General features: G+C 33.7%; 3 protein-coding genes across 3 annotated transcripts; 2 read left to right on the top strand and 1 right to left on the bottom strand.

The window, feature by feature from the left end:
- Positions 1 to 4,721: 4,721 nt before the first annotated feature.
- Positions 4,722 to 6,335, top strand: LOC136971706 (uncharacterized). The gene has a single exon (XM_067266187.1). It carries the CDS (start codon positions 4,722 to 4,724, stop codon positions 6,333 to 6,335), a length of 1,614 nt encoding a protein of 537 aa, XP_067122288.1.
- A 6,727-nt stretch (positions 6,336 to 13,062) lies between these two features.
- LOC136971728 (uncharacterized) lies at positions 13,063 to 28,307 on the top strand. Its single transcript, XM_067266225.1, has 8 exons — positions 13,063 to 13,112; positions 13,324 to 13,395; positions 13,486 to 13,557; positions 13,852 to 13,953; positions 14,195 to 14,348; positions 14,590 to 14,720; positions 14,799 to 16,037; positions 28,005 to 28,307. The coding sequence occupies exons 1-8, from the start codon at positions 13,098 to 13,100 to the stop codon at positions 28,305 to 28,307; spliced, it is 2,088 nt and encodes a 695-aa protein (XP_067122326.1). The 5' UTR covers positions 13,063 to 13,097.
- Positions 27,983 to 55,910, bottom strand: LOC136971685 (protein NipSnap homolog 3B-like). Its single transcript, XM_067266163.1, has 6 exons — positions 55,838 to 55,910; positions 51,532 to 51,820; positions 44,725 to 44,883; positions 41,190 to 41,345; positions 36,962 to 37,045; positions 27,983 to 29,000 (listed from the first exon to the last, which is right to left on the bottom strand). The coding sequence occupies exons 1-6, from the start codon at positions 55,859 to 55,861 to the stop codon at positions 28,924 to 28,926; spliced, it is 789 nt and encodes a 262-aa protein (XP_067122264.1). The 5' UTR covers positions 55,862 to 55,910; the 3' UTR covers positions 27,983 to 28,923.
- Positions 55,911 to 57,430: the final 1,520 nt, after the last annotated feature.

Here is a 57,430-nt window from a genome sequence, read left to right as displayed (position 1 = left end):
TACAGAAAAGTGAGATCAAAGGAGACCACGGATGAAGTGGATGAAGAGACACTTAAGTTTGAGAGGACAACATTAGAATAGACCTAATCCCATACTATGAAACGATGATCATTTCGTAAGAGTAATCATTTAGTTTCTCTAGTTATCAACTGTATGAAAGTAATGAGAGATCACCTTGTTAAATATAATTTGTTTTCCCGACATATTCTAAAGGTGTACAGTAAAAATACATTTACAGGAGAAATTAACAATTAGTTATAACACATAGAACTTATAACGATATTATTATACGAGCTATAAATATGCAAACAATGTAAAATATATAGACCTGTTAGCATTAAACGTATTTAGATTAAATCGATTAAAAACGTTATATATTTAATTAAAATATACTAATTTGAATATTAAAGAATGAAACGGAAAAGGAATATATCGTAGTTACATGCTAAAATTAGCCATTTCTTATTTGATCGAAGGTGAAAAATTGCTAATAAACTAAGAGATAATATAGCTACAAAGATTATGTAATGCCAATCTCAGTTGAGCATTTTGTTGTATCTAGATTCATTTAAATATATTTTATAAAATGCCAAAAGGGCAGAAGAATGCATTTTACTTCATAAAGGAACCATACGGGAACAGTGTGGAGCAGAAGATGAGAATATTTCATTGAAGGAGATGGCTTCAACTACTCGTCCTTTGTTGAAAGACTTAGCCAAAAGTGGGAGAATAAAATATGAAACTATGGCACGAGAATATAAGAATGAATCGAAAGACAGCATAGCAGGAAAAATGTGTTCGAATGGTACACCTCTGGATGACGTTTTACGTACTGGACGAAAAGAACAAAGAAAAGGCAGAGGAAGCAGTGCAATCTGTGGAAAGATACATATCCCGTATGGATTCTGTAGATGAAATTAAAGACACGCCTTTCCTCATTATGATTTTTAATGTTTTATGCTGCACCGACGACAATGAATATATTCCGTTAGAAGTTGGAATTACAAAATATTCAATAAAAGAGGGAACCAAAGATTATTTTCACACGTTTCACACGGTCGCAAACCTCTCGGATACGGTCGACCTGCAATGGAACAGAGACAGAACTGTGAAGTCCATCATCCCCCTCCAAAAAACTTTTGTTATTATTGTATCTATCTATCTATATATTATATATTTGTGAATTGTCATTTATACTACATTATCTGCATAATTTTAGTTCTAATCAGTTAGAAATTGTTTTTTTTTTGTATTCTAAACTCTATTTTATATCCTTCTTTTTACTTTGTCTGGTTGTTTTTTTAAAAAAGGGGGGGGACTGTTAGCTAGCTATACACAAGACGCCCTTTAGACCCACATCTCGAAGAGAAGATGCGTATGTAAACGTAACACCGAAATTGTTTATATATTAATTGTTTATCTATCGAGTAAAGGTGTAAAGGAAATTCGCCTATTTTTCCAATTTTAGGGACCCCCCTTTCCAAAATTTTTGTAATATCGACTTAAAATAATTTAGAGAAACAAATTAGAACGAAAAATTTATCAATTAATCGTTATAAATCTCACAACATCCGAAGGAAAAGATGAGGGGATGCGCGTCGTTTCCTCCTTTTTTGACGGTGTTATATGACAGATAGTATGCTATCCATGCCACATGGACACACATCATTCTTTACTGACAAGAGAGGAGAGGACCACTAGATGACCAATCATGCATTTTACAAATTACCTCATCTTCCTCCGGATCTAAAGTATGATCAAAAACAAAAGAAAAATAGAAAGAAGTGATGAAATTAACGAGAGTAAGACAGAATGGGGAGAGTGAGAAAGAATTGAAAGAGTGAAAAAAAATTGGAAGAGTGAGAGGGGATTGAGACTGACTGGACTGGTTGGACATTTACATTTACATTTTATTAAAGAGTAAGTAGAACTATCTGTATTTTGTAACAGACTTTGCTCTCTGAGAAATTGAAAGAAGAGAAGGCATGATATGTGAAGTGTGAAGTAAAGGGGGATAGGAAAGTGTGAAAAAGAAGACGTGGGAGGCCCAAGAGCGCCTGCATCGCATTTATCGATGAAAACAGTAGGGTACAAATAGAATACAATACAATATCGAATATACAATTGACAAAAGGTGAAAAGCCTACTAAAACAAGAGGTAGGCTTTCGTACGAGCATACAACTTGTAGAGCGTCACCAATTACAGAATACCAGGTACAAAGCAAAGCTTAATATTATTTGTGTTTCTTACATACTAATTGTATCTATATATACAATACTGTGACCAGTGGTTATTCACCACGGAACCGGTGTTCAACAAGGGCTGTGCCCTGGTAGCCCATGAACACTAAGATATAGTTTCATTGCTGTAAGTATTACATAAAGCCTTAGTTTTGTGCACAAAGTTTTTAAGTCCTTGCCACACTTCCTTGTTATTGAAGATATCTTTGGGGTCAGGTGGCCAATTTAGTCCATTTGTGATACACTTTCTTATGAGGGAAAGTCTCTCATTTTCGTATTTTGGACAGTAGTAAAGGAGGTGATCCGAATCGCCCTCACTTGTATTATCACAATTACACGTGCTTGTTGTTTGTATGCCAAAACGGTTGAAGTACGCGGCAAAGTTGCCATGCCCCGTGAGGCACTGTGTCGTCTCGGCGTCTGGGGTATAGTGTCGGGTAGTGAGACGTGAGTTTATGAATGGAATAAAAGCGTATGTCTTCCTTCCTGTTTGCACAGTATCCCATTCCTGTTGCCACATGTTGTTTCCTAGTTTTGTGAGTTGGTTTTTGAGCCAAGTCCGAGGTATTTTCGTGAAGGTTGGTTCACCATTTAGCTGGCATGCCTTTTTTGCTAATTTAACTGCGAGGTCATTCCCGGAATGTCCTTGGTGAGCGGGTATCCAGTTAAAATGAATTTTTCTGATTCTCCCCAATTCGTTTGCCGCTTTGATGAGGTCGAGTGAAAGGCCTGTATGCTTTTTCCTGTTCTTAAGGATGTTCAAAGATGTTTGACTGTCTGTGTCTGTGAATTCTATAGAGCCTTTATACATATGAATGTTGTCCTAGATGTGCTTAATTGCTTTAACTATCGCCCACTGCTCCGCTTGAACGTTCGTACAATGTGGGGCCATTTTAAGGTAAGCCTGGAATCTCGTCTTACCTTCTCTGTTCATTACCACCATTCCTGCACCCGTGCCTTTCTCACTTCTCGACCCATCCGTAAATATTCTCCATGTGGCCCCGATATTAGTACTCTGCTCGAAGGTAAGGTTGAGTGTGTAATTTTGCTCATCATGTGGATGGCTGTAGTTTTCTGTTGACGTTGTCGTTATATCCAGTCCGTGGTTTTGAATGTAGTTTGTGATGTCCAATATTCCTCTGTCAGTGTCTTCCTTGTCCTTATCGGGAATGTTTTTGCTGATCTGTGTCATGTTAATGCCTTTAGAAATAAGCCATCTCCAGGCTGTGGCTCTACCCTCAATATGAATGGGTAAGATACCGGCCAGCACTACTGATATGCCTTGCAGATTTGAATGGCAAATTTCCTCTGTACCGAGAGAAGTCGTCGTCTTACATGCGTTTTATCCAATGCCTTATGCCACACCGGAATGGCATACAGTATTGCGGGTTCCATGGCAGCTTTATATATAATTTTTCTGTTTCTAGAGTTTACATTCCAGTGCTTGCCTGTTATCCATTTTAGGGCCTGTGCCTGGACTGGCTGGACAGGAGATTTGACCAGAAAAGAGACAACCGACCTACTGAAAGACCAAGTAAAGGAACAAGAAGACGAAAAGAAAGAGGGGAAGACAACTCTTTTCCTGGTATGTTGTGAGTCGGATATCCCCCGTTAGGTTCCCCCGTTTTATAGATAGGAATAAGTTAATTTCCTAAATCAGACAAACTACTTCAAGCAACCTTTACTCTGCAGTAAAATTAATTCTTTAATCTAACGTTTTCGGTTAGCTTTACTAACCCTCTTCAGGATTGCCAAAAAAATCGTTATTTCGAAAATTACGTTCGAAAAACTCTTTACAATTTAGAATGTTTTTAAACTTTCCGGCTGCGCAATCTCAGATCATTCTTTCACAGCTGCATACCGGCCGCTCTCCAAGCTGAAGGGATTCGATATGATTCTTTAAAATTAATGCTTTGTTCTTTTTCATTATACTTGTTAATACACCATGCCTCCGTATATTTAAGTTGCCTTATATTTGCCACTTTCTGTACAATTTTCGCATTGTCCCAGTTGATAGACACCTCGTCCGGATCCGCTATCGCATAGTTGGCTAACGCCGTAACTGGTTGCCTGCATCTTACATTTCTTTTATGCTCCTCTAACCTTACTGCCAGCGATCTCTTCGTGGCCCCTATATAATACAGCTCCGTACTCCTCCTTTTATCTTGCACTGGTATTCTGTAAACCCCTGGAATTTTCATTCTGTCTATGGGCGCTTTGTCGTTCCGTAGCAACTGAAATATAGTAGGGTTCCTCCTGTATGCTACTTATGATATGAAAGAATTATCCCCGATGTTGAGCAGGCGTTGGAAGGGCTCAGTGAGCTCAAAAAAGAGGCATTCAGATGGAGAACGGTTTTTAAAATTAACAGTGAATGTAAAAGAAAAACTCAGGACAAGACATGGAAAAATATAAGAGAAAGTAAAAAATGGATGAATGATAATGAGGTAGTGCTAACAAGGGCGGACAAGTCTAAAAACATGGTAATTATGAAGAAGGGCACGTATAAAGAACTGCTAGCAGATTACATAAAGGACACTCAATGCACGGTAACGCACCCAAAGATTGTAGACCAGATGCAAGCAAGAGTAAAACGGTTTAGTAAGACAGCTTTGGCTAAGCAGCTGCGAATGACGAAGATTATCGTATCCTCCCCGGCCGTTCCAAGACTGTTCGGGTTTGCGAAGACCCATAAACCGGGAAAAAGCATAAGGCCGGTGGTAGATAAGCGCTCTGCTCCTACGATATTGCTAGAAAAAAAGCTCAAAGAATTTATTATGATAAACATGCCTGCACATCAGTATAGCGTAACGCAGGCAGTAGAGGTAATACAGAAGTTAAAGCAATTGAAATTAAACGAAAAAAGCTACATGACAGTATTCGATTTTAAGGCAATGTACCCATCGGTAAAGTTGGAGCCGTGTTTTGGGCACTTGAGAGATTTTTTGTTAGAAAAAGTAGAAAATGCAGCAAAAGTAAGAAGGCAAGTACTAGAATTGGCGCACTTAGCCACTTTTTCGTCGTTCTTCGAGTTTGAAGATACTACATACAAGCAACATAGGGGCGTGCCAATGGGTAGCCCCGTGTCAGAGTTATTATGCGAATTAGTAGTAAGATCTCTGGAAAGTAGCAAATTGCATAAATATAAAGGAAAAATAGTGCTGTATGCAAGATATGTAGATGATGTATGTATTATATGGAACGAGAAGCCAGACGTGGAAAAATTCAGTCGAGATATGAATAACAATATCTTCGGGCTAGAACTAGAAATAGAACAGCAGTGCCATAGAAAAATACATTTCCTGGACATAGATGTAGAAGTGGAGGAAGAAGGAAAAATAACTACTAAAGTGTATCGTAAACCATCGTACATTCCAGAGATGATACCATGGGCTTCCCATGACCCGACGAACTACAAGTTGGCAGTCTTCAGAGCACTGCTTAGAAGAGCGTACACGCATTGTAGCAGGATGCAAGACACAAGAAGAGAGGTAGAATACATCAAGAAAATAGCAGAAAATGTAGGAGTAAAGAGTAGCAAAATAAAACGGTTGGTGCAGGAAATAGAGAAAGGTAATAACGAGAGTAAAGAAAAGGGAGAATTTACCATAATGGAGTATAGAGCTCAATTAAGCAACATATATAGAAGAATAGGAATAGAGAAGAATAAAAAAGTAGCATACAGGAGGAACCCTACTATATTTCAGTTGCTACGGAACGACAAAGCGCCCATAGACAGAATGAAAATTCCAGGGGTTTACAGAATACCAGTGCAGGATAAAAGGAGGAGTACGGAGCTGTATTATATAGGGGCCACGAAGAGATCGCTGGCAGTAAGGTTAGAGGAGCATAAAAGAAATGTAAGATGCAGGCAACCAGTTACGGCGTTAGCCAACTATGCGATAGCGGATCCGGACGAGGTGTCTATCAACTGGGACAATGCGAAAATTGTACAGAAAGTGGCAAATATAAGGCAACTTAAATATACGGAGGCATGGTGTATTAACAAGTATAATGAAAAAGAACAAAGCATTAATTTTAAAGAATCATATCGAATCCCTTCAGCTTGGAGAGCGGCCGGTATGCAGCTGTGAAAGAATGATCTGAGATTGCGCAGCCGGAAAGTTTAAAAACATTCTAAATTGTAAAGAGTTTTTCGAACGTAATTTTCGAAATAACGATTTTTTTGGCAATCCTGAAGAGGGTTAGTAAAGCTAACCGAAAACGTTAGATTAAAGAATTAATTTTACTGCAGAGTAAAGGTTGTTTGAAGTAGTTTGTCTGTAGTAATGCAGTGTACAGTACATAGTAATTCCTAAATCAGATTTTATAACGTTGTTCGGTACGTTGTTTCTTTTTTCGATAATGAACTTCTTTTCCATTTGTATTTGACTTTGCATTCATCCTCCCGAGAGGCTCATTCCTGGACTTCGGAGTGACTCTTACCCTCGCGCCTTAACTATTTGTTTTTGTCTAAATCGGAGGTGTGTCCGGCAAATCACACCTGGTGGCAGGACCCTACCCTGAACTTGCGTAATCAAATTTCTGACGGCCCCCGACCACCACAGAACGCATAAAACTCCCACGTCAAAGTTGAATTGTCCGAGAGTAACTATTTAAAGACCTGTCAAAGTATCGAAAACTTTGTCTAGCCCGGGCGAAAAGAAATTGCACCGGTATTTTGTTTGGAAGAAAATATAAATCAGAATCAAGATTGTCTCGATTGGCTTTGTAACAGAGCAAACTATTACAATGTACAAAACGTACAGTATTTTGCATATTGTACGATTTTGCGCGATTTTGATCGCAATTTCCGACTGGCGTCCTCTAAACCCATAAGTACGAATTAGCATTAAGCAAATTTTATCACTAGCGAAGTAATTAAGGCAGTTTATGACTGAAAGCACTCCTGGTTTCTGAAGATGTTGAAACGAATGTCTATTTTTTTTATCTGTGTAACGAAACTAGGTATTTTAATTGATGTCTTACAGCTTATTAGCACATGGCGTTAAAGAAAGTAGCTGAATATTTTCGCACTTCTGTATGGTGCAACGAAAAGATTCGTGGATACGTGTCCTCGATAGCAATTTTTACAGGGTTTTACAGGTTAAATTTTAAGGTTTTTTCCATTTTTGGCTCTTTTCACGCAGAGGGTGCTAAGAAGACTATTTCCCGTATCCATCTTGGGTTCGAAAGACCACAATGTAGGTGGCCGAATGGTAAATGAGGAGGCCCGGCGTATTCTGCCATGAAAAATTCTAGGAAGTTGTGTGATAGTTTCAATCCAGGATTCCAGGAGCGGTGGGCTTATGACTTAATAGTCTATTGAACATGCGATACTCAAGTATTTTGAAATTGAATTGATGTGAAAGCCTTACGGCATTGCACGCTTCAAATATCGCAGGCCGGATGGCCGTGCGGCTAAGGTGGCAGTGCGCCGCTCTGGAGGACCGGACGGGTCGAAAATTCCTAGAATTCTTCGAAGATAATCCGTTGTGGCCTGTCCCTCGGCATCCGACCGCCCTATTGTGGGCTGGCCGAACCTATAATAGGCTTGCAAAAAAGACCTTCTTAGTGCCCACAAGGAGAAAAGAGCAGAGTTTTTAAAAAGATCATTAAACATTAAAAAATTATATATACATTTTAAAACTGTTTTACATAATTTTTGCAGAGGCGTAGCCTCTAATAAAAAGTCGTCTCTGCCCAGCCACTTCTTAAAATGGCAAATTTCAGCATGCAATACGACATATATACAGAAAATACAGTTTAATTTTATTTCTTTAGTTTTATTCGTATACGGCAGCGCGACAAATGGGCGATCTACCGAGGGTAGTGCCTCCCGGGAGGTATTTTATGGCCCCTATTTAGAAGAAAACCCGGAAAACTCCACGTGGCTGACCTGTTGGCGAGGTGAGAACCCATGACCAACTACTTCAGTGTTTTTATCCATTCGGCCACTTGAAAAGAGATTCACGGCTCTCTGTTATCATCTTTTCTTGACGATGATGATTGATGGTTGGCTCCTATTTAGGTGTTAACTGAAAGAAGGGCCGTCAAACGCTTGTATGGGGGCCCCCGGATAGAGAGGGCCTCTTTCGTCAATCTTTTCTCCAACTTCAGAAGGTATTTTACAACTACTTATTCTATACTACTCAAGGAAAGACCTCTACATAGCAGATAAGCGAACGTTACATTGAAGAAGAACGTGCGATAATACAGAATAGGAATGGAGGTTATTACCTGAAGGAATTACATCGTTAAAACACTGATAAAGTAATGATCTAACAAAGTATATAATAGAATATACAATAAACATTTTAATTCGAACCTCCAATAACGGCCACCTCTAAACAGCGGCCATTTTCTTTTCGGAAGAACCTTATTATTTATTTATTTTGTTACAGAATGCAACGCGAAATAACCTCCGAACAACGGACAACTTTTATATTCCCGTCAGTGGCCGTTGTTCGGAGATTTGACTGTATTTTTTAAAGCAAAAAGAAAACAAAGCCTGTAGACCCAAATAGAAACAATTCCATGCTTAATTTTCTTCACAAAATGATAAATAAAATACCTTTTAGTTGTATTCCCCCCCTTTAATTCAATTTAAGTACATAATTTCTGCAGGTTTATATTTAAATACCCTATCCATCTTCTTTGAGTAGGTTATCCATTTCCGCATCTTACAGGTTACAGTTTGTTTATTACAAAAAAAAGAAAGAAAATTCTTAAGTTTCTTTAATAGAAGATCGTAATCTTAACCATCGAAAGTCACGTAAGCTTTTATATTTTACAATGTACTGTACATTCTTCTTTCTAACAGGGAAAATTCTTTTATAAAATACTTACTCTGTCCATTGATATAATTTAAAAGCTAAGAAAATACAGAAAAATGTAGACCTATTAAATTTTTATTCTGCCATTTATCAGTTCCTTCTTCTTTAAGCTTTATAAGTAATATATAGATAAGGAAAGAGCATATTTTTGTTTTAAAACTGAAAAAATACGTTATATTTTCATATACAGGTCACTTATCCATTCTTTTGACTTTTGAGTACCTGTATAATGCAGACAGTCCGTTTAATTATTATGCCTTTGTCTCCTTTCTATTGTAATTTAAAATTTATCTTGTATACTAGTACTTTTTTTTATATATTAACAGGACTTATTATACTGGAAACTACGGATGCAGATATTTAGCCTTACAGATCAGAAATAGTGTTTTTTATTTAGTTCACCTGTATAGTATTTTTCTCAATCCCCATCCCTCCCTATAATTAGTCTATACTATACTTTACTACATAGTACTAGGCAGCGGAACAACTTCAAATTTTAGGGTCCATACAAAGGCCTTCCTGTGTGAACTTTTGATCTCTTCAGGGCCCTTCTGAATACCGATATTAATGTATACTTTGTTCTCTAGCCTCTCCCTCTAGGCCCCTAAGCAATTGTATAGTTTTCATCTACTGCTTGTAGGTCTACTATCCTGTACTATACTACATTTGTACCATACTGTCTACAATTATACTATATTGTACTATACTATAGTTATAATACTATACATATATGCTATACTAGTAAAGAATAGCATCTTCGAATTAAAACACAATAGAATCTCCAACGATGGCCACCTCTAAACAGCAGCCATAAAAACAAGAGGGGGGATCCTCTAAGGGGCGAAAGGGGCTCCTCTTAAGTAGATATAAATTATTAAAACTAAGAAAAATATCTTAAATGAAGCATTTTAATTAGATTATATTTTATTTTATTTATTTTTTTATTTCGCGAATTCCTTTCAGTTCTCAGAAAACTGCATCTGGTATTTAGATGCTTTCGAAATTTCCGAACGAGCAGATGTTCAGATGAAAATCTTAATGCATTCTGTAACAAAATGCCTAAATTATCAAAATTTAGATATAAATACATTATACGAATGAATTTTTATGTAATGCACGTAATAAATTCATAAAATTAAACGGTAAAAACCTGTTTAAAACGGAAATATATATATATATATAATCCGATAAGCGTGCGATTCTGGTTTACACAGGTTTACTCTGCATTAAAAAGGGTAGTCATCACTAGCCCGTAGTGATGTCTACCCCTTTTTTTTTGGGCGAAGTGACGGAAAAGCTGGGAATTTTCCCTAAATTTTCTCTTGGATTAAGAGAAAAATCCCCAGCTTCACATCCTTCGACGGCTCTATCCGAAACCATAGTTAACAGGGCCGTCGAAAAGGGGATAAAGCTGGAGATTTTTTAAGTTTCGGGAAAGTTTAAGGCTCCACAATGATTACATCCCATATTTTTATTAGATAAATAAACATTTTTATTAATAAAGAAACATTCTACATATTCCATTCGTTAAAAAAAAAAAAAAAAAAAAAAAAAAGGCAAAAGTGGCCTTCCAAAGCAGTGGCGTAGCTACGGTTCTCCGGTCCCGGTGCGGAACCAGATTTGTGGGCTCCCGAAAAAATTTTTCGGGTCTTTTTTTTCTTGTGATTTTGGGGCCGTAATGGGCCTATCGCTTTCCAAGGGCCCGGTGCGGACCGCACCTACCGCACCCATCTAGCTACGCCACTGTTCCAAAGGACCCTCTCTACTCTCAGGCCCCACACAAGCTCTCGGCGGTCCCGACAGTTAATGGTTTTACTAAATACTATAATTTATTTTATACTTATCAAGTTATATACACTTAAACTACGCAGAGTGAGTCCCGTTAAATTTATCAAACGAATACAAAAACTCGGTTAAGTGACAAGTAAAATTGGGGATTTTATTTTATCTTTAGCAGGTGCAACACCAGTAATTTTCGTGATTCTCGGAATCTCAAGAAGAAATTCTTATCAAAATGGGCGAGATCAGTGACACGACTTCCCATATCAGTTATTGACCTTGAGATTCGCTATCCTACGAGGATAAAACTCGTATTCGACGTCACAGTTTAATTTCTTTTTCTCATTCTTTCATTTATTTAATTTTCGAGGAAACTTTAGGGGATAATTTATAAAAATTTTAAAACTCTTCTAAACCCCCCCCCTCTTTTTTATAAGACGAAACCGAAGCCTTGTTCTGTACTTAAAGTACAAAAGTCGTGGCCTTATTTACGGATATTTTAGTGTTCTAGATAAGGCTCGGTATGGGGCCTAAGGAGAGAAGGCCCTTTAATGTTTCTATATTTAAAAAAAAAATTCCTAGCTCGTGTAGGATTTGGGGACTCCTCCTCCCTCGAAATTGCTTAATAATTCGTTTAAATTAAGAGAAAAATGAGGCGTTAGTTCCGAAATTTGGGTCTTGTCGATTGAAAAAAACAAATATGCAAGCTTTAGAATTAAGTCTATCGATCGATAATTAATTAATTAGAAATTAAACAAAATTAGTCGTAAAATTACTTAAACAGAAATTCGAATCTTAAAGATAACGTTCTTAAAATTGACTTTAATTGCCATTGTGAAAAAGAAGAAGAAGAAGGGGGGGGGGAGAAATGGATATTTGGCTTTAGTTTCTATGCCAAATCGGTCTATAGATAACACGTGTTTTGCACATATTTGAGCATGTTAACATGAAGAAGAAGGGGGAGGGGAAGAGGAGAGGAAAAAAAAAAACTGTCAACGTGCATTCGATGCTAAGAGGTGGAAAACGGTCACGTGACAGAAGTATCTAAATGGTCTTCGTTTGTTGGTTGATGGAACCCGAGACATCGATCGTTTGTTGTCGATCCAACAAGGAAAAGTTTTTCACGAATTTAAGCAAATAACGAGTTATTCGCTCGATTAAATTCGTTATAAAAAAAAAAAAAGAAAGAAAGAAAATCATTTCAAATATGACAAAACGAAATTTGTTATGGTTTTTCCTTTTATTAATTGCAAAAATAACCGAATCGAATCATCGCAACGGACAGGTGAGTATAAATTAATGTTAAATTCTTTTAATTTACGCCCTTACGGAACGTAGTTAAAGCACTAGTGTCAATATAGGTGTGTGTATGTGTGTAGGCCTATATAATTGTTTTTTTTTTTTTTTTTTTTTTTCAAATATTCAGTACGTTGAAGTGAAATTATAACACGTGTTTCTCTTGTTTAATTTTAAAAAAAATTCCCCGTATAATATACCTTCAATTATCTATAATAATAATTTTAATGGATTTATGTAAGTTTTTCTCACTTAATATTCTATTATAAGATCCTTTAAAGTATTTTTTTAAGCTTTGGTATTTCGCTTTCTACGGTAAGAAACTTAGCGACGAGACTTTCGAGTACTTCCGAAATATTCGATAAGTATTGAAATTCCACTTTGGATACAGAAACCATTAAAGAAAGGGGGGAGGGAGGGACAAGCTTTCAAAATGGCGGAAAAAAAAAAAAGGAAAAATCACGGAGTTATTCGGACGTTGCGGGGTTATACTTTGAAGTGTTATGGTGACAATTTTCTCGTTGAAGATATTTTATATTTTATCGAAGTTTTAAAGCATCGAAAAATATTCGTTCAAAGTGTATGTCAAGTGGTACTTGATCTATCAAAAAGTGGTTCTCGTGTCATTGTAAATTAATCGGAAGTAAAATTAACAATGAACAAGTGTTATATTCGTCATATTTTCTGTTTATTTAAACAAATTTTGATATTTTTCGCTTTTTAGATCCACTCGTAAAATCAATGAGTATGAAACGTTAAGATTGTGAAATATGAGATGTTCGAAATTTCTAAAGATGATCTCAAATTATAAATAGGAATGTTAACAGCTACATTATATATATATATATATATATATATATATATGGAGGGATGCTGCCGTCTATTTGCTGGACGTCTATTTGCTGTTTATTTAAATAAAAAAGATAGTTTTACTGCAAACACGGTATGCATCACTGGAAAGTAAATATTCCATTGCTCATTTTTCCCCTCTTAAAGTATTTTATATAAGCCCCCACCGAATCAGGCCTTCTGACCTCATAGGAGAATCCAGAGTAGTGTAATTATAAGCAATAATTATGATAGTGGGGATGCATCCCTTTAGAAGAACAGGCTTTTTACTGTGTTTACTTTGTAAATACACAATATTTTAATGATATTTTCAATATTAAAGGCATACAGCATCAAGTATAAAGTCGACAATGAGATGATACCCATACGAATAGAATTTGATGACGTTCGGCAAGTAAGTAAGACTTAGATCAATTGATTTTATATATTGTCAAAAATAATATGTACTGTACATATATATATATATATATTTATTTATTTATAGGTAGAATACGTAATGAATCTCCATTCCGATAAAGGAGGAAGGAATTCTGTGACGTTTTACGATTTCAAACAGGTCAGTTTTACAGACTAATTAGCAGAACAAGTAAAGCTATGTATCGCGTAAAGAGGCGTATTTTGAAATTAAGTGTAGGTTGAGTATCTGTCAGTCATCAGACAGACAGACGGGTTAATGAAAGTTTTTGTAAAAATAGAAAAATTAATTTGAGCTTGATGGATAAAATTATGTAGGAGGGTTTCTTGACTGTAGACTCTATACATATGGCAGATGTAAAGAATAGATGACTGTTGATTAATTCAAGGTGTGATTTTTTTGTTAGTCAGACTTTGTTTTTGTGTTTGCTTGTAGGGTGTCGTTATATACAAAGAACTGACAGCTCGAGAGTGTTATATAGCAAGATTGACCTACGAGACATTGGAGAGAGAGAGGGCAAAGCTCGAGAGAAAAAAGGTTAGTGTTTTTTTCTCTTCCCCCCCAAAAAAAGTTTCGAGATAGAGACTTTGGATTATGGCATGGAACAGATAAAAACTAAATGTGTCACATAAATGTAGGCCTATATATTTTATATTTATATCTCTTTATTGTAAATAAGACAAAATTTGAATTAAAAAGCGTATAAATTGTTAAAATCTAGGTGTAAATGTCTTAACATTAAAACAATCGTAAAATGAATTATTTTAAATATTTACAGAATTTTATTGTCGATTCGTCCAGTTTAATCACCGTTTATGCTAATAACAAAGCAATTCTTCCAAGTAAAACGAAGAATTTCGTTGGAGTACGAGGAGCCAGATTTTGTAGAGGGATGCATACGTATTTGATAGAAGATAAATACGATCAGCATCGTAAGTGTAATATATATATATATATATTTACACGAGAGCATTCATTAAACAACCATTAAGCTTTCATTAAACATTTAAATGAGATCGTTACGCCATAAATTACACTATAATTTCTCGAATAATTTTAAAGATATCACTTTACAATTATGTAAAATAGGAAGCTTCTAATCTTATACAAAGATTATTTTCTTTTACTTAACCACTTAAATTAATTAATTAATTGTTTTTTTTTACGTTTTAGTTCGATCTAAAAGGCAAGCTGGTCATTTTGTGCAACGTAGTTACGGTCATTACGGTCAACACAACACAAATTACGCTCATTACGGACACGAAACTTATACAATTGGAAGCTACGGGTTAAAGGCCGCTTCGGTTAGTTTAAGAATATAATATATTAATATTAAATTTTGATTTATTTAGAGATAAAATGAAGAAACTTTTTCTCGTCAGGTGCACGAAAAAAACGGAGCAGATGGTAAAACCGCCTCACAATTTCCGGTCTTTATCTTACTTCCCCTATCTCAACAATCCAATATTCACATTAAACACAATGGGGGTTATCATTTACAACTTCCTATTGGACAACTGAAATCGACTTACACTGGTAACATCGACGAAGGACAGACAAATAAAGAAGTAAATGATAAGCAAACCAAAGATGGTATGCATTCTTTCATACAGAATCATAAATGGTTACCGATTCAAATCGACCAGAACTCGACCAATGAAACCAATAGTTTTACAGGAATGATAATAATCCCGAGGTTTACTCAGAACGTTTTATTACCAAAAAATAATTCGACTACGAATCAACTATTGAGCCATAAAACATCCGAGAGCGCCAATCAGAAGGGAGTAGACATCGATGTCCATTTACAGACCGACTCAAATAATTCGACTGCTTATGGAAATGCACAGATTGGAGGTCATCGCTCGTTTGCATCCGGGAGTAATTTAGGTAAAGGTGCTTTTACGGCATTATCTCAGCTAGATTCGAGTGATGCTAACTTATATAATAAAGTCCAGGGTAACGTGGAAGAAACCGCAGCTGATGTACCGGGCGAAGGTAATGAAAAAAGTGAGGCAAAAGCCTCAATTTTAACTGGAAATACGTCTGCAGAATCGTCTCTACGGTTTCCAATCACACGAGTGCAAGGTAACCACAAACTAAGTAAAGCTCAATCTCAAGATAGTAACTTCTTTCCTAGCGGAACCAACCCCAACGTAACTCGAATTAGGTCTAAGACTCATTCATTAAAAGGCGAAGTAAATGCTACTGCTAGATTTATGAATCAAAAAGGTAGATCGGAAGCTTCTCTACGTAATGAATTCTCCGGAACCTCTTCTTGGGCGAAAACTTTTGGACGATTTCAAAACCAACCACTTAACTCCTCTCCTTATTCGCCCGTCGTCGAAACTAAGTACGTTATTCATCCAATAAATTCTCAGAAACGTATGAGTAGCCTATTTTCTCACGTCCCATCACGTTCGTCGAGCGATATTTTAAGGCATTCTTCTCAATTTCACGATTCTTCTAAGAGATCCATCAATTCTAAGCAACCGAATCATTTATTTCCAGATATCAAATACCCTAATATCACCGTCGAAAATATTTTATATCCCCAATATCTGTTAATACCTTCGAGATCGAGAAACACGGCCGAAAGCGTATTACGCGAACACACTACGGTATATCGTCCACCCCTGTCTAAAACACGTAACAACGCCTCTTCTGCCTCTAATCATCGCTCCGAAATTTATCCGATTTTGATCCGAAACCGAAATTTATTCTCGCAACGTAATCAAACTTCGAACAACCAAATCAGGCATTTGCATACGGCATACAACGCTAGAAATCACAGGTTAAAAATCGTAAAAAACACACGAAAAAATAAAACAAGGCCGAATATTTATACGGAAGAGAATAGAAAACAAGTCAGCGATACGAAATCTAAAAATAACTTTAGAACTGACGTTTATAATAAAACAAAAGAGAGAGATAAAATTCATCGTAAACACGTCAATCCTTTATTAATACGAACGCAATGTTGCAGATATCCGTTGCAAAGGTGGCGTTTACACGGTTGCTGTTCGAGGAAACCGACCGTTAATTTCGATCAATATCCGACATCGATTGCCAGATCGAAATCGAAATGTCTTACCAGTAAAACCTGTCATTTTTTATACAAGACTACACAGAGAATTCAAATTTGCAAAGTTGAAGATGCAAAGATGTGTGTTTGAGGAGGAGGAGGAGGAAAAAGAAAAACATTGAGCCATGCGAAACTCTTATCGGGCTGTGATTTATTTTATTGTTCTACTAATTATTCAGGTGTGCGGTTTCTTAATTTAAAGCAAATTATCGGCTAATTTAGCTAATTACTTTTCCTTATCAGTTGATTTGTTATTTAATTACGTAAAAATAAATGTCTGACGCCTACATTTTTAATAATATATTTACCATTTTTATCGAGTGTAATAAAGTATTTCACCATAATCTTTCGAAATTATTCGGTTTTCGATTTCGTTCGCGTCATTTTCTACAGATAAATGTACAAAATTCCTGACCTTTCGTACACCAAAACGGACATTGATCGGTCTTTATGAGACGTTCTGGTATGTTAACGAGAGGGATTATTGCTCATAATTACAATATAAAAAGTCAAAGTTCGCTCTTATATTAAATAAATAAAAACAAATTCTTAAAGATACTATCGATACTTTTATACAAACTTATTATGCAATGTAATTATGAGTAGCCATAAACGTTTAAGTATACCCTTGGGTAAATAAATAATTAGAACCAGTTAAATACTATTTATGTAATGTTTACATTGCAAACTTATCCGGTTCAAGAGCAATCTCGTAGAATGAGATCAAAAATCATTGTTTTTTTGCTTTAAATGCTTCTATTGGTAGTGTTTTGGGAGATTTGGGGTGGCTCTCGCGTACGCCACTAAAATACACTTAAAACACGCGATTAAATTCTACATTCGTTTACGTTTATAGGGTATTTTTTGGGGGTCCACCCCCTAAAAAACCCGTCACCAGGCGTCAAAGTTTCAGCCTTCTATCTTAATTAGAAGTGGATGAAATTTGAGTGGCAAGATTTGCATTTAATAGTAACAATATCGATTAATTTCTCGTGTTTTTGCTAAATTCGTCTTTCCAGACTTTAAAATATTACAAAATAAAAATCTAATATGCTATTACCCAGGCAGGAAGTTAATAGAATAACACTCTTTTTATGTGAAGTAATAAGTAAATAGAATGACCTAAATTCTAGAAGCTTATCAAGTCGTTAGTACATTTCTCCGAATAAAGAAATTCTTAATTTCTTTACATATATAAGGGGGAAAGAAACAGAGAAAAAAAAATTGCTGTTTTGTACGTTTAAAAATTCCAATAGTCATTATACGTAATACACAGATAAGAAGTTAAGTTATGTTTTAATTTTGTTTGGCTTTCGTCCTTGACAAACGTTAGAAACCTCACTCGGACGTTGATCTTTGAACCTGCAGAATGCGAACATGGCTAGTGGGACATCCGTCCTTAAAAAAAGAGTTGCCATTGAGTGCACGTCATTCATTGAACTGTGTACAGCTGGAGTGCATCCATTAGCACTTTATTAAAACTGCAGCCACAATGGCGCTTCTCTTCCATCACTAAAAGTGAATCTCGCGGCTGGCTGCACCCCTTTTCTCGTCTTAACAAAATACCTAAGTACTCGAGTATATTAACTCCTAGCTTCGTCGTTTTTAACGCAATTTCTGCTGTTCGAGACCATTCGGTTTAACGTCGCATTCGATTTAGTGTTTAATTTCGGAGGCGAACAAATGGTAGCGCTATATAGAGGTCTGAGTGCGTTTGAATGAGAATTTTAAAACTTTCCTAAACTAACTTCGTATTTTTATTAAATTTCATACACTACGACCTCCGACAGCTGCCACCTCTATACGGCGGACACTTTTTCGCGAAGATTTTGGCACAGAATTGCATATAAAATAACCTCCAAACAACGAATCTTTTTTACGTTCTCTTCAGTGGCCGTTATTCGGAGGTTTATTAACTCCTCATTCCTGCTTTTTGTGTTAATTTATGAAATGTTGCTAGTCCAACAAAAACAAAAAGCATCAGAATCCAATATTGCGATGAAGGGTAATGACACCCACGTAAGCTTAAGTTCAACAACCGGTTCAGAAATACAATAAACGGACATTTCACTAGTTTCTTGTATTTCAAACAATACTAAATGGAGAAAAATGAATAAAAAATTCACAATTCTAACAGCTACTCCAAAAAAAAATCACAAAGTAGAGGCGAAAAATCTAAGAAAATCCAGACAAAAATGCAAAAATTGATCACGCAAAGGTGTAGAAACTTCAAACAGTTACGTGACTATTGTTGTATGTAAATTTTTTTAAGTGAAATTAGGAGTGACAGATATTACTGCCTCGAAGGATCCGAGTTCGAATTCCATCCAGACTGATTTTGCATTTTGGTTTGATGGGATAGGGCAACGTAACACGTGAGAGATATGCCAAGGAGATGTCACCCGTGAGGACTCTCTATAGGGAACTGAATCCCAAATAGGTGTTAGACACCCGAATGTTCGGTGGTTCTATCCAATCGGCTACTGGTGGACATTATACACTTCGATTCGGGCGAGGATGCTTCCCATCTTTCATCCATACTAAATAAATTGCGTGTTAGAATCGTTTGCAAAAAGCAATATACTAAAACAACTTACTACTACTCCCATTTAATGGCACAAATGTGCCGCCAGATTCCGCCTGGACTAAAACAGGCTATTGTATACATAGTGCAGTAGGATAACCATACGTTCCTATTTATCCTTTTTCTAACCCTCAAAAAATAGTATAATAATTTAAATAGAGCCAATTTTTAAAAAATAATCTAATTTTAGTCATTTTTCACTCAGTTTGAACGATAAACAATACTGTCACTTCAGGCCATTAAATCTAATTACAACTCTATTCTTACAACACTATTAATTGCTTTCGAGTATAACGAAACTTTATTTTATTTAAAAGTGAAGTAATTTATCCTGTATTTAATAAATATCCGTAAAAACAAAACTTAAAATGCGTATTTGACCCAGAAGCTATCGAAAGGAAGGGAAAAAAGGGATGTAAAAAGAATCTGAAAATACCAACAGAGGGAAAGAGGGGGGAAAAAAGTCAAAACATTTAAACGAGGGATGGCAAAAACTTCAAATGACAGATTTATTTCACTGATGGAAAGTTGCCATGTGTTTATCTCCAAAAATGATCAATAGATCTTCCGAATACACGTAAACATAGTAAAAGAAACAATTTTTTCAAATACTCCCGTTCTGTTTATTTGGGGTTGTAGTAATTTAACTACTTGTTGACAATCCCTACATCAATAAATCTGTCATTTAATTCTAACTTGTTAGTTACAATTTATTACTTCCAATTTAACAATCAAAATCATATTATCGTTACTTAGTACACGTTATTTGTCTATCTAAAACAATAGTAAATTCACTGTTATAATAAAATTAATTTCTTATATTGTTATACAATATTATTACGGGGGGTCAGAACTGACGGAAGTGGGGGAGGGAAGACGTTGTGGTGTAAGGCGGAGGAAAATAGAAAAATCTCCCCCCCAAATAAGATTGGAGGGTCGGATCTGATAGGGTAGTTCGGGGGGGGGGAAATGTAGTAAGGGAAGCCAGGAATTTTTACCAGGGTTCGTGCTGTTTCTCCACAGGGCTGAACGGGGGAACATGAGCACACCAGTGATATAAAACTAACACACTAGAGTGACTAGACAGAGAGTATGCTTACTACGACGCCATTTTTCGGTTGATACAAATGTTAAAGTTAGTGGCCTTGTCTTTTTTTTTCTTTATTGTATAAAAATGGGGGTTGTGCAGCTCGTAATTGTACAAATATTTCCGAAAAAGACTACAGACCGTTCATATTTCCAAAAAAATGAACAAGGAGAATATAGATACAAAACTGTGGAGAGAAATAATTGCAAACTTGAAAAATTTGGTGAAAAATAACAATACTACAAATGCTTTTGATAGAATAATCAGGTAATATTTGTAAGTGATTGGGCTGCAATTTGAAAAACTAACTTATAAATACCCACTGGCCGCTCTTTGCCTGTCTGTCCTTCCTTAATATTCTGAACGGAGTTAGATAGGTTAAAATCGAGACCAAATATGGAAACCTTAGGAGAAAAAAGACCCGATTAACTATATACGAGCTTTCTGTTTGTACCGTAAGTTACGTTATTTCCATTCAAAACTTCCCCCTCCCCGAAAGGAGTTAGATAGATGACAAGCACGACTCTATTGCTAACAGGAAAAGTATGATGTACAGGAGCAAAACAGTACTAATTTGATTTAAAATTTATTTTGTACACTAGTACTTTTTTATATATTAACAGGACTTATTATACTCTTATTTACATTATTAACATTATTTCTGATCTGTAAGACTAAACATCTGCATCCATAGTTCTAGTATAATAAATCCTGTTAATATATAAAAAAGTACTAGTGTACAAAATAAATTTTAAATTACGATAGAAAGGACACAAGGGCATAATAATTAATTAGTACTAATTTGAGTTAATAAAAACTAATTTAAAATTTACAGTATTTTAAATTAAATAAATTAAAACTATAATTAAAAATTGCATCCCGGCATTGTGACGATGTCAATAAAAAAATCGCTCGTCTTATATAAAATTTGCTTATAGAGCATTCTTGTATTAATCCTCTGGTCTGAAAGACCCCCCCAAAAAAAATCTAGCAACAAGAGTTGCGTAACTTTCCCGGCTGTTATGAGTTTTTATTTAAAAATAACTTTTATATTATTAAGCAATAATAAATAAAATTGTATGTGTCGCCATCTGTTTTCAAATTTTGTTATAAAAACTTTTTATATTTTTAATTACTATAAAATAGCAAAATGCTTAATTTTGAGGGTAGGGCGAGTTTTATAAGAGAGTGTAAATGTTAATAACGAATAAAATCTTCATTAAGACCTACCTATCTCGAGATACACGATTCCCTCTACCTCCCCCCCTCTCGACCTTTCATCACCAAAATTTAATAGCATCGGAGGGTCAAATTTGACACGACTCCTATACTTACCCTTGTTAAGTAGCCTATACATAACAGCCGGGAAAGTAAAATGGCGGGTAATCATACCTGTTATTTAGTACTACTGAACAATGGAAGTTGGTCGCGGGTTCACGCCTCACCACAAACTTCATTTTGATTTCCAGTAAAAAAAAAAAAAAAAAAGAGAACTCTACTTCGACGATACGTTTTTTTAGTGGCCGAGACGATTAAGACGTCGGCCTACTGCTATAAAGGACCCGGGTTCGGATCCGGACGAGCACGAAGATTTTTTAGGGTGGTGTTTCCTAGATATGCTAGGCTCCACCACCCAGCCGACAGGCACACAATAAAAGTATTGTGGACCTAGCCGAACTCGTAATGATAGTGGAAAACCGAATCACTACACGTAATATTAATTAACATATTTATTTAATCGCTATAAATTATGTATCTTTGCGAAAATTTAGGAATTTGTAATACATAATTACCGATATTCATACCCAGTACACTTGTAACATTAATTTATGATTTTTTTTCCTATATAATATATACGATACGTGTATAATTTATCTGATAAATGGCCTTATTTGTTAATGCTACTGTCATTTAAATTTATTAGAGAAGGCTTAATTCCTGTCTTGAGAAATGTAATCCCTTCTAAACTTTATATGAGAGCTGTGTACTTAGGCCTATATATAAATAAAAATTACCAACAAAAACTCAAGTACATGCATGAGAAATAAAAAATTAGAAAGTTCTCGAGATGCAAGTGTTTATAACACTTTAAAATTCTATCTTCAATAATAATTTCGTCGAGAATAACAAAGGGGTTATGGAGAAGATTGTGGATAAGAATTTTAATTAATCTGTAATTTATTCTGTATATTAATGACAAAACAGATAAATAGCTGATTTATTGACGGACAGACGTACCAAATGATGGAATATTTTAGTACAATAAGCAGATGTTTGATGGGATATGGCAGCAAACACGGGTAATCTGCCACGTGGAGTGCCTCCCGGGAGGATTTTCTATGCCTTATTTAGGTGTAAGTGCTTGTAGGTTTATATATTTACAAAGGTAAGAGGGTTTGGGGGCTCGAACCTCTTACCTTTGTAAATATATAACTGACAAAACACACACTGTATACACACGAATATACAATAATGTATATGAGTTTATCCGTGTTACGTATTTCTGCCAAATCTCCAGCTTTAAACTTTCAATTGATCCCCTTAACTGTATTAAGGGATATTATTATATTACACAGCACCGACTGTACTTCAGTGTATGTAACGCTTCTGTCGTTATATAGGGGTATGAAGCTACACCTGTATACATTATGTCCGGAATACTATATATACTATACACGTTATATAGGAGTACGGGTGTCCCTATATAACGACGTCCCTGTAGTTATTAGGATAACTCGAATTGGAAAGAGATGGTGGGTTTGAACCCGGAAGATGGTTATCAAGATAATGATTTCTACAACGTAATAACCGAATTGGAAAACGCTAAATCGGGTTAACGACGAAACCCTTAATTACTTCAAATGCTGTAGCTGTAATCCTTAAATAAATGGTTTCGATAATTTGGAAAATGTACGAATAATTATGGTATTTCCTTCAATTTTTATCCACTAGTCTCCTGTTGCAACGTGATAAACTCTGTCCTGAAAAAAATTGTGGCGCGTTATAACTTCATGAGTCGAGGAAAATTTGAATTTAGGGGCCCCCATGTGCAGTGTTGACTTCAGACATTTTTCTTCAGTGGAAAAACTTTCTTATAAAAAATTGTCTTGGGGCCCCCAGGCAATTGCCTTCTTTTGGCAAAGAAAACTCCAAGTGGTCAGCCCATGTTTAGTGGTTTTATTCACATGGCCACTGATGGGTTCCAAGAAGTTAAAATTAGGGCTAACTTTTTGAATCAATCTTTGCTTTACACATAGATAACATGAATTTAGCATTAATATGTATTTAAATTGAATTCTTTTGTATAAAATTATTCTCATATAGAATTTTATAAAACATTCTAGTGAGTAATATCTTTTGGATGTTTAATTTGTGTCCTCTGTTGTAATTTAAAATTTATCATTTCCTTCGGAATCAAACGTTTGATCAATAATTAGCCTACTCTATAAAATGAGATTGCCCGGTCTCTATCAATAATTTCCTCCTCTTTGTTGCATCCTTATATTATTATTTTTATGTAAAATGTTCTTATGGAGGTTCTATAAATTGAATTAATTTGTTTGAAGAATTGATACTTTATGTTGGCACAAGCTATAAAAAATCTAATACATCACGCACGATTTCAGTTTATAGATTCAAATATTTCTTCCATTTATGCCCTGTGTCTTGTCAATTAAAAGTATTTAATATTGATAACACAATTTTGTTTCAGTTTTCCTATTTAAATACCTTTCCGACTTCAAAAATCAAATTATTTCTTGCCGATGCAATTTTAACAACACACTTCTTGCCTTTTTTTAAATATTTTATGATTTATCCATTGTTTCTATTCCATTTCTTTAATCTCGATGCGTAACCGGTTCAAACACCATTATCGTCTAGGAATTATTGCGTTCGCAGATTCCTTAATTATTAGCCGATCGACAACTTTAATTTACCCAAAGTAAAGTGTTTTTTAAAGATACAAGTGAGTCGCACACCAATCTTTTATTTTATCAAAAGATTTTATTTAGACTTTCTGACTAAATTACATTTTAAGCTTATATATAAAAATATATAAAATTCATTTCTTTGGCATATTTCATCTATCTTTTCTAAAGAGTTAGCCAATTACATAAATGAATTTTATCTCAATTTCAAAATAAAATAAACTGTTATAATGTCATAGGAAACGATATGTAAAATAAATAATAACATATCTTATTATAAATATACTATTTATTTATTTCAAATCATCTTTTTTAATGCTATATTTTTTGAAGACACTGCATCGTTCATCTAATTCTAAACTCTATCCAGTCATATCTTAGAAAACTAGATGCATACTTCAGTCTAGATTTCTTTAAAGAAACAACTTTATGCTTCTATAAGAGGTTTAAATTAAGAAAGTTGTAAAAGTTTCGCAGTTTCATTGATTCAAACCTTCTAACAGATCTACGTCAACTTATAACACTTAATAGCTTCAGAATTTTTAATAAATATATATCTCAAAATATGTTTATTTGTTAAATCTTATGTATCATTTTTATTACTGATTTTTCTCCTGCGGTAGTCATACTTTGAGTTTAATTTAGCAAATAACCGGAAAAGGATTTATTTTTTATTTAAACAAACTTGATTTTTCCAAAGTATTAGATAATTTTATAAGCTGCATTCGGGTTGAAGCACTAGCGTGTCCTAGAATGCTTTATTAGCCCTAAAATTAAAGTCGATGCTCGTCGAGGTGAACTTGGCTCTCGAGATGACATCGACGTAAACTGTACGCTAGATTTAGGTTGCCAACATGAACCATTTAGCGTGCTTTAGTGTGCGTGCACTAGTGCTCCAACCTGGATGCAACTATAAAAAGAACGAATAATAAGAATTCGTATGTTACCTGCATAACTGTAAATATTCTAAACATAAAATTATTTTAAACTAATTTAATTTGAATTAAAAACTAAGTTTATTATAATACTTTTTTATTATATTTAATCTTCTAAATATCATTAACAACATCAAGAACTATAAACAATTTAAATACATTCCAGTTGTTAATTACAGAACGACATTTAATTTTCATTTCTAACAATAGAATAATTATTAATATTCTTAATAAAGTTAATTTCTCAAATGCAACATGTATAACACATTTATCTTAAAGTCTATTTCATAAATAATGAGAAAACTTAACAATTTCTAGTAAATATATATGTATTTTAAAGTTTTTACAATTTTTTTTCCTTATAACATGAACATAAAAATAAATTCTACATATGTAAGAAAGCAGAACCAGGTAAGGAATGGCAGGTGTTACGAAAACCAATTCTTTCTTTGGATATAAAGTGAATTGTGAAAATAACACACCTTTGACCTGGTTGACTAGATGGTTAAACTTGGCTAAAGAATATCCAGCCTTGCAAACAACAATTTAACCAGGAAAAACTCCTCATACACAAGTAGTTGGATGGAAGGATATAAGAAAGCCCTGTGCATTAGCACTATAATAGCCAAATTTTTGGGCATTGGAAAGCTGTGGAAGGGATGATGTACAGTGGCTCCCAAATGGACTTTTCTGTGTTTCATAAATTTGGTAAGTTGCTGTACATCATCCCTTTGCCGACGTTTCAAGAAGTTTGATTATAAATTCTACGTAATTTAATTATTATTATTTTACTAAAAGAATAATAATATACTCGATTTGTGGAAGATCAAATCAGTAATTATTCTTCAAAAAAAATTATTTATCATTTAATTATTATATATATGATATGATATTTGAAAGTTTAGTTACCAACTTCTAAAATCATATTTCAGTCATATCCCGTAATGATGTCAGAGTAAGATCACAATTTTTCTCTATAAATATATAATTAACCTTATCATCAGTTAAGCGTTTCCTCCAAATTAAGTTCCAAAACTCTACAAAAATATGTCTTTGTTTAACAATATTTAATATTGTCAAGATTCATAAAAATTATGAAATATATACCCATTAAATTCTTAATATATAAACAGAATTTTTCTAAAATATCTGTTCAGTTTTTGAAAATATGTATATTTATTAATTTTTTCTATGTATTTATTATTAATTATTCTTTATATTTACATTAGACAAATTATCTTTCCAAAACCAGCAAAGTGTTTTAATTTCTAGTACTTTCAATCTTAAAAAGTTCATCTTCAAGATAAATCAAATAAATACATTTAGATATATTTTTGAAATTTGTTTTTATGAATCCTGAGAATGGTCTTTTAAAATCGAAAGAATTAGAAATTAAAATATTTTGTTGGTTTTGGAAAGGTTATTTGTCTAATGTAAGCAAAAAAGACTCCTAAATGATTTGTTCATGTATTTATCTATATACAGTAGAGTGTCGTTTATCCGAAAGCTTTCCAGTCGGACTGTGTCGTGCTGAATCGAACGTTTTTGATACTAGATTAACTTCTAAAGTATAATTTTTTTGTTTTTATATTTTTCAATATATTTACTTTGTTTGTACAAACTAAACGAAGCGACACACAACGGAGAAAAATTTCAACATCGGATAGGTTAATGTATTTTTTCGTACATAATCGGTTATCCGAACGACCCCAGTTCCCAGTTGATTCGGATAAACGACACTCTACTGTATTTAGTTTAGCACCGTATCATATCACAGAATTGATAATTCATCTACTGAATGTTAATATTTTTCAATTAAATATTACTATACAAGTAATTCAAATACAGTCTTTAATTGTAAAAGTTGTTTGTTTATAAAAGTTAAGAAATTTTGCATAGAAACATTGCATTTATATTTCTGCAATTTAAATCTTTGTACAAAACAGTATTTATTGTAATACAGTAATATTTGATAAAAAAAATGATAATATGGTAGTTTACAATTTGTATTGATCTCTTATCAAGGAAGATTTTTTAAAAAATAAACTTTGGTTTCAAATATAGTATAAAATTTAATAACATTACATTTTATATTACAAGTCTGTACATTTTACACTGGCAGTGAGAAAATATTCAAAATTCTATATGTATTATTCAATCATGTAGATATAAGAAGTGAATTTTTATCAAATATAGTACAACCCCGATTATCCAAGGTTCTGCAAACCTGTAAATGAATATATTACTTTTCTTATACTATTATAATTCATAGTCTTTGATGCGAGTGCACCGAGTTCATAAATACTGTAATACTTTTAATCTCGACCGTATTGAGCGAATGGCTGATGCTGAGGCAACAGCAGAACATTATGGCAAAAAAAAGGGAGGAATTGCTATAAAACAAAAACTCAAAGACATTTTATAAAAAATTTAAAACAACAACATATATTATGAAATAATTTGTTTCTATTATCTTTTATAATTTCACTTCATATGAGATAAACCATTCATATTCAAATCTAACTATAACAATACACATTTTTATTCTATGTATTAGCTGTATAATGTTTGTCATAAAAATATTGTTCTTATATATGATTAAATTCAATAAAGTGTAAAAGGTGGCTTAAAAGTGAGAGCATATAAATTACAGTAGAGCGTCGTTTATCCGAAAGCCGATAACCGAAACGTCGGTTAACCGAAAGCTTTCCAATCAGACTGTGTCGTGCTGAATCGAACATTTTTGATACTAGGATTAACTTCTAAAGTATAATTTGTTATATTTTTCGATATATTTATTTTGTTTGTACAAAATAAAAAAATAACTTTTATTGGTACAATAGCCACGATTATTATTATAAAAATTTTCATTAGGTTTAAAATCAACGAAAATTCAACGTGAAGCGACACACAACGGAGAAAAATTTCAACATGGGATAGGTTAATATATTTTTTGGTATATAATCAGTTACAAATCGGTTATGTAGGGGCTACCATGAGGAATTTGAAAAAAAGGATCGAGGAACATAAATACACAGTCAATAAAAACATGGATAGTACGGTACTAGCTGCATTCGCCAAGGAGCAGGATGTTACGGTTTATTGGGACAAGGCGGAGATTATTAAACATAAAAGGTCAGCACAAGCGGTGAAATACATAGGAAAAATGGAAATACACAAAGTGCATCTCAACAAACAGTGCATTAATCATAGAGACTCTGACAGTTTATCCACGGCCTGGAAGTCTTTCTATAAAACGGATATGATGTAATTTTACGACTCCGCAGAAGTTGCTTTACTTTATTCCTGTCTAATATTGCTTTTTACCTTTGAGTAATTTATATACGTGTGCTGGGATTATTCTGGATGTTTAAATTTTACATTATTAAAAACGGATTTATGTTTTTACCGTTAGATGCACGACCAGTTTTGAAATATTTGTTCTTTTTTAAATTTGAATTTTTTGTTCGTTTCTTTGTAAACATTAACTGAAGAAGATCTCTTAAATGGATTGAAAACGTTTTTATAGAATTAAACGTTATGCTGGACATGTCAAAGGTGTGAATATGTTTAATTTTGTTACTCAGGTCCAGTAAGCATTTATTATTATATATAATCGGTTATCCGAACAATCCCGGTCCCCAATTGATTCGGATAAACGACGCTCTACTGTATTTATATTTGTAATTTTAGATCTGAAATGACCATGACCATCCATTTTATCAGAGTTTTCAGTTATCCAAGGAAGCATCAGTCAACACTACATTGGATAATCAGGGTTTTACCGTATATAAATATTTTCTAATATCTAAATAATACCTGCAAAAAAATATAGCATTAATATTAGAAAGTTATCAAAATGTTGACATTTTCTTACAAACTTCATTTCATTGCAGTGGAGAAACTTTATGTGGAATAAGACCCTTGCTATAAGCACTTCCGACTTCATGATAAAAAGCATTCACTGAAAAAGTAAATCATATTATGTAATTCATCAAATGTATAATTATAAGATTTAAAGTTAATATAATTAAAATAATAATTTTTAAAACAAATTTTTGAAAATAATAAAACCACAATTAAATTAATCAGAAAAATTAATTTAGATACGAGCAAAATAAATTCCACAACTGTTAATGCATTTTTTGACGTAGAGCAATAATACGAGGGCTATTTTTTAAATAAGGTCCGTTTTTTAATAAGAAGAAAAATACTGTAAATATTGTTAAAATATATTTTTTTCTACATTCTACATGCTTTTATCTACTTTTCTACATAATTTCCATTTTGTTTAAACATTTGTCATACCGCTCAACAATTTTTTGAATTCCGACTTCAAAGAAATCTGCCGCCTGTCAAGAAGCCCAATCCACGACTGCAGTTTTCACTTCTCCTTCGTCGTTGAAATGTTGACCACCAGGAACTCCTTTAAGTATCGAAACAAGTGAAAATCACTGGGTGCAAGGTCTAGACTGTGTGGATGATCGTATCGAGTCAAAACGATAAAGCACTGTTTAATCTTTTTGTTTTGTGATCGTCAGAAAGCAGTCTTGGAACGCACCGAGATAACAATTTTCGATAATTCAGTTTCTCCGAAACAATGGTATACAAAACTGATCTTGAAATCTGTGGAAATTCAATTGATAACGTTGAAATCGTGAATCGTCGGTCCTCTCGAATTTTGTTATCCACATCACAAACCAAATCTTCAGAAATCAGAGAAGGTCGACCAGGGCGTGGCTCATCGTGCACATTAACTCGCCCATCCTTGAACATTCTTACCCAGTTTTCGAACTTTACTGTCACTCATAGCATTATCACCGTAAACTTCACAAATCTGACAGTGAATTTCTGCTGCTGCCAAGTTTCTTGCATTCAAGAATCGAATAACAGATCGTATCTCACAGTCGGCGGGAGACTCAATTTTCTTAAACATTTTAAACTTTTACAGCTCGGCATACAGACAGACGATATGGCTGCAAATGGCGTCAAAACGCGCGCCAAGCTTGCTCGGAGCAGAAGCATATGCATACTGCCGTGATTGCGCATTATTCTCACTTTTATTCACAAACGGACCTTATTTAAAAAATAGCCCTCGTAGTACCATTAGAAATATTTCAATGTTTCTCCATCTAAAATGATTTTATGTTGATTTAATGCTGATCAGTGTTAATGAAATGCTGTATTCTGAATGTACTGTAAATGGTACTAATAATCCTATACATCATACAGGTCAGACTGCTAATGTGATAAAAAAAATGGAATGAGTGAAAACCAGAGATGATGTATATCCAAATGTTGAAGTGAATGTATAGTGTCTTAAAAAAGATATGTTAAAAATGCCTAAAAAAAAAAAAATACTTGGCATTAGTTATCATAACCATGTAAAAATAACCATAATATATTTAGATATTGAAAACAATGTAATGATGTTTTCTGTGGCCATGTATTTTCTAAGTTCCAGGATATGTGATGATTTTGTGGAACTTAGAAAATACATGACCTTAAATAAAACGTGCTCAGCAAAAATTATAAACAAAATCTAACACCTTATCTTCGCTGAGAAAGTTTAATTTCAAACAAACGTTTTCGGCCTATTCTATAGGCCATCCTCAGGCTAAACAAATCAAATAGAACCGTTCCATAAGAACGAATACAAATATTTAAATTTAAAAATTAACAACGGATTAAAAGATACATAATAAACTAATATCGTATAAAAATTAAAAAACAAAATAAAAATCAAAAATAAACTCAGAAAAAACTTCTAAACACAAGCATAGAACTGTAAAATAAACATGTAAATTAAGAGTTCCTTGCAGAGTTTTTAACCATATACTTCCAGGCTGATGGAAGGCCCTCAGCGTCCCTCGCATTTATACACGCCCCTTCTAGTTTGCTCTTGTAAATCTCTATCTTCTCAGCGGTCCTTGCCAACGTTGGGGAGCTCACGGGTTTTATAATGTCCGCTTCATCCCATTTAACTATCGAGCTTTCGGTCTGAGCCATTTGGGATAGTACCGTGGCGTTGGAGCTTTTTCTGATGTTATACTTGTGCTCCTTGAGTCTTACACTCAAACTCCTTGTCGTAACGCCGATATAATCTTTCTTAATTCCCAGCTGTGCGTTCTCGTATGGTATCCTATACACACCTGCTTTTTCTTCCTTCCTAATGCTATCCTTGTCATTCCTTAAAATCTTATAAAGGTTCGGGGCTCTTTTCAGAATTATTGATGTCTCATTGCAATTCGCAATTTCTTTCATAATGCTTTTGGCATATCTGTTATAAGTGAATTTAGTGATCTTAGCAGGACGTTGTTTAGAGCCTCTTGCCACGTTCTTCTCGTATCTTTTAACCATTCCTGTTATTGCGCTTTTCCTGTATCCTAAGGTTTCGGCTACCTGTAGAATTCTGTTAATTTCCTTTGCTCTGTCCATAACGTTGTCACAATATAGAAAGGCCCTTCGGATTAGAACCCGGAATGCCGCCATCTTATAATGATACGGATCATTTGATTGCGAGGGGATATAAAGCGGACTGTGCGTTGGTTTAACGTAAACACTGGTAGATAAATGCCCGTTCTTGAACTGGATGTTGATGTCTAAAAAATGAATTGTTACGGAACTTTTCTGTTCTAATTTCAGTTTTAGGCCGTCGCTATTACGATTGATGCCTTCAATGAACTCATTAATCTTACGGTTATTCTTCCATAATATAAAGATGTCGTCTACATATCTTTTAAAATATACTATATCCTTACGGAAGTCAAACAAAACTCTTTTCTCCAGTTTTCTCACAACCAACTCACAAAGAATTCCTGAGATCGGACTTCCCATTGGAATCCCCCTTTTTTGTCTATATGCTTGTCCATCATAGCTGAAGATAGATTCGTAGCATATCAGGTTAGCCAGTTCTACTACTTCGTTGTTGTAATGTAACAATTCAGGGATTCTGCTGAACAATAATTCGAGTAGTGCTTCCTTGCATGATAGAATTCTTATGGACGGATATAAGCTCTCATAATCTAATACCGTTCCTACTTCCTTTTCCATTAACGATATGTGTTGAATTTCTTTAACCACAGTTCCAGGATCCTCTGCCACTAGTGCGTTGCTTTCAAGTTGGGAGGAGATAAACTTGTGTAATCTTTTTTCTAAGACAAAAGTCGGTCCTCTGCACTTTTCTACTATCGGCCTAATTTTTTTACCCTCCTTGTGAGTTTTAGCGAATGCAAACAACCTTGGAATAGCAGGCCTTGGGTTCCGGCACTTCTTAATAAAAGGTAAAACAGTAGAAAGCTTTGTCCCTTCTAGCTTCTTGACCCGTCTATCAATGCTCTCAATAATATTGACGTTAACCTTTTCACATTCCGTTTTTTCGATGTAATCCTCTATCGCCTTTTTGTAAGTTTCTCTTTTCATGATCACCAAATGTTTAGTTTTGTCCGCTCTTGTTACCAGTAAATCGTTTACATCCAGCCAACGCTTAGTAACCCGAATGTCGTTATTCCTAAGCCCTCCTAGCTTCCAACGTTCTTGGTTTTTAATGACCGTTTTCCACCTAAAATAATCTTTTTCTAACGAATCTAGCCCAACGATTCCTCTTTCAATCTCCGAAGGGCCTTTCTATATTGTGACAACGTTATGGACAGAGCAAAGGAAATTAACAGAATTCTACAGGTAGCCAAAACCTTAGAATACAGGAAAAGTGCAATAACAGGAATGGTTAAAAGGTACGAGAAGAACGTGGCAAGAGGCTCTAAACAACGTCCTGCTAAGATCACTAAATTCACTTATAACAGATATGCCAAAAGCATTATGAAAGAAATTGCAAATCGCAATGAGACATCAATAATTCTGAAAAGAGCCCCGAACCTTTATAAGATTTTAAGGAATGACAAGGATAGCATTAGGAAGGAAGAAAAAGCAGGTGTGTATAGGATACCATACGAGAACGCACAGCTGGGAATTAAGAAAGATTATATCGGCGTTACGACAAGGAGTTTGAGTGTAAGACTCAAGGAGCACAAGTATAACATCAGAAAAAGCTCCAACGCCACGGTACTATCCCAAATGGCTCAGACCGAAAGCTCGATAGTTAAATGGGATGAAGCGGACATTATAAAACCCGTGAGCTCCCCAACGTTGGCAAGGACCGCTGATATGATAGAGATTTACAAGAGCAAACTAGAAGGGGTGTGTATAAATGCGAGGGACGCTGAGGGCCTTCCATCGGCCTGGAAGTATATGGTTAAAAACTCTGCAAGGAACTCTTAATTTACATGTTTATTTTACGGTTCTATGCTTGTGTTTAGAAGTTTTTTCTGAGTTTATTTTTGATTTTTATTTTGTTTTTTAATTTTTATACGATATTAGTTTATTATGTATCTTTTAATCCGTTGTTAATTTTTAAATTTAAATATTTGTATTCGTTCTTATGGAACGGTTCTATTTGATTTGTTTAGCCTGAGGATGGCCTATAGAATAGGCCGAAAACGTTTGTTTGAAATTAAACTTTCTCAGCGAAGATAAGGTGTTAGATTTTGTTTATAAATACATGACCACTGAAAACACACTTACATTGTTTTCAATATTTAAAAAACTTTTAAAAGACATGTCATTGCATAAGTGAACATTCCAATATAGAACGTTGACATTTAGAATCTTTGACAGACCTAAAGCAGATTTACCAAAGGAGTCAAAAAGTTTGTCGGAAATAATAATAAAGACTGGAATTATATTCAAAGGTGATTTTCAGGTATTTAAACATTATTCTGGCATTGAATTCTATTAAATTTATTTATAAATTTTGTTTGTTGCTTTAAAAATGAGGTTTTTTTTTATGCCCGCAATGACATCAAGATGGTCAACAGGTCTCAACAGCAGGTTCAATAGCAACTGATGACACATAGATTAGTGGCTCATTGAACTAGATGGCCAAGGAAAATTCCAATACTTTTCATACGGTTCTTCAAGTATCAGCAGTCATTCAGACTCCAGCCCTTCTTAGTGGTGAAAAGAATCACAGGTCTTCGTTGGGATCAAGTTTCAGCAATAGCATACATGTTCCACTTCTCTACAATTGAAAGCATATGAGGTCTTGACCAGAGTCCAAAACCTCAATCAAAATCTATTTTAAAGAAAAAAATTGTTTTAGATAAAATACTCTTAGTAAATAAAATATCTTGAGAGAGCAGATTGGGAATTCAACCATTTTCTCCAACAATTGCAAATACAAGAAGATAGAACGTGTAATAAAACCAAATGTCATGTGAGCTAGTAATATTTACAACTAGGATAAAAATGCTTGACTCTGAATTACCGGCAAATTTGCAACTAATTCAATAAACATTTTCAGCTGGTATCCAATCTACAAATTCTGTCTCAACTGACACTGACAACAAACTAGGAGCCAATTGGAAGGATAGGAGATGGAGATCGAGACCAACCAAAGCATCTGGTCGGTGATGTGAAACCTTTAAGAGGCCCGAATTCAAGGACAGTGAGTTTTTTGCTCACTGGTCAGCTGAGATTTTCCCATCAAGTTAACTGAAAGGGATTCCCCGATGACCAAGAGATTCTCCAGCTGGAACAGATAACACTGATCCTGGATATGAGAACCAACAATTGTGTGCTTTGCATTAGCCACCAGTGGACAGTCTGTTCAGAACTCTGATTTACTGATAAGGAGTGATGAACTTTGGAACTTTATCATTGTACAAACATCGCATCGCATCCAGACACTAGTATCACATCAAATTAATTTTTAAGGACTAAAGGAGATCTCCTGTCTTGTGTAAGATGTCTTCTGTACATTAATAAGTGAGTGTTAAATGTAAACAGAGTTTGTGCCTCTGTGTCTAATGCCACCACCCACATATGCAGTTCACACCTTCTCGCCATCCTGAATGACACCTCTTCCTTAATTAGAAGAGTCTCAATTGCAATGTTAGGAAATATCAGGTCCATGATAAGACATCATGAGGTCCTTCACAAGCAGATGGGAATTCAATCAGTGGTTCACCAGATGTTCATGCATCATACTTCAGCAAGGTGACAGGATGACTACAATATGTCGTCAATGGTAGTCTTCTTGACATTTCCATTCTCTATCAAAGACGTTTCTAGTTGTACTGAGGCAATCCCTATCAGTTATGGTCATTGAGAAAGACTTTCTGCATAGTTTTGCAGCTCTTTTTGGATAATTTCTTGGATCAGCATTACCATGTCACTCTCTCCATCAACTATTTCACTGCAGTCATGTTTGGAAGCTGACAAAAAGTTCTTGAATAGCTCACTTAACAACAGGAATTTTCAATTCAGCAGCAAGTCGACACAAATTTGGCTGTGGTAGAAATGTTGATGATAATTATGATGGAAAATAAATCTTTTGAAACTTCGTGTATCAGATGTTCTAAATTCTCATCATTGCACATATTTAGATCAACACTACTAGGCATCAGATAAAGACATCTTGGATGCAGAATTCACTATCCCTGGCAGCCTGTTGAGCTTGGGTTTCAAGGTAAAGTCTTATGTTTCATATTCTCTTGACATAATCCAAAGATGTCATAGAAAACACTGCAAAATGTTGTCGAATCATTGACTCAACACTCACTGTTGAAAAACAAGTGTTGAGCATTCCCTCTATCAAGAAGTAGATGCTTTCTTGCTTTATTCTGTTGTTCTATTTGTTGTATTGGATAATGTTCTAATCAACAAATGCATATCATTGTTTCTCAAACCTCTGCAGATCAGACAGAGTTCTCAGACCTCAGGTTCTCAGCAATTACACGACATATACAATGGATTGAATGTGCCCTTTATTGATCTTTGTTACCACAACTATTGATTTAGATATAACCATACAGTTTGGCATAAGTTAGTTAAAATCTTTTATCAGATTTTATCAAATATGTTAATACATGTTTACCAATGGGAATACACAAAATATAGTAAATCAGCATGAGAATAAAATTTAAGATGGCATATGTAAGTTTATGTATAGAAATTAAAATTAAGAAGAAAATCACCTAAGGGTTCTCCCAATTTATTAGAGATACTGACATTAAAATGACATATAGCCAATAAAGTTTAATAAGTTGATATATCAGAAATCAAGGATTTAATCTTCGTTTTGGCCTGTTGTTTATCTTTTTTGCATAATACTTATCTTTTTGTATTTTTATCAGACAGGTGTAAATTTTATTTTTTATTTGTTTTTATAAAAAAAAAACACTCTAAAAAATCTATCTACATTGTTATGGTACCAGGTCATTATAGTTTGATCAGTGGTTATTGTTTATTTATTAATAATTGTTTGAATTTCATATATTGTTTGTTTAATTATTTGAATTTTGTATATTGTTTGTTCATCTAATGTATTTCTAGTATTTTGTTACTTGTACAAAGGATGAAAAACTTCGTAATAAAAATAAAATATATCAGAAATCAACATCTATATTCAAAATGTATTGATATTAAAAAAGAATTCAGCATAATATAGTAATTATTGCAGACAATTGGGTTGATATTTTAAAATATACTATAAAAAAATCCAGTTAACTCAGAATTATAAATTCTAATTGAAAACTATGAGTAAAAAGAGTAATGGTAAATACGCTTACTATCACTTTATAATTTTAATTTTATCCCATATTAAATTTGAATACATTTGTAATTACTGCAGAATATTAAATTACATATATAAATTCACAACTATTCTGAAACAGATTAGGTCAAAGTATTAAACTATTTTCATCACATTAATTTTAAACATTTTGTAAATATATCTTAATTTTAACTCTTTTTTTTAGTATAAAGAAACAATGAATTTTTAACTATATTTACTGTTTTGGTATTTTATTTTCTTAATCTATTTTAAAAATTATCATATCAATTAATCAATGAGATCTCTCTACTTACTAATTGCTTTGTTTGATTCACTAAGCAAGTTTAATCTTCCAATTGAACAAATATCAAAATTTTGATGTTGCCAAAAGATAACAACTAGAATAAAAAATTTGTAAAATTAAACAATAATTTCTATTGAAAATAAATTTAAGTTTATGGAAAGTAATAAATAATTTTTAAATTATTAATTTGTTAAAATATTAACAATTAAATATACATATTTGTACCTTATTATACATATAATCAACACTATATTTAATGTAATATTGGATATGTATACATATATATGTATCCTTCCTACAACACTGAGAACAGCCCAAACAAAACATCGCAATTTTTAAGTGCAAATCCTGTCATTTGATATTTTTTTTATTCAAACAAGCTTGTGTGTTGTCTCATATTTTCCCATAGATTTTAGAATATTGAAATTTTCAATGCTGTTTCATGCCTTTTGCCTGGTTTTCTGTAATGAGAACCGGTTGTACAATTTCTTTTCTTCCTATTCTAGCTTTCCTATAAATCATGTATTGCCGTCTTTGGGGATAGTGCTCTAAATAAACCTGAAAGACTTGCTATGCTTTATTTTATAGATGTAATTTTATCCACTTGGTCATTGCCAGGCATAATGTTAAAATAGAAGCAATTTTCGTTAACAACTGTGTTATAATGGAATTACAGATGTAAAAAGAAGTACTTTTTATCTAGTTTTCGATTTTACAATACAGACAACTAATGTATCCTTAGAAAGTTAATAAACATTTTCATTCTGCGATATACTTTGGTTCACTCGCTGTCATGAAGTTAATATATTATTATATATTAAAATTACTTTATGTCAGGGATGTCAAGCTGGCAGCCCCCAATGTGATTTTTTACGGCCTGCAGCCACAATGCTCTGAAATTAAATAAAACAGCTTACAGATCAAGATTAATTAATAAACACCATTCTGTCATAATGAAGATTGTTCTCAGTCTTTGAATCCAGATATTGGAAAACTAGGAGGAGGAGCAATGGCAAGTTTCAGTGAAAACAATTAATTTTAGTTTTATAAATATGTACATTAAATAAAGTTTAAATAAAAGCAATACTGTAGCAATTATAATTATATTGTTAAATTGAATTCACTGAACTACATAATGTGTTTTAATTGCGCTATCCATATTCCTTCATTCTAACTTCAAATTATAATTTTAAGAAAATTTGTAAATGTGATGTGGCCCATATGAATTTTACCAGTAGCATTAATGACGCATTGTTTAAATGAGCTTAACACACCTGCTTTATGTGATAAATTTAAAAAATAATAATACAGAAGTATTTTTAAACTTAAAATGTACGTAATAAAAAATTAAGATCATATCATATATATATTTTTTTATTAATAAAAGCATTTTTTAAAGTTATACTACACATTTATAATTTTATAAAAGAGAAAGAAATGTTTTTTATTTTCCAAATGTCTGCCCATATAACTACTTATATAAATTATCTGACTGTTTTATCTTGAGTCAAGAAACATTGAATTTTTAAACTATTTTATAAATTTATCTGCTTTTCTAATCATCTGTCTTCCCTCTTCAAGAGGACTAATGAATTGCTTTTGTCTGCTCTGACCAGCGTGACTTTATTCATCCGCATCCGTCTACGAGTACGCTCCAGATTTGATCTTAATTGTTTCTCTTCCTGCGATGCTTTGGATTTTTTAGGAATTTAAAGCATTGCAGGAAGAGAAACAATTAAGATCAAATCTGGAGCGTACTCGTAGACGGATGCGGATGAATAAAGTCACGCTGGTCAGAGCAGACAAAAGCAATTATAAATTTATGTCTTAAAATTGTGTATTAATATACATTTCATCATAAGCTTTTAATATTGTATTTCTTTTAGATCTATAAGTATAAATTAAAATGGTTTTTATTTAAATAAAATTTTTGATATGCTAAATTTGCAAAAATGATATTATAAAAACTACGTAAACAAAAACAAAAATTCGTATAAAACAAATTCGTATGGCTGCTCTAGAGTATTTGTGGAGTTTGTTCAACTGGTCAGAAAAGAATACTTGTTTGGGTCATTCACCTACAATTAGTTGATTACTCTCTGAAAGAGAGTAATGAAGTCATTAATCTGCTGCTTGGTAGAGAAGTCAGCCAAATTTTCCAATAGAAATTAAAAACACAATAACTTTGTAATAGTCAAAAAGATTATATATAAAATCATCTTATTTTAAATTATTTACAACTAACATACTCAATAAATGAAAAACTATAATAAATAAATTTCATAGAAAAAAAATTTAAACTTTGCATTAAATAATAAAATTTTACAAGTAATATATTTTAAAAGTTATAATCATTTTTCGTTCGATAGTTTCTCTAAAAAGAAATAATTTTATTAATATATAAAATACCGTATTTTACAGACTATAAGATGCACTTTTTTCTTCGAAAAATTGCCTCCAAAATTCAGGTGCATCTTATAGTCCATAGCGTCTTATAGTCCGTAAAATACGGTAAATATCAAGTTATTATATAGTTATAGAGATTAAATTAAATCATTCAAAATCTTCAATTAATTGAAATTTGAATATCAAATAAATGAAATATTTGTCATATAACATATAATTTAAAATATTAACAATTCGTTAAATATATTACATATTTACTTTACATTAATTTATTTATACTATGTAATTATCAAAACTTATAAATCAATTGTTTAAATACTATATAGTTATTTAACACTAATTTTAAATACTAATTACAGTCAAATCTTGTTTATATGTTTTTCAAGGGAACTAACAAATATATCTTACTAGTGAGAAAATGTACAAATGAAACTATTTTTGACTTGCTTTTAGAGTGAATATAGTCATCACACAGGAAGGCATGTCTCAAATTAACACTAAAAAACTGAATTTTCTTAACAAAAAATTTTCAATTTATTGATACTATATGCACGAGGGTGGATCAAATATAAACGGGATTTATTTTATGTTTTAAAATTATTTATTAAAAAATAAAAAACATTACGATTTATTTTTATATGTAGCTTCCTACTATAGAAATACATTTTTCCCAGCAAGAAGAAAGGTTTCTTATTCCAGTATCGTAGAATGAAGTTGGTTGCATCGGGAGCCAATTGTGTACGAATTCCTCCACTCCTGCATCATCTTTGAATCGCTGCCCTCCTATAGCTTCTTTAAGCAGCCCAAACAAATGAAAATTGCAGGGCAATAGGTCCAGGCTGTAGGGAGGATGATCAAGTGCAGTCCAGTGCATTTTGTTAAGTTTTGAGACTGTTAGAGATGCAGTATGGGGCATGGCATTGTCATAGAGGAGAATGACATTTCGATCACTTGACAGCTTCCGTAACTTATTCCAACCTTCTCTGCAATTTTGCAAACTCCAATTTGTCTCTCCTCTTCAATAATGTCTTGAACTGTTCGAATGTTTTCGCTTGTGATGCTGGTCCAAGGACGGTGATCGTGTTTCTGTTTTCCACTCGTGTCCGTCCTTCCTCAAACTTTTTATGCCAGGCAAACACACGGATCCTTGACAGTGTTTGATCCCCAAACTGTGCTGTCATGTTGACTTCTTCACAAGCAAGAAATTGTATGATTATGCGTTGCGCAACAGAGGGGTGTACCTGTTTCTCCGACATTTTGGGCACTACTGATGAATTGGTTGAAAGCATGAAACGACCGGCATTCCCCACTCCTAATGACCCTACCCAATCAGACTAGACGCGCAGGCTCTGTACTGCCAACCTTAGTTGCTCAGGAATGAAAATCCCATTTATATTTGATCTACCTTCGTATAATACATTTGAACAACATATAAAATGAAAAGTAAACAGTGTGAAATTAAATCATGTATTTTTAAAAAATCGATCAACTTTTGTTTATTTTTTTGTTTTCATGGACTTGTCAGTCCGTTATCTCCTCCTGCTGAAACTCTGGTCACATGAAAGAATAAAGTCATCCTAAAGATTATCTCACTCTGACAGTGAGTAGTGAAAATGAATGAGAAACTGGAAAGCAATTTTTATATCCATAGTGAAATTGGTTCTTACTACAAAACATGGAAAGAGTAAAAAATTTTTAATGTGTTGGATTGGTGATGCAATTTGCTAAACGGGAAACTTTGTCAGAAACAGATTCATGTTATGTATTATTTGCAAAAACCATACAACTGAGAAACATATAAACATGGTTCAGCTGTAATACAATAAATTTACCAGTATTATGATATCCAAAGATTGTCAAAAAAGCACCAATTAAGACAGATTTATGTTCTTCTACAAAAGAAGTTTGTAATTCAATAGCAGCTTTCAAACGATTGGTCCAAATAGCAGCATGACTGTTCATATTGAATATTTGCATTTCATAGATTCCTGAAATAAAAAGGAAAAAATTAAAAGTTAAATATTATAAACAAGAAAAAAAAAATCTACGTTTAATCTGTTGTTTAAGATGTTCAAAATTTTTATCGTAACAGGTTATAAAACTTGGCACCATCTTTGTAAGTATATAAACTGCAGTTAATTTCAGGAAACCAACTTTTATAAATTAATTTTTAATTAAGAAAAGTTGACTTACTAAAATTAGAAGCATTTTATTTGTTTAATTCATTTATATATTATAATTTTAATATATTAATAACCATTAAATTTCTTTTTTTATTGTATTTACAAACTAAAATGTGTAAAACATTTGAAATATATTATGCACTAATGATAAGTAATGATTCCTAACTTGTGGTCTACAATATCACAGACCAAAAGCCACAAAAATTGCAATCATAACAAAATATAATAAAAATCTATACTAGCTACATACAAACATAGCAGAGAATAAAATATAAGTAAAATACAGCAAGACCTCCTTTAGCGCTTCCTCGATTAACGCTGATTCACTATAACACTGAATGCTTGAAGCCTAAAAAACGCTCAAAATTTACACTGATTCAAATTATCATGGCATTTCATTGATTCGTATATAATACAATTATTCCCGAACACGAACCAATCAGCAAGAGATGGCAATTCGTTGTAACACTGTACTTTACTTAAATTTATGTTTGTTTGGTGCAATATTGGAAAAAATATGACATCACGGATGCCATAGGCAATATCAACTTTGCTTGACAAGAATTAACTGATAAATGCATAAACGGAGTGTGGAAGAAGATATGGCTGGAGGTATCCAAGGACTCTCACGAGAAGAGCCGATCATTGACCAAATTGTTGACCTAATCGATGCAGCAAGACTAGGAGATGTAGATGAGAAGGATATTGAGGAGTTACTGAAGATTTCTGATGAGAGCCTTACCAACGATGACCTTCAAGAACTGACAGAACAAGGAATTCATATAGAACTGGAAAATAGTGATTCTGAAAACAAAGAACCCAAAGAATTTCTCTACGGATTTCCTTAGTAAAAGTTTGGCAATGATAACGGATTTTCAGATGAGATGATGTCCTCCTTCTTAAGAGTTCAAAAATTTTTTCTAACTTCAAAAGAGATTCACCAACTGAAAAAACGTCAGGAATCACTGTACTAAAGTAACTATTTCTTACTTTAGGTTTAACATGAAATATAAATATTTCACTCCAAAACTAGTTTCTCAGTAAACAATATCTAAGTTCAAGATTACATGACAAATTTATGAGTGTCCTTTCATTATTACTAAATACTTTCTAAACATTTAATAAAAGAATATATGTAGATAAAGATGAAAAATGAGTTAAATATATAACAATATCAAAATATTTTTTATTTTGTTTGGTGTCACTACTTGGTGAATTTATAGACACTTGGCAAATTCATCTATTTAATCCATAATCTTTGCAGAGATGCATTTCAGGCCTTCGCCCCTCTTCAGTCTGTTATGTAATATACAAAAAAAATTGGTACGAAAGAAAACTTAAAGAAAGCTACGAAATTACTACAGACAAAAATAATATTAACAAGAACCTAAGCATCAAAATTCATAAAAGCTGATTACAACTATTAAATAGAATATCATAAAAAGTATATTTATACAGTTGTAGGTGTGACTGTGTGCAGCATTCTGGGAGGGAGAAGTTACATGATGTGAGACATGCGGGGGAAGCAGTCGAGTTAGCAGGGAGGGGAATGTAAGTGGGAAGACATAGTGCGGAAGGTGCTGGACAGATGCCCACCAGATGCAACACACGTATATTACGTAACAGACTGAAAAGGGGCGAAAGCCCGAAACACGTCTCTGTAAAGATTATGGATTAAATAGATGAATTTGCCAAGTGTATAAATTCACCAAGTCGTGACACCAAACAAAACAAGAAAAAAAGACACGGTTTTGACAAAACAAATATCAGAATATTTTCAAGATCTAGATTAAATTAAATTAAATTGACAATATGGAAAAGATAGTTACAACATTGGTAGAATAACTCATGATAAATAATGCTAAAAATGATTTTGTATAATTTGTATTTAATCTCAATAAAGAAAATCTAGAAAAAGAGAGAGAGAAAAAAATGTGTTCAGTAAAAGTTACAGATTACATTTATAATTAGAAAAAGTTAAATCAATCACAAATAAGAAAAGATAAATTGCTTTATATTAGAAATGATAACCAATACTGATCCAATGTCAATACATCAGCTTATCAGAATGTTCCCAACATATCAGAATTGGTTCATTTTACAAACCAATTCTCCAATTTTTTTCTGATATACACCCTTCATATTGTTTTGCACAGCAGACATTTGAATATAGTAATGGACATATCATGCTGTAAAACTAATCCGAGAGAGACAGAGCATCCATTCTACATATGATTTGACACCAACAGCCACATGACATATGGTTGTTTTCATTTTTAGTAGGTGCCAACTTGGAAAAGGGCTTCCGTTATGTGGAAGACCAGATGCATTTTTAGTGATGGACGAGAAACGTGTGGGCAATGCTTGTAGATCTGAAAATACTTCAAGCCAATTGGGAATTTGATAACAAGGTTTTCTCAATCTGACAATTTTTCTATGCTCGTATAAATTTATTTAAGGTGTCAATTAAAAGTGGCTGACAATATTTACAAAGTAAAAAATACACAATAAAACAAAAATGTATAAAGAAAATATAGAAGATACAAAAATGTCTTCACTTTTCCCTTTTCCAATCACCAGGAACTAACAAACAGTCTTACTACTCCAGAGTTGTAGTCTAAAATAAAAGGTCATCTCTGAGAAGGAAGACTGTTTGTTAGTTCCTGGTGGTTGGAAAGGGAGGAAGTAAAGATGTTTTTGTATCTTCTGTATTTTCTTTATATTGTAAATATACCACCTGCCATTTTAAATTAAACTAAAATGTCTTTATTATGTATTTTTTCTGTCGTAAATATTGTCAGCCATATTTAATTGAAACTATATTTTTAATTATTGGCTTGTCATCGGTGAACTTTTTAAACTGCTTCGCATATTTTTGCAGAGGCGTAGCCTCTAATAAAAGTTGTCTCCGTAGTGAAAGACTGTTTTTCCTGATGATTGAATATGATAAAAAGTGACTACATTTTAATTTCTTCTACATATTTTTTACTATTATTTAAGGTGTGTTTCAGCTTATTCCTCAACAGGGCCAGAGTCAGACTTAGACAAAGTAGATAATTACAATTGCCTAAGGTCCAATCTGAAAGTAACCTGTAAGTCTTCCAACATGCATGATATAACAAGTAGCTACTGTACTTTCTTTTAGCTATTACTATTAATATATAAATTTAGCTAACTAATTTACCTTTTTGTGATGGTGTAATTAATTGGCTCCATGGCAATAACATCATAATAGAATTTTTTTGATCCATCCACATTGGAGCAGCTTTCTTTATAAATTCATTTTGCCATCTCTCGTCTTCAGCTAGTGCTTTTCTTACTTTTGTACGATGGGCGTAATTGTCTACATAGCAAAAGAAAATTAATTTATTTCAATAATTGCTTCAATATGTTGTCTAATTCTGAAAACAACTATCTCCATCCTGAAATATTTCTTAAGAGAACAAAAGAGAACATTACTTGCATAATTAAGTTAATTTCATGATATTTAGAATGGAATTAATACACCCAGGTTTTGTATCAACATTGTGTTCTTATAGAACATGATGCAGTATGAAATGACGCAAATCAAAATACAATTTTCCAGAAAAAATATTTTAAAACATTGTAAATTATTAAATCTTTAACAGGAAAGCATTAGAAGATTTAATAAAAAGACTGCATATTAAAGGTTTTTAAGGTTTGGTTGTTTGTAAGTGCAGTTAGAGAAGAGTTTAATCATGTTACTTTTAAACTTCTTTTTCATTCATAAAGAGTATTCATAATCTATTGTTTTTCTTGCTATACCAGCTTTCACAGATTTCTTAAATGTCGCAAAGGAATCACTTTTCCCAATTTTGTTTTTGTTAGTACAGGGTTCTATGGCAAAAGCCAACAGTTTATCAGAAAAGTTCCTTGGAGCAACATTCAATTATGAAAATTTGTCAATGGAGGGACCAGAGTTGTTTTGTGATTTAAAAAACGGCAAAAAAATATTCTTCAAAAAAGACAATACCAATCAATAAAGTGGTCCAACAAAGATGAAATAAGGATTGAAAATCATTCCATCAAAATATGTGTTCACAATTTATAGCTTTTGTAGAATGCACTCTTCTAAAAGCAAGAAAAACTTTCCATTAAAAATACCTCTGTAGAACTGTAAATGGTTTCATTGATCAAACTCAAGGTTTTTGAAATTGATTTTAAAGTTTAATGTTGGTTTTTTAAGGATTTTTTCAAATTGTTTCTAATTTGCAGTTTGTAAATTCAATTGCATTAACTCTTTCATTACTCATTTCTTCTATCTATGTCATCTATGTCACTGTGAGGTCCACTCACACTCGACGATGGAGGGAATATGATCAAACTAATGCTTAGATTCGAATGTTATAATTCCTGTTTGACACTTGTGAAGATGAAGAAATTTGGTGCTATATGTCACATTTCTTGTTTGATGTTTAGATAGGGAAAGGAAAGTGATGTTGATATAAAACTTTGCTTGTTACATAATATCTGGTCAGAATTGAAAAAGAAAATACTTTCTTGGAGGAAGGGTAGCTCAGAATCTTGTAGACACAGCTGCATCCTCTCCAAAAGGGAAAAAGAAACACCATTTTCTCTAATTTACAGCCTATTGTTTGCAGAAGTGTAACTGAAACCTTTGGAGAGAGTTGGATCCTTATCAGAATGGATAGGATCTTCATCTCCATGACCCAGTTCAGTTCTTAGCAACAAGACAGGGACCAATTGTTAAGGGAGAAGAGGCAGACTACAACTAATCTGTCTGAATTTTGGGAAGAATTTTATAAAAATCCATATTATCAAGGTCCTTCACATATGGCTTACAAGCCCAAAAGCAGGGCTTAAAGCAGTCATGGCAATAAAAAAAAGTGAGAAAAAAGAGTTCACACTGAAAAAAAGCTAAAAAAGCTAATAGTCTTAAAATTAATGAAAACAGGCATTATTAAAAAAACACACAAACGCACACATATTTTGTATCAATAACATTGCGTATGATATTAGATTGATTATTAAGTGGACTGATAAGATTAAATATGAAAATAGTTAGGCTGAGTTTATACTCCAGAAAAGTGACCAGTAAGACTGCATTAAGCCAGAACAGGCCTGCATTAAGTTTTCATGTGCCCCGTACAGAATTCCCACCATTACACAGCAAAGCAAATGGAATAGTAACATAACTACCAGAATGTGTTTCCATATAACATGCCAAATTTCAAATGCCATTTATTTCAAGGTACATTTTTTGATTTCTTCATAAAAAAAATGTAATTAAAGAAGAAAAAAAACAACTTCTGGCAGAATCAGTGGGTTGCATGTTCATTATATAGCAGGGGTGGGCAAGCAAAAGTTCAGTGGGAGCCGAAATGTAGGTTTTGCAAAATGCATGGGAGCCGCAGTTCTGTACTTTTTTACTCTGTACTGCAGTTCTGTACCTTGATTTTATTATATAATATAAAACAAGTATTGAATTTTTTTAATAAACATATTTTCACAAAATTGCAGAAGAGGTTGGAATCTAAATAGGGTTGTGCCATGATATTTTAACAGAAATATTGAACATACATCAAGTTGCAGCAAAATTTGTGCCTTGAAAAAGGAAAATCTGGAAAAGGAAAATCTGTGGAAATAAAACTGTAAAAATAATAATAAAAGGCAGAAATTAACACTTTCGGCAAGAGCCACATAAAACTCAAAAATGCGACTCCAAGACCGCATGCGGCTCTCAGAGTCGCATTTGTCCATGTCTGTTATATAGCAATACCACTAGTAATGGTGACCCAATCATTTATTTGGTAATTTTATCAATATTTTTTAAATGATTAAAAATAAAATTACAGAATTCATTACTGGTAATACTAGTCTCACAAATCTATTCCCCTGAATACAATAAAACAATTTGTTAGTCATTCGACCCACAACTGACAGAGAAGAGAGTTTATGAAAACAATGTAATTAAACATTTAGCAGTTTGTTGTCCTTCACAGTGGGGAACCGGCAGAGTCTATTACTTTTATGGGAGAAAATATACAAAGCTTTCTACTACCCTGAAGTTGAAAAATAATACAATCCCATGAAATTTAACAAATCTGACATTAATAAGTAAATGATGAAATTATTTACAGAGAGTTGATATTTGATAAGTTTAGTTTTTTGCTCTTATAGAACAAATTACAGAAATTATAAATAAAAATCTCATTTTTTAAAAATTAAAATCATAAAATTTCGCTTACAAAAGATCGAGATGGAACGCACGCTTTTTATTTTTATAATCGCTTTGTTTTATTAGACACAGATATTATTCTTATATAGATTTATTAATTATAATAAACATACATTATGTATAAAATTACATTAAAATAACACTGTAATTAACGTCTGAAATGAAAAAGTAATTGAATCGAGTCTCGCCTCCATATTAATTAACGCGCATTGGTGTAGCCAGAGTTTGTTATGGGGGGCCTAGAGGCTGTAATTTTCTGGGGACCCGCTCTGTGGCTCCATCTGGAAACCCCTCATGCCATGCAACCTCACCTGGGCTTTGCAGGACACCACCATCGGCACCCTGACGGATTCCTGGTCAGCAGTGCTCCGCAACAAAGGCCAGGACCACCTATGCCCTTTCGCCCCCTGGAGGTACAGTTGCACGTCATCTCGCCACGCAGAGACGCTTTTGGCCCGGCTCCTAACCGAGACGGCCCCGTTACGTGCTTTCCTTTACTCATGGCATCTACACGACTCCCTGGGGTGCCCCCATTGTGGCGCAGCGGAAACTACACTTCATTACTGGCTACATTGCCCCAAACACACTATAGCCCACAAGGACCTAGGCAACACGATGACCCTAAACATGTCTCTGGTGCGCACGCTGACACCTGTCTACTGGCCGCCGGCCTCCATCACTCCTAGTCAACACGTAGCGGCGCTGGAGCGCTACATTAGTTTCACTAGCCGTTTCGCTTAGCAACTGGCAACATCGATCGGAGAAAGAGGTGCAAAGGCTATAATCTCCATAGTAAATTGAATAAGAAAAAGAAGAAGAATTTTCTGGGGAGGGGCACCAGGTTAACTGGGGGGGGCGAGCCCACCCATGCCCCTTCCTGGTTACGCCCATGTTAATGCACCACAGTAATTAATTGATCACATTGCATCAAATTAAATAATTTATAAAAATTAAAATAATAAATACGTTTATAAAATAATTGGCTGTATCTGTTCGCAATGATAATGTAAAACACACTGTACTTATAGTTTAGCATTTCCGATATTTAATTTATTTTTGAATTTTAAAATATAAGAAAAACAATTTTTTAAATAAAGTTTTACGCATTTATATCTGCAACTTTAGATAATACAAGGATATAAGAATCCATCAAAAAAGTTAGTTAATAATAATTAAAATTGAGAAAAAATATAAGTTTCTTTCGAGGTAAGGAAACTTGTAAAAAGTCAGGTATGCAATCACGTGACGCCCATCTCCCCACTTTGCGTAACCAAATGGTCGAAGTTGAAATAAAACCCCAGCAGAAGTAAAAACAAACATCGGCGCATGTATAGGACAATAAACTTGAACGGGAGCAAAGATGAGACATGACAGCATGTAATTTATGCTAATTACTTTCTAATATTAAAAAATTAAAATCTTCAATAAATTATAATTAAATTAATTTTTTGACTGAGTTCGACTAGAAGCATATCGAAAAGCTAGATTGAAGTGAAAATAGTGGTTTTTCGACGCTAAATATTTGCAAATTAATTTTTTAATTTGGTGCCGGATTGACTACAGCTGTTCGAATGCGCACGTGCGTGATGAGTTTTATAGTTTCTGTCGAAATGGAAAATAAAGAACACCGTTAGAATACAGAAAACCGTGGTGCATGCCAAATATATAAGCACCCACTTAAAACCAAACTTTTGTCTTTGTCTAAAGATTGTCTCTACAGAAGTTATTAATATTTAGGATATTAGTTTAAAATCTTGTATTTCCTGGCACGAGATTCGCTCGATCTTTAATTTTACAGAGTGCTAGAAAGATACAAGCTTTGAAACGAGTGTCTTACAACGTTTTATTTAATAATAACAGTAGAAATCAAATTTATTATCGTTCAACAATTATTATTTTTGGTTTTTCTACGGTAGTCAAAAACGAGTAATGTCATCATTTAAGCTAAAGAATAGCAGGCGGTTGGGAAGAAGTTTGCTTAGCAACGTACTTCAGAAAGTATTGGGTTCTATACGATTTTCTGTTGCTAAAACATGAGTTTCTACTGTTAGTATTAAATAAAATCTATTTCTTTCTTTTGTCCACTGCACTTAAATAAATACAAATGCTAAAAATAATGCTGTATAAAAATCACTCTTAACGCTGAACTAGAAGTGTACTTATGTCTTAATGCAGCGTGATTATATCGAAGTGCCGCGAAGATCGGTATTTCACAAGGATACAAGCAAGGAGAACCCACGTGCAAATTCCTACAGCATGTGCAGAGTATCAAGCTTTGGGAAGCTCCTCGTTTTGTTAGTTTATATAAATGTAGTACACTACATGTGTATACGACAGTGCCTTATCATGTCGCGCACGGTCCATAAGGCATATGGGAACGTGCTGGTCGCTATTTCGCTCCTGAGCGCATTTACGAAAAAAAAATTTCACATGGGAAGTGAAAAAAGCTAAAAAAGTGAGTTTTTCTCAGAAAAAGCTAAAAAAGAGAGGAGCTATGAAAAAAAGCTAAAAAAGCTAAAAAAGAGAGTCACTTTAAGCCCTGCAAAAGAAATCCAGTTTTTTCTTACAAAAGTGACTGAGCATCTCTATGTGGTCGTATCTCCCACAAGAAGACCTGACAGTATCTGGGGTTGACCATCTCTCAGAGATGGAACAATTTGATTTCCTTGCTCACCTCTATCCCTCACCACAGTGGACTAAAGTTGGAGTTCAGACTTTGTTTTCCTTCCACTTTTGTTTGAAATAATTGTTGGATGACAGCATATTTTGTTACAATAAATACGATTCAAACCAGTAAACAGTGTAAGTCTCAGTGTCTGCCACCACTACTCCCATACAGTTCCATCCTCTTGCGTCATCCTGACAAAAACAACAGCGAGAGACCCTACTCCTTAACGTAACATAGGGGTGGTTTACCAATACGGCATCAGCAATTTTTTTCACATTACTCTTAAAAGTAGATTCTTTAGTTAAATTAACTCTTTCTTGATAAATTTTGCCAATGAATTTGCTAAATAGATTTTGTAGCAGTTATTGCTAAACATACCACAATGATGCAATTGTAGAATTATATGATACAAAAGAAAATTTTGGTTGTTTTGTACCATAACTGTTTATAAAAGTACCATCAAGAAGGAAAAAGTTTTTTATATCAATTTAATAGATGGCACATCTTTGCCATCTATTAAATTGATGGCAAAGATGTGCCATCAAAACTTTGCCATAATACAAACTACAACTTATATAAAAAAAGAAACCTGATTAACACGAGTAGGTCCAGCATCTGTTACGCAAACTGAAATGATATAAAGTAATACTTGGACAAACTTAATTTAGATAATGTAAAACAGTTTGTTTTTAGATGATTGTATCTTTAATACAAAAAACATTTTTAATCATATAAAAAACCAAGCCTGAAATGTAACCCAAAAGATTTTTTTAAATATTTTTGGAGACAATTGATTTTAGTATTAGATAACTTATATATTAGCGAGGTTGAGGTTGAAGTTTTAAATGCGAAAACGTGTACATCAGACGTTCCGCACCGCTTTCCTGTAAGCCTAGAAGTTTGACAATGGCACTTGGAATGTCGAGCATGATTCCACTGACTTTCCAAATGTCATTGTCAAACTTCTACGTTTACAGGAAAGCGGTGCGGAACGTCCGATGTACACGTTTTCGCGCTTAAAAATTCGGCCTCAACCTCGCTATTATCTTTTAAATTTACTAATTTTATTTTCAATTTATCTATATATATATTATTAAACTTACCATATTCCCAAATATGAACCACTTCATTCATACCACCTAATTCTGATGTCCAAAAGCCTGCTAATTTTGAATGGCTCATTCTTAAGTGCATTAATTCTTCAGTCATTTTAACAAAATCTTTAGTATTTTTTGGATAGAGCGTGTAGGTTCTTAATTCATAAATTTTCCCTTGCGGAACAGTAGAATCTTCTTTAATATTTCCATACTTTTGTAAAGGTGGAACGATATTTCCATTACTTAATTTACAAATATTTAAGTTCTGATAGATATTAATGCGAGTTTGCAGAAACTGTTGAAATAAAAAATTTTTTAAATTTGTTTAATAATTTTAATAATAATTAATAAATTTTTTGTTAAATAATTAAATCATATTAAATTAATTTTAATTTTATATTAAAGTGTAAATATGAAACCATAATAATCTTTAAATATTAATTTCCATATGGAAGTTATAGAGTTGTCCATTAATTACATGTATAGTTTTTGACACACTTTTGACATATTCCCTCTTTTTGTACAATGATATACTTTTGGCAAACCTCTTCCTTCCCCTTTAATTGTACAGAATTCATGCCTTGTCTGACATTGAAGAAATGATTTAAAAAAAAACTTCTGCAAATACTTTCTAACTGAAACTGGTAAGTAGATTTATAAGAACAGATTAATACATTCCTAATACAACTAAAAAAGTCCATGTAGGGGAGAATGAGGCAACTTCGGCATGTTAAGAATAAGTTAAATTTTGTGTAATAAATACTGCTGTAAACTGAAATAACAGCGTTGTTTATTGTCTACCAGAATGTAACCTTACCATAGAACTGGTTAAAATCAGTTTGGAAATAAAAATAATCATAATAATAATAACTTTATAAAGAGATAGCGATTGCCGAAGATGCCCCCATACCAGGGGCAACTTCCGCAACAGTAATGGAGCAAGGTAGGGAGGTATATAAATTTGTGTTATTAACAATGTGTACATTGGAATTGACTATTAAAACAAAGAAATACTCTTCTAAAGACCTATTTAATATTATAACAACAAAATACAAGATCAAAGGCATATTTAAGTAAAGAAAATGTAAACAAAAATTAATTATGAAAAAAATCAAACAGATAATAAATGAAAACATTCTAATGTAAGTTAAAAGCAATATAAAGTTAAATGAATTAGTGAACTCAAACAAACAGAAGAAATGAAATATGCTTAACAACAAATTGTTTATGCCCTACACATATCGCAAATAAATTGAACCACTCATTTTCCACATCTGTACAGCAACATGAGTCCACAGTTCACACTTGCAGCAGATAATCCACTTTTTCCGAGTAGTTCCATATTTTAGGTATTCTTGAAACCGTGTTTTCTTATATGTTGAGCATCAAACACAAGACCGTGTTATTTATTAAACACTTGGCACTTTTCCACTTCTATTAGTTGACTATCAACTAATAGTTCCATATTGTTCATTGCAATATATGCAATAAGTATTTTCGTCGTCATTTTTCAGTTTTTTAGGACTTTTCTGCCCTTTTCTTTAGTGAACTTCCAATCCGATTTCTCCAAATCCATTGCCTTTCTGCAAGTAACTGATTTTTTTAACTTTAGCCTTGGCTTCTAGTGTGGCTTTGTATGGGAATCTAGTTATTTCTTCTGCTAGTTGTTAGTTGTGGCCAAATCAAACCATAGCAAAACACGATCAGGAACAAGATCAGCAACACTGCTGAAGATGCCCCAATAGTCACGATTTAGAAACATTAAGTGAAACCCTAAGAATAAGGTACTAAGCCATGATCTGGTCATGTGAATAAGTTGATGTTTTATCCATCTAACAGAAAAAATAACTTTTATTATAGAATTATAACAAAACATGCCAATTCTATATAAATGGAAGCAAAATATTATATGAAATTGAATGAAACAGACAACTTATTTGATATTTCAACTATGCTTGTCGGAGAACAACACAGACACCACACTCAACAAGCCATCATTAAAACTCAATTGTCTAGCCTCTAAAGAGAGTCTCCTTTTATTTTGTTTCAAAGAAAATTTAATTGACAAACTTGCCCCGTATGCCAAAGTTGCCCCGGTCTCCCCTATATAACGAATTGCCATCCCTCCCAATCATATACAATAACGTATTTTTCAAACGCTTCTCTACTCCTTAAACTGTACACATAAGTAACGGACAGAACCATATAAATATAAGTTTATTTTACATACTACAAAACTTCATTGTTCATTCAAAAATACATATAATTAATTTAGAAAACCATACAGTGGAACCTTGCTTAACAAATATAATTCGTTTCAGAATCATACTCGTAATGCGAAACACTCGTTAAGCAAAACAATTTTTCCCATAAAAATTAATGTAAAATACGATAATGCCTTCCACACCGAAAAAAATACTCAAATATTTTATGTATAACGTTTATTCAAAAAAATTGTACGAGTGTAAATCGTGCGAGTTACTAAACTGATCAAGATTGAGAGTAAGACCGTACACGTTGTTGTTCCTGCACACCAAAAACTCATTGACATTTGGTTTGGTTTTCCAAAGTATAAAGATGTCATCAACATATTTTCCATACACACTAATGCTTGGTAAGAATTTGGGCAATACCTTCCCCTCTACCTGCCACACAACCAACTCACACAGGTCCCCTGATAGGGGACTGCTCATGAGTACACCCCATCTTTGTAAGTAAGTGGTGTTGTTAAACTGAAAAACTGAGGTATAGCATGAAATGTGCATGTGAATGTCAATGAGTTTTTGGCGTGCATGAACGACAATGTGTATGGTCTTACCCTAAATCTTGATCAGTTTAGTAACTTGCACGCCCATTTCCTTGATGTTGGCATACGCCTCAGCACTGGAAAAATAGAGACGAGTGTTTACTACAAACTAGACCACATCCCACTATTTATCCCCGCAAATTCATCTGATCCATTTTCTAACAAAATCGCAGCCTTCAGGGCCCTACCAGGTGAACCTACAAACATCACACCAACAGGCACAACACCATGGTAAAGCTTAAACGCATAGAAAAAATAGCTGACGAGCATGGCTAAACTAGAGTAAAGGCTTGGTTTGCAACTTGGCCTACGCCTATGCCAACCATCCTCCCCCACGCAGCATTGCGGGCGCCCGGTCTACAGCAGGTGGCACCCAACAGCCCGTTACAGACAACAGGTGCACTGTCGTCCATTACAGTCAGCATCTGGACTCCCTATACAGGAAGATTGCTAAACATTGTCGCACCAGTATCACGTATAGGAGAACCGGCACGATTTACGAGATGCTGCGCAACACTAAGGACGGGATAAATCTTGGCAGGGCCACTGGGGTTTATTCCGTCCCCATCAGGAACGATAGGTTCAGAAGGGATTTAGTTTACATTTGTGCAATCGTACGTTCACTTCGGAAACAGTCACAAAAGCATCAAGCTGACCTTAAAAACAACAGGCACACCACTGCCCTGGCAACGTACGTTGCCGACCCAAAAATTCGGGCAAACTTCCAGAGCACTAAGTTAATCTGGCAAGCCTTTCAATACGATCACATACGACACCTGGAGGCCTGGGAGATATATAAAGCCAACGTGCAAAGCACCTGCATCTACTTTAAGGACAGGGACTTGATCGCGCATGCATGGAGGTACCTGTTCGAGGAATTCAACGGAGCCAGGCAGAGCGGTGAAACGCAACACATACTATGTTTATTTCTCGGGCGCATCGTTCTGCCGGTCTGGAGGGGGATGACATTTACTTCTCGACCCAAAGAAGACCTTGGTAAAGGCCAAAAACGTTAGTTGGTTCTCTGTCGTATACAACACTGTAAAAGGTTTCTATCTGGGACTTTGCGAATATTATTCTTTAAATAAAGAAATTCACAAAAATTGCAAGTGATTAGTAACCATATAACAGCAAAGTAAGCATAGTAATATAGGTTTAAGCAATTCATCCAATGTTTATAAGATATAAAAAACGAAAATCAATATTATATCATATACATGGATTTAATGAATAATACATATTTAATATAAGGGTAGAATTAAAATTTGCATATATAATATCAACGCAATTAATATTAATATATATGCAATATTTAATATTAATACAACTAAAACTTTAAAAAAATCAAATCACGTGTCAAAATTTGAAACTTTCGATATCGATGATTTAATTAAAACTTTTTTTTATTTATTGTATGCTATTATTTAAATAGCCTAATAACCATTACTATTAAATCAATTTTTAAAAATTATAAATAAATCAAATAGATACGAGGATGAAATTTACGAGTTTAGTAATTCTATTAAACATCGTGTTCCTCTTCTGAACCGAAGATCCGGAGAGGAAACTATACCACGTGACTCCACCACACGCCATCTGACAGAAAACAGTGGGAAAAAAAATTCTAGTATATAATTAAAAATGATTATGAAATTATTTCTTCGAATTTTCTATACATCCTAATGCAATAATAATCATCCAATACATTAAATTAAAAAAAATAAATAAATTTCTAGGTTTACAATGTATTAGTGAGGTCGCGGCCGACGTTTTCAACGCGAAAACGTGTAGGTCGGACGTTCAGCGCCGCTTTCCTGTAAGCCTAGAAGTTTAACAATGTCGTTTGGAATGTCGAGAATGATTCCGCTGACGTTGCAACCTCTCTAATAAATGAGTAAATGAACCATAATACGCCTTCAGATGCTGAGAATATGTTCACTAACGTTTTAAAACTAATACAATCGGGTGTGTAACTGAAATTCGAACGTAGTTTTAAAAATTTCACATTTTCTCAGTAACTAAAGGTATTTGGTAGTTCAAAAGCTGAGTTCGATATTTAGTTACTAATAAATGAATACATTGCCTGGGCCGTGTTCAGTAACTCAGAATGCTAAATAAAAACTAATAATTAAAACCGCTAAGCTAAAAAGTATTTTTGAGTATCTTTCATAAGTTAACGATATGAAAGTTGATGTTGCATTAATACGCGAAACGTGCAATTCCGACGGAGACGAATAAATCTCTCGAAAAAGCGAAATAACATTGGTAGAAATAAATTGAAATCTTAAGAATTTCATTTATTTCATGCCATAGCCGGTCTATCAAGTCCCGTTCCATACGGTTCGGCTGCCAACATCGTGGACCTTTTCTTACCGCGCTAAATTTAACAGAAAAATTCATCACAAAACGATTATTGATGCTAATGTGTGAAATTCTATTTAATCCATGCAAGATGTGTGATTACCAGAGCCCCTTCGGCCGCCAATTTAAAGTCTTTTAATGTTTAAAATTGGCGTTTCCACTTCCCGGGACGAAGACCCAGGAGTTGGATTTGTAGGAAGCGAGTGTTCGGGTTGTTTCATTCTGTCGAATTACACAGAACGAGGCGCTTGATGTGTAAGTGCGTGAGTGCGAAAATTCGAGTAAAGGTTAAACGGTGTAGACCTTCGTGTACAGTAATGTTGTGTCCGTGTGTGTGTGTGTGTCCGTGTCCGTGTGTGTGTGTATGTGTGTGATCGAAGAACATCTTCGGCATGTCTATAAACAGAAAACAGTAAATTACGATACGAGAATAAAATGTGTTAAAAAATAATAAAAAAACAGTTCTTACCATCGGAGATTTCGAAAAATACTAACTTGTCCACTTGGTCCTCTTCGCGGTAAAGTTGGGGAAGAAGAAGAATCTCCATCCCTCCCCAACTTCCAAATCTTTGTGTTTTGTAGAAACATTTGGGAGAAAAATCTCCCTCCCAAATGTTCCTACAAAACACAAAGACAGTGAGAAAAGGACAAGTTGATTCACATACTACCTAAGGTGAACATTATTACCCAGTGGCGTGCCGTGACATTTGTTGATAGGAAAGCTGTGTTTCTGTAAGA

This window comes from Centruroides vittatus, unplaced genomic scaffold (assembly GCF_030686945.1).
Source record: "Centruroides vittatus isolate TY-2023 unplaced genomic scaffold, ASM3068694v2 contig_1052, whole genome shotgun sequence".
In the NCBI taxonomy this organism is placed as follows: Eukaryota; Metazoa; Arthropoda; class Arachnida; order Scorpiones; family Buthidae; genus Centruroides; species Centruroides vittatus.
Note: the sequence above shows the minus strand (reverse complement) of the source record. Positions and strands in the feature narration are given on the sequence as shown.

Bases quoted from the DNA above. Each gene is read 5' to 3' on its own strand.
- LOC136971706 (XM_067266187.1), top strand. From the start codon at position 4,722: ATGGTAATTATGAAGAAGGGCACGTATAAAGAACTGCTAGCAGATTAC.
- LOC136971728 (XM_067266225.1), top strand. The intron at 13,954-14,194 runs GTTAGTGTTTTT...AAATATTTACAG, and splicing joins CAAAGCTCGAGAGAAAAAAG to AATTTTATTGTCGATTCGTC. The intron at 14,349-14,589 runs GTAAGTGTAATA...TTTACGTTTTAG, and splicing joins AGATAAATACGATCAGCATC to TTCGATCTAAAAGGCAAGCT.
- LOC136971685 (XM_067266163.1), bottom strand. From the start codon at position 55,861: ATGTTTAATAGAATTACTAAACTC. The intron at 51,821-55,837 runs GTAAATTTCATC...TTATTTCAACAG, and splicing joins TTAATAGAATTACTAAACTC to TTTCTGCAAACTCGCATTAA. The intron at 29,001-36,961 runs GTAAGTAGAGAG...TTACTTTTTCAG, and splicing joins TGAATCAAACAAAGCAATTA to TGAATGCTTTTTATCATGAA.